The sequence below is a fragment of the Lactuca sativa genome, chromosome 2 (assembly GCF_002870075.4).
Source record: "Lactuca sativa cultivar Salinas chromosome 2, Lsat_Salinas_v11, whole genome shotgun sequence".
Taxonomy (NCBI): Eukaryota; Viridiplantae; Streptophyta; class Magnoliopsida; order Asterales; family Asteraceae; genus Lactuca; species Lactuca sativa.
In genome coordinates this window covers 140486025-140558113 of record NC_056624.2, presented here as the reverse complement: position 1 = coordinate 140558113, position 72089 = coordinate 140486025, and the positions used below count along the sequence as shown (strand labels likewise).

The 72089-nt window shown below is 37.8% G+C and overlaps 2 protein-coding genes across 3 annotated transcripts; both read right to left on the bottom strand.

Annotated features, from left to right (window-relative positions):
• Nucleotides 1-22904: 22904 nt before the first annotated feature.
• Nucleotides 22905-29520, bottom strand: LOC111917515 (mediator of RNA polymerase II transcription subunit 22a). 2 transcript variants are annotated; one of them, XM_052768447.1, is made up of 5 exons: nt 29465-29520; nt 24379-24577; nt 23647-23824; nt 23445-23510; nt 22905-23366 (listed from the first exon to the last, which is right to left on the bottom strand). In XM_052768447.1, the coding sequence occupies exons 1-5, from the start codon at nt 29487-29489 to the stop codon at nt 23115-23117; spliced, it is 720 nt and encodes a 239-aa protein (XP_052624407.1). In that variant the 5' UTR covers nt 29490-29520; the 3' UTR covers nt 22905-23114. The 2 variants fall into 2 exon arrangements, with proteins under 2 accessions (XP_052624407.1, XP_052624408.1); XM_052768448.1 differs by lacking the exon at nt 29465-29520 and having other exon boundaries at nt 23647-23821.
• Nucleotides 29521-33684: 4164 nt separating this feature from the next.
• On the bottom strand, nt 33685-34759 carry LOC111917484 (uncharacterized). The gene is made up of 2 exons (XM_023913166.2): nt 34412-34759; nt 33685-34320 (listed from the first exon to the last, which is right to left on the bottom strand). Exons 1-2 carry the CDS (start codon nt 34757-34759, stop codon nt 33685-33687), a joined length of 984 nt encoding a protein of 327 aa, XP_023768934.1.
• Nucleotides 34760-72089: the final 37330 nt, after the last annotated feature.

The following is a 72089-nucleotide window of genomic DNA, read 5'->3' as shown; positions in this document are numbered from 1 at the left end:
TCTTTTGCACATCATCATCCCCGACCCTCATCTAATGGTACCCAAATCACAAATCAATCATGGAAAACCAAGATGCATCCTGAAGATGATCAAATAAATCATCAATCCTTGGGAGTGGGTAACGTTTCTTCACCGTTAGCTTATTCAGCTCACGGTAGTCAATGCACATCCTATGTGAACCATCCTTCTTCTTCACGAACAGGATCGGTGCTCCCCAAGGAGAAATACTCGGTTGAATAAATCCCTGGTCTAGCATCTCCTGAGGTTGTGCAGACAACTCTTGCATCTTTGGTGGTGCCAAGCGATACGTTTCCTTGGCTATTGGAGCCGCACCAGGAACCAGATCAATATGGAAATCGAATTGTCTCTCAGGAGGCACTCCTAGTAACTCCTCAAGAAACACATCGAGGAAATCCCGAAAAATGGGCACCTCACTCAAGGTCTTCGCCCCCTCAACTCGAGTATCTGCCACATAAGCCAAAAATCCTGAATAACCTTGCTGAAGATATCTCATGGCCCTCGCATCTGAATAGAGATTCAACCCATGCAAAGCTCCCTCACTAGTAATAACCAGTTCTCCTTGACTTGGGGTTGAAACTCTCACTAGCTAGCGCTCACAGTCAATCATGGCCCTATTAGGGCCCAACCAGTCCATTCCGATAATAACCTTCGATCCTCACAAAGCAATTGACACCAAATCAATAGGGTATCTCTCACTAAACAGATTTAGGACACACCCACGATGAACCCTGAAATCACTCACAGTACGGTCATCCGCGATCCTAACCTCCAATGGGAAATCCAGAGTCCCACGAGCATCACAAAACTTCTTGTTAAGTGCAAGAGATACAAAAGATCGGGTAGCACCTAAATCAAATAGAACATGAGCAGACATACCATCGACCAAAAAGGTCCCTATACAAGATCAAATATAATTATGACCATAAATAAGGAAAGCAAAATAAAAATATGAAGAAGTCACATACCAATAACCATATCCGGTGCTGCACGGGCCTCATCGGTGGTCATCTAAAATGCCTTGCTCTTCACCATAAGTGCCTCCACCTTGCCCTGGCGGTCATCAGTAATCCTCAAGGTGGTTGGCGCATGGGCCACCACTACTTCTTCTGAAAATCTCGGAGAATCGGCCTTTTATGGACAGCCTGATTGCAATGGAATCAAATCAAAGCACTTCGGGGGCAGTCCCTACCCATATGGTCCGAATGACCACAATCGAAACATACTAAACAAATCAATTGACACATCCCACCGTATGACTTTCTGTAATTGTCGTAGTGGCTCCAGTGCCGCGGGCCTCTGATGCGTAAATCGAAAGTCTTGGGCCTCTTAGCCTGGCCCATCGTTGTCTGCACCTGCTCTGGCTTCCGCTTCGTCCGAAGCTCCAAATCAATCTCTCATTCACAAGGCTTCTCAATCATATCGTCCAGGGTCTTGCACCCCTAGAAGATCAAAAACTCCTTGATATCCTCCATCAGCATGTCATGGTATCTCGTCTTCTGCATCTCCTCATCTGCAGCGTACTGCGAAACCGACAGAGCCCTCTCCCTAAATTTGGTAGTAATATCCACCATTGTCCCAGTAGTCTATTGAAGGTCTAGGAACTCCCTTGTCAGCTGTTGCACCTTGATAGTTGGTGCAAACACTCAATGGAACCTCGAAACAAAATTCTCCCAAGTCATGACTTCCACTGCCACTGACCCTACAGCTCGACCAACCTCATCCTACTAGTCTTATGCTCGATCCCTTAGTAGGTAGGATGCAAATCCCACATTTCCCCCCTCAGGGCAAAACTCGTATGGTGAGCATTCTCCATGTCAATGATCTATTGTCGGCTAGCAGTGTAGTCCTTAGCCCCCCAAAGAACTTTGGAGATCCACATGCCTTGAACTAACGGAATGACGGAGTTTGAGCTCCTATCTGTCCTGTAGCAATCTTGGCTCAAAAAGACTCGAGCCTTTCATCCATCAGCACCACAATCCCCTCCTTGATGGTACCAAACATCACAGGAGTAGCATCCAAGATACCGCGAGTAACCTTGGCTGCAATAAACTCACGCAACCTCTCATCAGTCGGTTCTGTACCTGAGCCAAAACCTAAACCAGAACCATAGCCAGAACGTCCTCAAGTATTCATCACCATACTCAAACCAAAACACAAACATAATAACTGATGGGTTTTGAGCATTCTAACACTTCCTAAGTGTGCATGCAACCCTAATAACCTTGAATCTATGTTTTCTCTATATACATGCAAATTTCTTTTTCAAGGTTATTTCCTAACTAGCATGGCATGGTGAATAAATAAAATATAAAACTAGTAGAAATACATACCTTGATGTTGCTTGGATTCCTTCAAGACTTTGTGAGCCTAGCACCCCAAATGTTGTGCCTCAAATGCTTCACACAACACAACAAAACTTGGGATAACTTGAGAGAATACTTCTAGCACTCAAAATCGGTTATGCCCTCTCTAGTAACACTAGGTCACGATTTTTCTAGCCAAAGGGTTCCTTTTATAGTGGTGTCACAATTAGGGTTTCATTAAGAAGACCCATAATTGTCATGAGTCTTCATTTCTCATGACCCATGGGTTTGTAACTCCCATGGATTATCCATGGAGCTCCAAATGGTTACATCCATAACCCATAAACCATGGATCATTAATCCACCATAAAAGAATTGATGATTGTCATAATCAACCCTATATATTTAATTAGTCTCACTTTGATCACCAAATTAATACTAGATTAATACTTGATCAACACTAATTAAATAACACTATTATTAATATATTAGAACTTATAATATATTAATAATCATAAGTGCCATATTCTCTCATTTAGTCTATCCAAGTATTGCAATGCCATGCAACCCAAATGGACCATGCCGGGTCGGATCAAGTACATACCAAATAAAGTTATGGACTTAGACACTATATCCAACAGTCTCCCACTTGGATAAGTCTAATAACTATATTTGCAAATATGACTTCAAAATCCGACTAGCAATCGTAGCTCTTTCAAAGTCTCTCGGAACTGAGATGATGATGATACACCATTTAAGATAAGTGATCATATAATCCTCTACTCGCATGATATCAGCCGGACAAACACATGGAACATGGTCTTACTTATTGTCCTACATTTGTTTCTTGATCTCCGATTTGTTTCGACATAGAACTAAATTGAACACATCAATTAGGTTCTGACCGGGCCCGGTACATAGGTCAAAACCAAATCATCGGGGGCCCAGATATCGCTTCTATTTCTAGAAGGAATAGATAAACTTCGACTGATATGCTTGTACTAACTACTTGTTGAATTACTCACAAAGGCACGTTTTATAACATCGAGTTACCAATGCGTTTTCGTACAATCAATGAATAACCAACTCATAGTCAACAACTCATATCTCTAGGTTTGAAGATTTATATGATATTACCGTCTCACGATCACTCAGATAAATTCCATGAAGTGATGCAAGTGAGCGTGGGTTGAATCCAATACTTAGCCCTTATGAGTACTCATGAATGTTGTAGCAACCATTGCATTGTCTAAAGCACTTTAGACAAATCATACACTCCAAATTCATGACAGTCTTGAATCAATACTTACTTCCAAAGTTTGACCGAATGTGGATGGTTTGAATAATAACATGATTATTCTGGAAGTAAAAACATGCAAAATTGAAACATAGTGAACAATCAACACAAGATAGTAACACCTTACTCATAAATAAATAACAACTTTTATCTATCATCAAATGTCAATTACATTTTACAAGTTTCAGGAATCTAATTATTGAAACTAATATCATTCTTCAGCCCAATGCGCCTAGCATGTTGTAAATGCTTAACCCTGCTCAGTCCCTTCGTGAGGGGATCTGTCGGGTTCTCATCTGATGATACCCTCTTTGCCACGAGGAGTCCTTCTTCTATTCTATGTCTGATGAAATGGTATTTTCTGTCAATGTGCCTAGATCTCTCGTGATCTCTTGGTTCTTTCGCCAAAGCAACCGCACTTTCACTGTCACAGAAAATTTCCATTGGCTCCTTTATAGCTGGTACAACTCCAAGGTCTCCGATGAAGTTCTTTAGCCATATCGCCTCTTTTGCTGCCTCGCTTGCTGCTATGTACTCTGATTCACAAGTTGAATCAGCTACTGTCTCCTGCTTGGAACTTTTCCAAGTAATCGCTCCTCCATTTAGGATAAAGACCCAGCCTGACTGAGAGCGGAAATTATCCCCATCAGTTTGGAAGCTAGCATCACTATATCCTTCCACTCTCAAGTCATCACTGCCTCCGAGGGAAAGGACCCAGTCCTTAGTCCTCCGCAAATACTTGAGAATGTTCTTTACCGCTGTCCAGTGTGCCTTGCCAGGGTTCCCTTGATATCTACAGACCATGCTCAAAGCAAAGGCCACATCAGGGCGAGTACAAGTCATAGCATACATGATCGAGCCCATAGCAGAAGCATATGGTATCTGACTCATCTCAGCTATCTCAGCCTCTGTACTCGGATTCTGAGTCTTACTTAGCTTGGCATTACTCTGGATTGGTAACTCTCCTTTCTTGGAATCTTGCATACTGAACCTCTTCAGTACCTTATCCACATAAGTACTTTGACTAAGTCCAATTAGTCTCTTACTCCTATCTCTCGATATCCTTATCCCTAGGATATAGGCAGCTTCCCCAAGGTCTTTCATAGCAAAACACTTCCCAAGCCAGGCCTTAACCTCCTGCAAAGTTGGGATGTCGTTTCCTATGAGAAGTATGTCATCCACATACAACACCAAGAAGCTAACTATGCTCCCACTAGCCCTGACATACACACAAGACTCATCCTCACTCCTAGAAACGCCAAACTCTTTGACTTTCTCATCAAAGCAAAGACTCCACCTGCGAGATGCTTGTTTCAATCCATAAATGGATTTTTCAAGCTTACACACTCTATTAGGGTATTTTGGATCAACAAAACCCTATGGCTGAGCCATGTAAACATCCTCAGCCAACTTCCCATTAAGGAAAGCGGTTTTGACATCCATTTGCCATATTTCATAGTCATGAAATGCAGCTATGGCTAACAACACTCTAATAGACTTAATCTTAGCTACTGGTGAGAAGGTCTCATCATAGTCAACTCCCGGAGTTTGAGTAAAGCCCTTCGCAACCAGTCGCGCTTTATAAGTGTGTACTTTCCCATCCATGTCGGTCTTCTTCTTGAAGATCCATTTGCACCCAACTGTCTTACGACCTGGTACATTGTCAACCAAGTTCCAAACTTGATTGTCATACATGGACTGAATCTCGCTGTCCATAGCCTCCTTCCATTTTGCAGACTCAGGGCCTGCCATGGCTTCCTTATAATTATTAGGTTCATCCAAATCTATCAGTGTACTATCACTGATAAATGTATCACCTTTAGTGGTGATGTGATAACCATAATAAAATTTAGGTGTGTTCCTCACCCTAGTGGAACGTCTTGGAGGTACAGACTCATCTATCGGCTCAACAGGAGTTTCCTCCTCAGGTTGGCTGACAGCATTTGAGGTTCCTTCACCACTTGACTCTTGAAGCTCTTCAAGGTCAATTTGCCTCCCACTGTCCCCTTGGCTTATGAATTCTCTCTCACGAAAGACTCCTCTTCTTGCTACAAAGACCACATTATCACTGGGTATGTAGAAGAGATAACCAACGGATCTCTGTGGGTAGCCGATGAAAATACACCTCTCGCTTCGGGGCTCAAGCTTGTCATGAGTCTCATGCCTCATAAAAGCTTCACAACCCCGAATCTTGATGTGGTCCAAATTGGGCACTTTCCCAGTCCACATCTCGTGAGGTGTTTTGGCAACCTTTTTAGTAGGGACTAGATTACGGATATGGGCGGCAGTCTCTAAGGCATACCCCCAGAAAGAGATTGGCAACGAAGCTTGACTCATCATGGAACGAACCATATCCAATAGGGTTCGATTGTGCCTCTCAGCTACACCATTCAACTATGGTGTCCTACGAGGTGTCAATTGTAAGACAATCCCACATTCCTTAAGATAGTCAATGAACTCAATGCTAAGATACTCTCCTCCCCGATCGGATCGGAGCATCTTGATGTTCTTGCCCAATTGATTCTCAACTTCCTGCTTAAACTCTTTGAACTTTTCAAAGGTTTCTGACTTATGCTTGATTAAGTAAATATATCCATATCTATTGTAATCATCAGTAAAAGTCACATAATAACGATTAGCATCCCTTGTAGCAACCCTGAAGGGCCCACACACATCCGTGTGTACAAGGTCCAACAAACCTTCACCCCTATCACAAGTACCTGTGAAGGGTGACTTTGTCATTTTTCCAAGTAAACAAGATTCGCAACTATCATCTGACTTGAGGTCAAATGATTCCAAGACTCCAGCCTTTTGGAGTTGGCCTATGCGCTTCTTGTTAACATGTCCAAGACGACAATGCCACAAGGATGCTTTATCCAAGCTGTCAGAAGAATCAATATACAACACATTATTTCCTAAATTGTCTACAACATTCACAACTTCATATACACCATCACAAGGTATTGCTTTAAAGTAAAATACATCATTGTAATAAACATTAATAGCACCATTTTTATTATCAAATGAAAATGTAAAACCTTGTTTGTACAAGCCATGAAAAGAAATAATATTTCTCGCCATTTCGGGCGAGTAACAACACTTATTCAAATCTAACATTAACCCATTATTAAGCAATAAAGAATAAACTCCTATCTTGGTAACAGGTGATGCTTTCCTGTTGCCCATGACTAAGTTTATCTTCCCGTTCTCCACTTGCTCACTTCTTCTTAGTGCCTGCAAATCAGTACAAATGTGAATACCACACCCTGTATCAAGCACCCAAGAATTAGCATTAGATGAGTTGTTAGACAATATTGTGTAAATACCTGCATGGGTGGGTTTAACCTTCCCACCCTTTACATCTTGCAGATATTTGGCGCAGCTTCGCTTGAAGTGTCCCTTATCCTGGCAATAGAAGCACTGTGCTTCCTTTGGATTTGAAGAAGGAGTAATGGGACCTTTCTTTGTCCCACTTGAAGAGGAACCATCAAGAGTCTTACCCTTGGTACCCTTCGAAGGGCTTTTCCTCTTCTTACCCTTTCCCTGTCCAATAGCCAGAACAGGGGTTGTTAAAGGAGTAGAAGTAGCAACCGCTTTACCCTTAAGGCCATTTTCAGCTGTCCTTAAGAGTCCTTGAAGTTTGCTAAGTGTGACTTCCTCCTTGTTCATATGATAAGTCATACGAAACTGATCATAACTTGGAGGTAAGGAATGGAGAATGATGTCAATCGCCAATTCCTCAGGGAAGTCAACATTGAGCTTTAGCAACCGGTCAATGAACCTCTGCATCTTCTGTAAGTGACTGGTGATGGGTTCACTATCCTTCATCCTTTCGGTTATCATGGAGGAAATGATTTCATACCTCTCTTGACGCGCGCTCTGATGGTACCTTTCCATCAGATCTAGGTGTATCTCATAGGGGTAGAAATCTTCATAAGATTTTTGGAGTTCCGTAGTCATTGTGGCCATCATGATGCAGGACACCTTGGTGGCATCCTTCTCATGTGCAATGAACTCCGCAAGCTCTTCTGGAGTAGCAGTGGCTTCATTAACAAGCTTAAGCTCCCTGTCAAGGACATGTTCTTTGTCCTCATAGCGGGTAATCATCCTGATGTTTCTGATCCACTCATTAAAGTTGGATCCATCAAAGGTGACCTTACCACACAAGTTCATTAGGGAAAAGGAGCCTGTAGGGTTTGAGCCAGCAGCGTTATTGGAAGACATCTGGAATAAAAGGAAGATAAGTTTCATTAGATTAAGAGTCCTTAATAAGTCACCCAAATGAAATATGAAGGCTAGGATCCAACAAACTGTTTATAGGTGGAAGAGGGATGCCGTAATCCACACTATAAAATATTTGAAGGTAGATAAATGACGATTTACCAATTTCCACCATAAGAACGAAATATTTTATTATTAGGTTTTATTGGTTTTGAAACTCCTAGATCTTTTAAGATACATTGAACTTTTCAATGGCATGTTTGAATCTCGGATGTGCCCTCTCAAGTTTGTGACTGGGATGCCAAGGATCACAAACAAGGTGTGAATAACCATACAAATTGACTTGGTACCCTTAACAATATTACCTAATCGATGTGCCGGTTAACCACACACGCTCCACCAATCTATAATAAAGTCAAGTTACCCTTTGTCACTCTTACTAGTCCATGTTAGTGTGCCGGTTAACCACACACGCTCCACCAACGAATTGGTAAGGTACAAAGTGTAATTTTATGGGCTAGCACCAATTTCACATTTTCCTAAAGTAACTAAGATTGAGAATTTATAATGTGTAGTTACTTTATAATTCATTATACTTTTAATGAGAATTTAAAGTCGTATCCTACCCGTTCGGCTAACGACCCTCCACCGATCAAGGAAGCGGTGGGTGAGAGTGGACACCCATTAAGTCACCATTTTATAGGCAACAACCTTATACCCCCCTTATAGACCGACTTCATGAATGAGGCCTACTAACGGTAAGAACGACATATTCTTATACATATCTATATAATAAAATTATAATAATAGTATAAGTGTTGATTTTTAAACTTTTTAAAAATCTAAGGTTTAATTTGGAATTAAAGTATTAAAGTGTAAGAATTTTCAAATTCCAAAACTTGAGGACAAGAATTGAAACTATTCCAAGTCTCTTCAATTTGTAACTTATGAGTTTTAATGGTTCATAAAAATGAAGACTCTTCATTTTATGAAACCTCTTTAGTTCTTTAATCATAATTTAAAGAAGTGACTTTTGGTTATCCATAAATTGAGGACAAGTTATGAACACCATCATTACAATTAAGATCATGAATTAAACACACATGGAGGTTACACATAATTCCTATGATCTTCTAAAAACTCATAAGAACATAAATTCATGTCAAGCAATTTCATGAATCATATTAACATATACAATTCTTGAAAATTGATAAAAGTCATGTGGAAATGGGTTAACATAATCATTATCATTTTGAAAAACAATTTTTACAAGTCCAAAACAGATTGGGATAGTGATTTTAATCCATTTCCAGCAACAAAACACGAAAAGACTGCCCAGCACGTACCTACTCGTCGAGTGCATTATCCTACTTGACGAGTAGGATGAATTTGTTCATGGACTCGGCGAGTCCTCCCCATGAACTCGGCGAGTCCAATCGACAGTGAGCAGAATTTTCGATTTTCAATCAGTTTTGCATCAAGTATACAGAAAACAATCCTAGGCTCTGATACCACTGATGGGTTTTGACCATTCTAACACTTCCTAAGTGTGTATGCAACCCTAATAACCTTGAATCTATGTTTTCTCTATATACATGCAAATTTCTTTTTCAAGGTTATTTCCTAACTAGCATGGCATGGGGAATAAATAAAATATAAAACTAGTATAAATACATACCTTGATGTTGCTTGGATTCCTTCAAGACTTTGTGAGCCTAGCACCCCAAATGTTGTGCCTCAAATGCTTCACACAACACCACAAAACTTGGAATAACTTGAGATAATACTTCTAGCACTCGAAATCGGTTATGCCCTCTCTAGTAACACTAGGTCACGATTTTGCTAGCCGAAGGGTTCCTTTTATAGTGGTGTCACAATTAGGGTTTCATTAAGAAGACCCATAATTGTCATGAGTCTTCATTTCTCATGACCCATGGGTTTGTAACTCCCATGGATTATCCATGGAGCTCCAAATGGTTACATCCATAACCCATAAACCATGGATCATTAATCCACCATAAAAGAATTGATGATTGTCGTAATCAACCCTATATATTTAATTAGTCTCACTTTGATCACCAATTAATACCAGATTAATACTTGATCAATACTAATTAAATAACACTATTATTAATATATTATAACTTATAATATATTAATAATCATAAGTGCCATATTCTCTCATTTAGTCTATCCAAGTATTGCAATGCCATGCAACCCAAATGGACCATGCCGGGTCGGATCAAGTACATACCAAATAAAGTTATGGACTTAGACACTATATCCAACAATAACAATCAGCATAAGACTCGAGGGAAAATCTCGCTATACAGGTCTCCTTAGAGTCTTGATGTATGCTCTTATCTCAGGTACATATTTTGTGCTTCCATTAGTACGGACCAATAATACCTTTTACACCTATTTTTATCCTCCTCAAGAGTCATCATGATTCCTCTAAGTCACCACACTAGGACTATACACCATTCATATGCTAGTAGCATATATATCCTAGACTTTCCTAGGAATCCTCAACTCCTACTGGTCGCAATACCGAGAACCATAATCAACACCACTGGTTGCCTTATGCATGCAAGTTATACACAAATAGAATCACATAGACTTTCAAATGATGATTCTACCCTAAGTCCACAACCAAACAAGGAACAGGAAATGAGGCCAACTCAATCATTCTAGGGCTATATGATCCTAGTCATATATAACTTTGAAAGCATACCTTTAGCAATTAACTGTGCTGATATCAATTCCATGTAATACATAGCATCAAATTTCCATAGGCTATAAGGCATCACCCAAATCAAGTAATTCCATCATATGATTCCTGAAAGTATCCTTAGTCCTATGCTAGCTTGCAATTCTCATATTAAGCATACTAATCATAACACATTGAAGGTGTTTTTAAGTGCTTTGGGGTGTTATTGGTGCACCTTGGAGAAGAAGGAACTCATTGAAGAAGTGTTGGTTGAATTGGAGCTTGTAGATCCAAACTTTGTTCATCTTAATCTTTCTTCTAGAGGTATAAAGTTTGAATCTTGATGATGGAATTGTTAGATCTAGCTAGTTTTGGGTGTTATGAGCTTTTGGTCACTTTAAGTGCATAAAGTATAGATCTTGAAAGTTTGTGACCTTGTTATGGATAAAGTTGGAAACTTTATCCATCAAAACATCATTTTGATTCAGATCTGAAAGTTGGAGACTTGTATTTAATGGATTAAGTTGAAAAAGATGAACGTTTGGGTCCCTTTGAGACTCAAATACTAGATCTTGTTTTTTGGGACCATTCTAATGGATAAAGTTGGAAACTTTATCCATTATAAAGCTATTATGAACGATAAAAATGCGATCTTGGCCCTTCTATCCCTTCCATGCAAGATTTGTGAAGTCTTGTTGGGTTAAAAATTTAGGGTTTTCGACATTAAGAACTTTATAGCCATGCAAAGTCATAAAGTTGGAAACTTTATGACATAGGACATTATTTTGGGCTTGGATCTGAGTTTTGGATGTAAGAACTTAATGAAATAATTAGAGTTTTGGGACTAGGATGAGTACGTTGGGCGTACCTGGTAGTACGCTGCGCGTACGCGATCAGTGCCCCACTATTGGTCAACAGCAGAGTACGCTAGGCATACTCTCTTGGTACGCAAGGCATACTCCACTGGGAATAAATATTGACTTTTGGACCTTGACCGTTGTCTTTGACTTTGACCAAGGTTGACCAAGTTTGACCTAAGGTTATTTTGGGTTATCAGGTTAATTATTGATTAAGATTGTATTTATTGTTAGTTGGCACGAGGTTATCCGATTCGGCGGTCCGAGCAGTTATTTGATTATCAGCGGATTGAGGTGAGTCTTCCTCACTATACTTACAGGTTGAAGGCACCAAGGCCAGCCCAGACATGCGTATTTGTGTATGTGATTTATTCGTTATGTGTATGTGCTGGTACTTTGGGGGAACTCACTAAGCTTTGTGCTTGCATTTTTAGTTTATTGTTTTAGGTGCTTCAAATGGTTATCGCAAAGGCGAAGACGTGACCGTACATATCCTTGGTTTTACTACTGACTGGATCTTAGGAGACTTTGATTTTAAATCATGTTTTGGAAACAATGGTTTTGTAAACAATTTTATTAGTAAATGGGTTGTTTAGAAAGGTTTAAATTTATTGAAATGTTTGGGATGTTACAAGTAAGTTCCCCAAAGTACGACATACCAATAATACAACTAGGCTTAACCCTGGGTATAATCTAATCCAATATAGATATTTAGGCCCAGCCCTAGGGCCTCGTCCAGGGTTGTATTTGAACCCGATCAACACATATGGGCCTCTTTGTAGGGTATCTTTCAACCCAATCATACAATAGTGGGCCCCACTATGGGGTCTATTTCAACCCGAACATACAATAATCGACCCTGTCTTGGGGTTTATTTCAACCCTTCATACAAAATCATATAAGCCACATAACAACTATCATCCTAAATAACACAATAATGGCCTTGCATTAGTGCATTCAATCCATGGATACAGTGAGAAGACTCACCTCTCAAATGGATAAAAAGTTGAAACAATACGTTGCTCTGAAACCAACTCTACCGGTCACCATTATAAATAACAATGACAAAAACTCAGAATACAACTCAAAAATACGCAAAATACCCCTAGGTCAAACTTGGTTAAAGTCAAAGTCAAAGTCAACAGAGTCAACCGGGTCAACTCGGTGAGTACGTTGCGTGCTACACGTTTGACCAGAATCAAGGTGCTAACCACGTATGTGCAACGTACCCTTTAGTACGCCCAACATATGCGGCTTCCACCCCTTCTTCCCATTAAGAGCTTAATCCTTAAGCTCTTTCGTCCAAAATCTGTATCTAACCCACAAATAATGTTTTTAACCATAAAGTTTCCAAGTTTATGGTCTTTCATGGCTATTAAAACCTCAACATCAAAAACCCTAGCCTCTTGACCCATTAAGACAACCTAGATCATGCATGGAAAGAAACTAATGCCCAAGATCACATTTTTATGACTTATCACGCCCTAAAACCTATGAAAGGACAACTCAAAAGTCCTGGAGTATTCCATACTCACAAAGATTAATATTTGGAACAAAAAGATGCCAAATTTAAGCTAGAACTAGATCTTAATGAAATGTTCATCAAAGTTGGAGCTTTATACCTCCAGAAGATGCACAAGGAGAGTAGTTGTTGGATCCAAAGTCGTGAGTGAAACACCACAACTTCAAGGTTCTTCCTTCACCACCATGTAACTCAGTTTCGGTATGAATTTATTTCTTTAAATTGTTGATTTTTCCTATTGAACTCGGAGAGTTGAAGGCTACAACTCGACGTGTTGAGTGGATTTTGGCCGCATGATTTAAAGGACCAACTCGATGAGTTGGGGTGCCTCAACTCGACGAGTTGGCGGTTGGGAAGGAAACCCTAATTTTTAGGGTGTTGCACCCTATTTAAAGGCCTTAAGTCTCTTCGCTGGCCTCCTTACTAGCCTCCTTTGTCCAGAAAAGCCTAAAAGAGTGTATCATCGTCCTTGAGAGTGTTTGAGCTTATGGAGGGCCTTAAGAGTTGATATTTTGCACACTTTTGGAGGATCCTTGAAGTTGAAGGTGCATAGCTTGAAGAGAAGACCTAGATCCAGAATCTCCCCACCCTTTTCGGTCATTTGGAGGGGTTGAGTAGAGTTGATATTCGAAGTCGTGACCTAGTCAGTTATCGTTCGGTATTTGAGGAGAGTCTTCTCACCACACTCATGGGTCGAAGGCACCAAGGTCGGCTCATTATTGATTATAAAATGATACGTATGGGAATATGTAATTGTTTGTTATTGGATTTATATGTGGACTTATGTGCAGACCATGGGAGAAGCTCATGGCTCAAGGATACAAGACCATGGGGGTCGCCCATGGCATTCTAATAAAGACCATGGAGAGAGTCCATGGCAAACTTATATGCATATATGTGTGCATGGTATTAGGTGATTATATGACTTACGTGTTTTGGAAAACTCACTATGCTTGTGCTCACACTTTTATTGAATGTTTCAGGTACTTCTATTGTTAAGGGCAAGGGCCCGACTTGATGGTGCGGCGTGCATTCTCTAGTGTTTTCACCTTTAGCTTTTGTACCCTGAATATTAAAATAATGGCTATGTAATGGGATTTTTGTACTCCTTATGGTTGACGTTTATGAAACTAAAAGTTAAAAATTTTCTGAAAATTTTGGGCTGTTACACACCAAGAGCACCAAAATGGCATCAAAATGACTCTCCAAGCTTCAAAATACACTCACACACTTTAGGGTTTCGAAATGAGGATAAAAAGGGATAGAGGTTGGAGTTAGGATAGAGTATAGGGCTATAATGATGTTTAAATAGGGTCCAAACCCTAAAAATTAGGGTTTGTACCTTGGCCTCGTACACCCAGCATACCCAACGTATGTATGCATGGCAAAATATTATAAAAATACCATTAGGGACTAACTTTGGAAACAAATCACAAACCATAGGTCAAAATGGAATCCCTGGAAATCAAGATGTTACATAAATCTGGATCGTTAAGTACTTAATGAGAGTTTAAAATATGACTTAATAACTTAATGCTTAAAACCCATTGAATCTTATCCGAAATTGTAAAAAATATAGAACAATCCTTATGTAGTTTGAAGGTGAGCTTTATATCTTTGGAAAGGAATGGATGTCTACTACCTTTCATCTGTATAAGTATTAGGTTGCCTCTGATCTTAAGTGAGTCTTTTGTCATGTTTTGTACAATGTTGTCAAGAGATTGTTCAACACATTGCTATAATCTATTCATATCTTCCAACAAATTATGTAAGATCATCAAAGTATCCAAATTATGTGAGGTATAGTTTACTAGTAAGGTTAGGCGATCCAGTTTTCCTGAACTTTGGTCCATTTAACCTAATTCTAACTCTTTGTGGGGTTTATGTTGCCATCTTTGCAATTGGTCCAAAACTTAACAACTTTAAGTAGTTAACTTGTAAAATTTGTATAAAATCAAACAAAAATCACTAGATAGTGTACTTTATGTCCTAGAAAAGTTAAAAGTGTAAACGTTAAGAATATGTAATCATATCACGGAAATAATGGTTCTATAGAGTGTAAATCTATTCGCTAACACACTGTTGTAATGATGGTTAAATTAAAATCAAAGTACAAAATAAGTATCGTAAAGTAATGCTTCAAAATGTAATCTATGTAGGGGTTATGGTTATGGTATATAAGTGCTCAGAGACGTGGAAGTCCAGTAGCTCATGCCAGTAGTGTTTCTTGGTCTACTTTTGTTTCAGGTGATTTTCACTAACTTATTTATTATATTGACTATGTTTAGGGATTAGAATTTGTTGACTGTGACAAACCCTTCGGGGGAAGTGATAAGTTCCTAGAGTTTTAGTTTTTGAGATAGACCTTTTCAAGAATCATTCTGATAGTATAGGGTTAACACCAACAATATGTGCTAAGGGTTTAGTGTGTGGATATGATCAATATAATAGATGAGTATTGTGTTTGTTCACTAACCTTTAAGCTTACTCATTGTTATCTAAGCTTTTTCAGGGTCATCTAATATATATATATATATATATATATATATATATATATATATATATATATATATATTAGATGACCCTGAAAAAGTTTAGATAACAATGAGTAAGCTTATATATATATATATATATATATATATATATATATATATATATATATATATATATATATAGGAGTAGGATCAATTGAGAACACAAAAAAGGTTGAGAACGCGAGAACAAATCTGAGCTCTTCAAATATTATGATCTAAGGCTAATATAATTTATAAAAGTAATGAGATGAAACTGTAAATTTCTAAAAGTCATGGGATGAGATTGTAAATTTTTAATAGACTAAAGGGTAATATAGTCATTAAAGGTCAGCCTATTTTTTTCAAGTTGTTGTAATCTCTCTTTCTCTCTCCCCTATCTCTCACTCACGTATTTCAAACATTTAAACCCTAATTTGAGCCGTCACCACTCTCAATCGGGCGACCATCTCCACCTTTACCACACCGCAGAAATCCTTCTAACATCACCACCACCACCTGTGTGACCATTGGCACCACCAGACCACTAGAGGACCACCAGTAACCATCGACTACCGTGTTCTGCAATGATCGACTAACCATCAATTAACCCTAACCTCTCACGTCAACAATCGTCGCTGCTTTTTCTACCCTTAAGCAGACAATTGTGGACATATTTCAAGTTCTGGCCTCTCTATTTTCTGGTTCTGTTTTGCATCCTGGCTTGATTGTTTCTTTTTTTATTCATATGATTGCTTTTGTTCATATGATTTCTTCTTTTTTATCGTCTACTTCTTGTTCTTGGGGCTTCCGATTTTGGTTGTCTACAGTTTTGGTCAGGTTTGGGTTTTCCGATTTTGGTTGTTACAATTTTGGTCAACTTTGGGTGACGAATACAAAACCCCAACATAGCCTCTAACATGCATATTTCCCTATTACTGTCAGGGCATAAACTTATATGTTCTTTAGGAACAAGTGTCGAGTGAGGTGAGTTGTAAAATTCGCAATATCACTTTACTAATACTATATGAGATTTTAAAGTTAGTGCAGTGGATAAAATCAACTTTTAGATGAATAATGAATGAAAAGCTCAAAACCATATATATATATATATATATATATATATATATATATATATATATATATATATATATATATATATATATATATATATATATATATATATATATATATATATATAAAACGGACCTTTTCATTACACTTGAAGACAACTTTTTTAAGAACACATTGCTATAACATATTTCTTCAATATATAATGGAAATATTCAAGCTAGAACCATGGAATCTTCTCTATTTCCTCTTAATATGTGCAGTTGGAAAGAAATTAAGTGAAAAAAACTGTTTTATGTAATATTTATGTGTTATATAAGCTTGTAAAAATATATAATGAAGTTATATGAATAAGACTTTATAAATAAATAAGACTCTAATCATATATGAACTGAATAATATGATTTTTTTTCATTTATGATTATTATGTATTTTCGTCTTTGTCTTTGTATTTTATTCCTTTATGATTAAAATTGTAATAGATTTATGTTTCTATATTTATACAGTGAAATCCAAGATCTTTTGGAATGTAATGCTAGAGTGATCGTGTTCAAGAAAATATTATAAAGTGGAAATGTTGAAGGCTTATTTATTTATGATTATGTGATTCAGCCGAACACTACAAAGTGACTTATTCATTTATGAATTATAGAATAATAGTTAATTATTGTATTCAAATTTTTGTTTGAGTTGTATTAATTTTGATTATAGGGAAAATAGTTAATTAGTATATTGTAATTTTGTTTTGTATTATTCATTTATGATGAGATGTATAAGCTACTTATTTATGCAATGTGTTTTATTCATTTAGAATTATGATTTTATTGAAAACTTTTTATCTAAAAGTTGTGTTTTATTCATTTAAGATTATAATATGATTGTAAAGAAATCTTTTATATCCAAATTATGTTTTGTACATTAAAGCTTACAACAATATTCATATATGATTACAAATGTGTTTTTAATATGTCCTTTAAAAAAAATTCATGCGTCGTTAAAAATATTTGGATAATATGGTAAATTCTTCAATATTTTTAATATGTTGTTGGTAAATAAAATAAAAAATAAAAACGTTTTTTTTTTTTTTTAAATCATGTTAAATGATATTTAATTAATTTTATTAACTAAAAAATAATTTTACTACATTCCTAATATTAGGGAAAATAAATGCATCACATAATTATAGAAACTAATTAATTATCATAACTTATCCATATTTAATTACATTTGTCAAATTCCTTTTATACCCTTATGAAATAATTAGTCCACAATTGTTCTCGCGTTCTCAACCTTTTTGGTATTCTCATATGATCATTTCCCTATATATATATATATATATATATATATATATATATATATATATATATATATATATATATATATATATATATATATATATATATATATATATATATATATATATATATATATATATATATATATAAGGGCAAGAAATCAGTACGACTACAAGCGACATTCTCAAAGTTATCACCATTTCATTTATGAACTTTTTAATATGAGAATGGGTTATGTTTTGTTTCCTCTTATGTTATAGAATAAATTTCATTTATAAAACTTCCATATTATTTTCTTGAATGTTAAATAAATGACATTTGGTATCTACTTTATAAAATTTATTTAAATGACGTTAAATACAAAAAATAGGATGTTATATGTGCTTACTGGAGTTGCAGGTGCCATGGACTAGAGTGATATAAATCGGCAATATAAGGCTAAATGGTTAACCTATAGGGTTGTAAAAGGAAGAAGGAGGTGGAGGAGATGATCGGTAACGAAGCCTGATGCGGTGGGGTTAGGAGGCCATGGCAATGAGGATAGTGGAGAAAGATGATCAGGGAGGCATATAAAATCAGCGCTTTTTGTTCGTATTTGCAATTAAGCTCTTATTATAAAGTATTTACTCATTTAGCCCATGTAACTTATATTTTTAATTAATATAAAAGAGCATGAAATGACTAGAATGCCCCCATGTGAGGGTCATGAATAGATCCAATGAAAGAGTTTCAAAGACATGGACAAAATGTGTAATCGAAACCAAGGGGCTAATTTTGACACAATCAAAAACCTATGACTAAAATTGTAGAATTATGCCGACCATAGGACCATTCCTGTAATTTAGTCTTAGTTGAATTATAATATAAGTCAAGATTATTTTTTTATAATAAGGGTTAATTTAGGGACCTTTTCTATAAATAGAAAAGAAATCAAAAAAATTGGTTTGACCCATTTAGTTTTAGGGTGTGCCCTTAGTTGAGATGAGAGACATTTTTAATATTATTCTTTCTTCCTTTCGATATGTCTCTATCTTTCTACTATCTCATTAGGTTAATGGGTGTGATGTCATACTTGTCATGGTCCACGTAGGCGTCACATCATACTTTCCACATTCTTACCAAAAGTTGTCATTTGGTAGGCGCGGGTTGCCACACTTGTCATGCTACCTTTTTTTTTTTTTTTTAAATATACAAAATAAATATTTCAAACCTAACATTTCTAAAAATTCATTAAACTTAAAATAAAAACATAGAAATTCAAAATAACAACAAATACACCAAAAAATAGAGTTCAAAATTAAAAACATACAAACTAAAATTACAAAACCTAGATACACCTAAAGAACATCTTCATCAGAAAATTGATCTTCCAAATCGTCAACCGGTTCCATGTTAAGATCGATGTGGTTGACGTTCCAAATATGTTCTGTCAAGTCCCTACGAAGAACATGATGCGTCACAACATCATGAACTAGTGCCCTCCTCGACATGTACTTCGCACTTCCAACCTCAAAAGTTTGTGTCGGTGGAACGATCTCGTTTTCGTTATACTCACATATTGGATTTCCTTCGTCTTCGAGAATCATATTATGCAATATTATACAAGTATACATCACCTCGCTCATTTTATTCTCCTCCATATATGACGCCGGATATTTAAGAATATGCCAACATTTTTTCAAAGCTCTAAATGCTCGTTCAACATCCTTTCTTGCCCGCTCTTGAGCTCTCTTAAACTTCAACATTTTCCGATCATTTGGACAAGACAATGACTTCAAAAAACAAGAATGCTCCGGATATATCCCATCCACCAGATAATACATGTTCCTATACGATGTTCCAGCTACTTGAAAATATGAGTCTAGTGCAGTCCCGTTGTACATGTCGTCAAGTAACGGAGACATGTTAAGAACATTGATGTTATTAAAGGAGCCAGCTGAGCCAAAGAATGCATGTCATATCCACATATCATGTGATGCCACCACTTCAAGTATAACGGTTGGATAACCATGATCGCCTCAAGTGTATTGCCCTTTATGGGCATTCAGACAACAACCCCATGCCCAGTGGAGGCAATCTAGGCTTCCTAACATTCTAGGAAATTCGTGCACTTTTTAGTGATAAGAATACACTTGGTGGATGTCACTATAAGTAGGTTTGTGCAGATATCATGGATCATATAATCTCATGACATACTTGCAAAATTTGTGAAGGCTAGTTCGTGCAACACGTCCGGACATCCTAAGGTTCTCCTCTAGTGCATTAGGGCAAGTGGCATATGCTAATTGACGAAGTGCAGTGGTGCATTTTTGTATAGGAGTAAAACCAACTGTACCTCTAGCATCTCGACGTTGTTGAAAAAATGGACACGCTGTCGTGACGTCGTTGACTATATATACGCAAAAACATAGATTTATGCATACGGAACCGGCGAGGAAAATAATATTATATAAAGTTGGCACCATCCACAAAGTAATTTTGCATGATTCGATCATTAGCCGCCTCACGAAATCTTTGTATGTATCTTCTCTTTCTCCGGCGTGCATTCTCCATATTTTCTTCTTGTAGTTGTTCGATCATCTGCTCCGCCTCCTTGATAACCTCTATAGTCGTTTCAAGTAAGGCATCAAACATGCCCGATGAAGATGACGAAGACGACATTTTGAGAGAGTGTATTTGAGTTGTAAGTTGATGTTGATGAGTTAAAATGGTTTGAAGTTATAATATTTATAGGAAGTTTTTATAAAAAAATAAAAAATTAAATTAAATGAACGTAGCCGTTGCCAGCTACCCCACTTTCCCATTGGTCAACAAAACTCGACATATATTAACCGAGATATTGAGCCGAGCTCGGCAAGCCGAGGGGTCCTAGTATGCGCCGAGGTTGCCGAGCTCCTCACCGAGCCCACACCTACTAGCCTTACAAGAAGGAAATGCATATTTTGGTTATCGGTTTATTCTTGTTGTTTGTTTCTAATTATCTTTCACATATACCTAATGATAGACATGTTCAAAAATATCTGTATTCGAAAATCAAATGTAAAATTAAATTAAATTTCGGAAATCCGAAAATTAGATATCCGATTTTTCGGATTTGGATACAAATATTAGTTTTTTAAATTTTCGGATATTTTGGATATTGATATCCGAAAAAAAAAATTTGTATTTATTTTTTAAAATATTTTTTAATTCAAATTATAATAGTTCGGGAGAGTTAGATTTTGTTTAGGGACACTGCTTATGCCTTTTTATTTAGTTTTTGAGATTTTCCCTTTAAATATTTGCTATTTAAAAATATATTACAATAGTATATTTCACCTAACTGGTTAATTAGTCAAATGAAAAGGAAAATAATCTTTGTTTATAGTAGATAACGTCTAAATTTTTTTTTTTGAGAGTTTAGTATTTTCGGATATCCAATTAAATATCTCAATCAGTATCCAAAATTTTAGATACGGGTTGGATTCAATATGATATGATGATATCTACAATCTAAAATTTTTGGATATCCGAATTTGAACACCCTAATACACACTATATATCACAAAACAAAAATTGTGATACCTTAAAAGTTAATTGATCAATATCATGCACATAGTGTTGTTGCAAACATGATGTATTGTCTACTAGTCGTGAGATAGAATAAGAGCACCCACAATGCTTCTTGCAATCTTCTTTCAAAGCACATGTGGATTTGATTTGAAAGCCACTCAACGTATCCCTTTTTTCAGCAAGCTTGCAAAGCACAAATGGGACCTATCATCGTTATATATAAATATACTTATCTACTTTAATAAATGAAATTTTTTTTGTCATTGTCACACTTTCATTCAATTTGTCAAATGTTATTTTATGGTTATTTTGAATTAATTTTTATTTAACATATTATTTTATGGTTTTTCTATTTTATTAATTTTGCATAGTATTTAAATGCAATAATAAATGCATATTACTTTCCTTAATAAACTTTCCTTTTAATTTTAAAATTACTAAATTAAAGCTTTATTGATTTCCTTTATTTATTTATCTAAATTATTTGTTTAAATGTAGAGAAAAAGACACTTTAATTTTTATAATTCAATATTTTTTTCTCATTTTTCTTATAAATTCAAACTTCTCAAATGTTTAGAATTTTATATTTAGTTTTTTTTTTAAATAAATTAATGTAATACATGAGTTTCATACCTAGTTTATATTAATATTCTAATTAATTAATTTCATTTTTATTATTTTAATAACAATATGTTTGATCACTAAATTTTGTTTTAAACATCCTCTTTTTTCAGATTAATCATCAAGTTCATTATTATTTGATGAGTATGTATTTTAATTATTGTTTGTATTTAGATTACACACAGTCATTATTCATAGTATTTTATTTTTGAATTAATAGTAAAGTAAATATTTTATATAAAAATAAAGAAGTTGTTGATGTGGAAACGGGGACCATACGCGAAAGATGATTGGTATTGCACTGATGTAGAGGTAATTACAAAATCTGATGTGACACGTTTGAAATACTACTTGTATTGCACTGATATGGATGATCTAAACATCCTAACCAAAAGACTAAAGTACATTGCTATGTAGTGCAAGTTTGAAAAAGAAAAAAAGAAAGTGCATTGCTATTTAGTGTAGCTCTAAAAAAAAGAAAAGAAAAGAAAAGAAGACATTCTTGTACATCATGTTAAAGCAAAACACCATCTTTTTCACTAATTTCTTCATCTCCTCATCCTTCATCTCATTCAAACTCTTTCACCTCCTTCAATTCCTTCCCCATAAACTCCTTAATATCTTTCAATTACTTTCTCATTCAACACCTTCAAATCCATCATAAAACTATCCCAATACAAGAATAATTTGCAATAACCTACATAACAAATAGATGTGATAGTGCCATAGTGGCATTAAACAATTGGCTTTGTGTGTCATTCAAACCTCAATCTCCCCTTCCTCAGTTGATTTCAACTCCTTAATCAACTCAAAGTGGATACTTCACAAACATTCGTATATTTGTTGGTATCTAAGTAATTGAAGTTAATAATTGAAATTATTAACTTTTCTCTAGGTAGTTCATAAATCTTCAGAACATACAGATTCTCATAAAAGTTTATCAACATCAGCATAAGAATCGACTGTATGTATTTTACACAAATTTGTCTTTAACCCTTGGTTTTAACTTTTAACACAAACCCTAAAACACAAAAAATACAAAGTTTATGTTTTCAAGTTTGAATCTTGCAAAAGACTAAAGTAACAAAAACACATCTAGTGATTAAATAGCATACAGATTGACATAATTAATGTTCATTGATCATGAAAGTGTTGGTTTGACTTTGTTGACCTAACAAGAGATGAATAGTAATGTGATTCCATTTCCTTAAGGCTAGCAGCAGCATCTTCACCAATTCTTGCTAATATTTTATCAGTCTTTTCAGCTTGATGGTTTAGCTCCTCTGTTCTCTGTTCCACATGATCATTCAATGATGCAAATCCTGAAAATATTGCTGTTTGCTTCAACTCTGATACTAATTTAAGCAAAGAATCCGCTGCTTGTACCTGTTGTTTAACAAGTTGTACATTCCTTTCCATCATTAGTTTAAAAAACTTGATGATTGTATTAATTTTTCTTCTTACCATTCTTGATGCACGCACTTCCATCATGAAAGCTTCTTGTGAGTTTCTGACAGGAGGATCATTGACCTACAAGATAATTCAGGAGATGGAATGGAATCAGTCATTCCATTCCATTCCATTCATTCTCAGATTACATCATACCTAACACTTTATTGATAACAATTCTTTCTTGAAGGAAACAAGATAGAAAGTAAAAGTTTACCCTTGCAACATTAACAACAATGCTGAAATTGTCAACAATACTTCCAATATCATTATCAACTCTCTGCTGTAAAGATTTCTGTTTTTGGGCAGCAGCTGCTGCTGCTGCAGCTGTGGGACCACCTGCCCCACTTGTGCCACCACCTGCTCCTCCTTTGTTCATTGTAAAATTGAGTCTGCTACATAAAAGATCAATCAAATTTGTTAATGAATATATACATAAACAACACATCATCACTTCAATTCTCCAAACAAGTAAAGACATAAGGCAATCTCATGGTTATCAAGTGATTAATCAAAAACAGGACAATTTTAAATGCCATCACAGACTTTGACATGGTGAACAACAATAATTCCTTCTTTGCAAAGTAGCGTTGAGTGTGATCAAATATATCAATTGATTAATCAAAAAATATCAATTTTCCGAGAGTCTATGCTTTGCTTTCACAGATAAAGTTAATGTACATAGATAGAAAACAAGACCAGTAATGGGAGTTATAAAATTATTTTGTGTCTGTCTTATGCCTTAACTCCCTTCACTTCTCCAAACCCTAATGATTAATGCCAGTGGCATAATCACCATACACTGGATGCACAGAATCAAACAATTTAATTAAACAATTTATGCAAAAGAAGGATCTCTTGGAAGTCTATTTTTTATTTTAGTGTAGAAAAATGAAAAACATACCGGAAGTCTATTTTTTATTTTAGTGTAGAAAAATGAAAAACATACCGGAAGTCTTGCCACTCCGAGCCGGAGCCTAGGGTTTTCAGGTATTGTAAAGGAACTGAAGTGTTGCCACTCGGAGCTAGGACTCGGAGCAGAGGTCGGTCGCCGCCGTTGAGGGTGCGAAGTTTCAGAGTTGTGCGCCTGTGTCGTCGTCTTTTGGGGGTCGGAAAACGAGACGAGAGCTCCGTGCCTCCGGATTTTTCTAATTTGGGTGACAATAAAATCATAAATATCCAATAAAATCTAAATTTTACGTTTTAATTTTATATTAATTTTTTTTTTTTTTTCAAAAAAAGTCCTAAAAATTGGTAAATGTTTGGTTTTTAATTGGTCAAAATCTTAACAAATTAATTTGGGACTATTTCATAAACTAATAAAATATTGAAAATTTGCTGTAATGAAAATATTTGAATTTTTCTGTAAACAAAAAACTTATTATTATTATTATTATTATATTAAAAATATAAATAAAAATAGTATTTTTCAAATTCGTTATTATTAATATTATAACGAAGAAAGTGAGATTATGACATTCTATTGATCAAATGTTCTGTGATAACACAAGTAGATGATGGAGAAGGCGAAAGGTAAATGTCATATTGAGGAGGTCATTTATATAAAAAAAGAGATTTGCGGTAATAAGTTAGAAGTTATATTGCAGTTTTGGTCCTTAAACGTAAAAAAATGAAGAGTAAATTGCACGAATCGTCATTCGTACAAGTAAATAAAGACATGTTTGGTTTTTTTTTCAAAAAATTATTTCGAACTGTCCTTTGTATGTTTAAAATTTGCATGTTTCATCTCTGAATGATGATTTTGTTACGATTTAGTCCATTCCAAATATAAAATTATCATAATGCACTTTGGGTAGTTATTTTTCGATCAATGTGATAACATTTATTATTATTGATAAATTGAAAAGAAATAGGGCCTATTCCCACCACATTTCACCCTTATCCTCCCATTAGCCACTCATTTATCCTTTTTTATGGCTTCCTCTGATCGTACTCTTACCAACGGATTATTCTCTAAACTTACTCTCAACATCCTACACTTACCAACCCGTTATCCTCTTTTATGTCTTTCTCTCCTACTCTCATCATCCTTCTATTACCCCCCCCCCCCCCCCCCCCCCCCTCAAATTTGCACATTTCACCTCCACATCCAAAATAAAAATAAAAATAAAAATAAAAAAAACAAAAACAAAAAAAAAACAAAAACAAAAAACAAAAACAAAAACAAAAACCTGTAAGCCACATGGTTCTAGAAATCAAAAATCATTTTAGAAATCAGACTCAAAATAAAAATCAAACCAAAACCCAAATAGTTTCAGAAAATCGAAAATGGTCGTCAATCTTTTTAAAAAACTTGTAAAATCATAGCTTTACGAAAAGGGTTCTAGAAAAAACATGCGAAATCAAAAATCACCCATATCTCTTCGTCTCTTTTTCACACTCTCGGTATTACACCAGCACAGTTTCGATTTCCATAATTAGAGGTTTTTTTTTCAAAACTTGCAAAATAGTTTGATGATTGAGCAAACACCAGGGAAGCTTTCTCTAACTATGGAGCAAAGACCAATAAAACCTAAACTCATCTAATTACTCATCAGTGTATAACACCCCAACTATTGATTTATTCATCTTGTTGTTAAATATCTTTTATCATATCGATTTAAAGATTTAGGGTTCTTAGAATGAAAGAGGTTGGATAAAATCAAAAGTCAACACGGAGATGGGCCACTATGATAATCAACCCATCCAAACATCTTCCTTTTATTTTATGTTCTTGGCTCCATCCTTGCCATCAAATAACTAGGTTTCAATATATTCGGCAACAAGGCCAAGGAAAATAGTTTGGCCAAATCTTTGATATGTGCTAAGGAATTGTCATGTTTATGAAAGAGGTTCTTAGAGATGAGATGATTTTCTTCATTATAGGTAAGCTGGAAGAAAAGAGGCCTAGTAGGCCTGACAATGGAGCGGGTTTTGACCATGATCCGATCCAAACCCTTAACAATTATATGAGTTTGGAGCATAGTTTTTGATTTGTTTATCCGTTAATGACCCATACCCGATAACCCTTTTATTAAAAGTGTCGGATATGGATCATCATCGATCTGCTCCGTTTATAATCCGCCCCACATAAATTTTAGAATTATACATTTATATTTTATACTACCTAATGTTTACTTTAAATTCCAATCGAACATCCAAAGAAAAAAGGCCAAAAACTAAACTGTTTTTACATAGGACTCGTAGACTCAACTTCTAGACTTTCAGTCTTCTGTCTAGAATCATGGTGTCATTTCATTTATATTTCATCATGTAATCACCAATTTTATTTATAAATCAATGAAATCATTTATCAACCGGAAGAAAATTTGTAATTACTATTCTCTATCAATGGAATTGACGCTCAAAAACTAATCGGAAGTAACTACAATAATGATTTTAATTCCAGTTGAACGTCCACGAGTACGTAACGTGTATTCTAAATTAACAATTTTTATTTAATAAATGTGATTTTATGATTTTAGTAAAATGTGTTTGATTATTCAAAAAACCTACGGGTCACGGGGCGAGTTTGGATATCTACTGATTCGGTTGTAACATCCCAAGATTTGTGTAGGTATTTCCAAACCCTCCTCTATCATTACCTTATCATTTATGGTCCTTGGAGTTGGAAGTGTTGAGCCAAGACAAGTTTAAGGGCCAAAGTTGCAACCTTGGACCAAGAAGGAGTACGCTACACGTACATAAGAGTACGCTAAGCGTACTAAGGTCTGCCTCAGTATACTGGACGTACACGTGTATACGCTGGGCATACTGATGTCAAGGTGAAAACCCTAATATTTAGCGTTTGGGGCCTATATAAGCAACATGTTGAGCATCAAACCTCCTTTACCTCAGCCTCCATAGATAACAGTTATCCTCCCCAAACCCTAGCCTTTCATTTGTGTGTTTAAGCTTATTTGGTGTATTTTTGAGTGCTTTAACAGGAAGTTATTACATCAAAGCGTTGGAGAAGGAGATCAAGCTTGTAGATCTGAAGTTAACTTGTGCTCAAGAAGCTCCAGAATGTATAAAGTTCCAAACTTTATGCATATATGCATAGATCTCATCATTTTGCTTTATTAGAAGCATTTCTTGTCCTAAAAGCCATAAGGTGGTGCATGTTGTGTTTTGGACGAAAATGGTTGTCCCTTTAGACTCTTGAAGGGACCTTGAGTGAAAAAAATGAGGTCTCATTAGTTGTATGTGTCCCATGCATGAAGAAATAAGGTCTTAATGGATTAAGAGTAAGCATTAATAACTTTATGGACATACAAAGTGATAAAGTTCATGACTTTATGGATCCTAGGCATGTTAGGTCTCTGGATCAGAAGTTTGTGCTTAAGTGCTTAAGTCATTAAGCACTTAATAAGGTATTGGCAAATTGTTGCGTACGCTTAGTGTAAGTCCAATACGCCTAGGGTACTGGGTCAACTACCCCGATGGTGGTCAACATCTGGTCGGGTATGCCCTGCGTACCAGAGGAGTACGCCCTGTGTACGTCCTCTATTGGACCTTTGTCAAATGGGCTTTGAATTTTGGGCTGATTATGGACTAAATGGAATTGGGCCTTTGCTAGACTTTGTAAATAAGATGTTTTGGGCCCGGTAGTGATATTGGATCATGGAGTGAGGCCCAATTAGGAAGTTGGGCCCAATTTAGTAAATTGGGCCGATAATGGGCCTTTATGTGGACTTTTAAGTCAAGGACTGGGTAGTTTTACCTTGGCCAAATAAAGAGAATGGACTTAATGAATGGTGTAGACATTTAGTCAAGAAGGTTATTTTGGGTATTAATTTGGTGTTGATTGTGTAATAGTTTGGGATTCCTGGTGAGACAACAGTTAGAGATTTATAGTATTTCAGCACTTCGAGCGAGGTGAGTTATCCTCACTATACTCAGGGGTCTAAGGCACCAAGTCCGATCCTTTGGATTGTTACATGGTTATGTTATGCTAGTATGATCTGTTAGATTGGTATCCTAAAGGGTAGGATAGTATTATGTGGTATGTGATATGATTTGGTAGATCGATATCATGGTAGATAGGATGGTGTTATGTGTGTGGTATGATCCATTAGATCAGTTGTTGTCTATAGACTGTTATGTGATTATCTGTTATATGTGCACATGTTTGTTTGGCGGTTGAGGCTTATCTACTTTGCGCGAAAGCCAATAGACCTGGGCATTCCAACCTGTTGGTTGTGGGCCGTGAGTATTCCATCCCGAGGATGATTGGACTCATAGTGTGTGGGCATTCCAACATATTGGTTGTGGGCCTGGGGTATTCCATCCTGAGGATGATTGGACCCATAGTATGTTGGCATTCCAACCTGATGGTTGAGGACCTGAGGTATTCCAACCCGATGGTTGACTGGACCCATAGTATGTTGTTTATGATTATATATGTATTGTCATGGGTATGTGTATTTTGGGGGAACTCACTAAGCTTTCGAGCTTACAATTTCAGTTTGGTGTTTCAGGTACTTCTGGAGATCGCGGGAAAGCGAATGCATGATCGTACCGCTCCTCCTGTTGTTATGATTTTGTTTTTTGATACTGGGATACTTTGATATTTATATTTTGAAAACAAACTATGTAATGTTAAATGGTTTTATGTGTTTTGAAAAGTTTAATTTTGACATGATTTTTATGAATGTTACATCGGTGGATAAGGGTATCAGTTTGATTATTTAAAACCCTGCAAATTACGAGAGCGGGGTTGGATCGGATTTTGAAATTTGTTAAAAGGGTTTGGATCAAGGTCGATTCGCTACAAACTCGCCCCATTGTCATGCCTAAGAGCCAGAGAGAACGAAGGAATTAAAGGTGGATGGTGATGGTAAGGTATAAAAGGAGGTGGGCCCACTGCCATGGAGGCACTATTATGGGTATATTCAAAAACTTCTTCATAGAGGGTTTCTTTATTGCTGAATCAAGAACAGCAAAAAGAAGATGAAGAAAATTGTCCGATCAAAAACTAGTATAAAATGAAATATAATGTTAACCATATATATCTATGTAGTGGAGTAACTTACTGAGTCTGAATAAAAGGGAGAACATCTTGGAGGTGATCTAATAACAGAAGAGAGCCTACAAAAATATGAAAGTGGTGTTTAATATGTAATTTTGGAAATCAATAAAGAGAAAACTTCCTCTGTTTTCATTCAGACCGGTATCAACTATCATATCATCCAATTGTTTCATTCCTACAAAGCCTCTTCTAAATCATTCTCAGCCATATTTAGCTAACTGAAAAGTTTCAACAAGTGAGAACGTTGGAATTTTCATAATTAAGAAAGAGTTGTGATGTGATAGATACATTGGGAAACTTGCTGTAAGAGGAAGTGTAAGAGCAGCACCACCCCTTGCAATGTTTTTCCAGACACCACCACGCTTACCTTCCTGCATGGTAAACTGAGGAACACAACATACAATAAAGACAAAGGAATCCAAAAGGTGACATGGAAACGGAAACAATCAACACAATGTTTTTTTTCACCTCGACAGTTATCCAACATGAAATGGCAGCCAATAAAGGAAGAATATAAAAAGCATTAGCAGTGGTAAGGTCGATGAACCAAGATGCCCCACCAGTTTGAAAAGATGGAACCTTTTCCACCATGTTCTCAATCTGCACATTACTACTTACTCAAAACTTACAATACATTCCAAAAATGTAGTATTATTTTTAAAAGGTTGAAGCTGTCATTTGGGATATAATATATTTTTAAAAGATTGAAGCTGCTGGATATAATATATACTCTCTTCTTTTGTGCCTCAACTTTAGCTACAGTCGTTGGACTCATGCTCTGAAAAGGTTATTAATAATTTTTAATAATAAAATTAAGCAAGGACCAAAGAGTTTCACTTCCTTAAAAGGATATTGATTCACGAGCATGTTATTCAATAGCTTTAATTTCCGTTTTGAAACAATATATTATAATTTAGACAAAGGTGGCTCTTTATAAACATGAATTTTTCATCTATGTAACATGTAACATTACAAATAATGACAGAAGAAGTTTGATGATGGAAATACCTTATCTTGCATCTTTTGTTGAATCTGCTCCAGCAATTAACCAAAAAAAAAAATCTAAAAAGTACATATCTCATGGTGTATTGAAGGAACAAGAAAAAAAAGATATGAACACTACATTCACGTTTCTTTAAGCAGGGAAAAAAAAATCAAAAAACCAACCTTAAAATCGATGGTGAAGATAGGTATATCATCGGAAATCGTTTTCTATGGCGGTGTTCACCGTTGTCCCACCGGCAGCAGTGTTTTAGGGATCCAAAACTGGAAACAAATCCCCCAAAATCGAAATAAAAACTCAAGCTCTTACTAATTAAGAAGAAATCAAGGACCAAAACCTTACCTTTTAGCTGGATGATGAAGTGGAATGCCGGAAAATGCCTAGGATCGCCGAAGAAATTGAGAGGAAAATGTTTGGGCAGCCGACTGGAAAATGAAGACCAAAAGGGTTTTTGTTACAGCGAAACCCTATAGAGACGACATGTCGTCTCTATAGGTAAATGAAAACGGCGTCGTCCTACCTCGTTTCATTAAAAAATAAAATAAAATAAAAAATGATTTTCATGCGGATCGGTCCCACCTTTTCCAGACGACATGTCGTCTGGATAGCTTGCCCAAAACGACATCGTACTCCGTTTCTGCAAGCTGGATAAAAAATAAATCAAAATTAATTTTTAAGCGCCCTATAGAGACGACATGTCGTCTGTATAGGATGACAAAAACGGCATCGTATTGCTTTTCTGCGGCAAAGAATTAAAATAAATCGAAAATATGTTTTTAATTCCTCCTCCCGACGACATGTCGTCGGTATAGAAATTCGATATACCGCCAATATTTTTCCCCTTCCCGCCGAGTCTATGCAGACGACATGTCGTCTCTATAGCTTTTCTGGTCAACAAAATATGGTCAATGTTTGAAAACTCTATCCAGACGACATGTCGTCTCTATAGATTGACTTTTGCCGACGACATATGTCCTCTGGATAAGTGTCTAGTGAGCTTATTCAATTTGCAAGATTCTAATACACACATTATATATGTATCTATGTGTGTTTATATTCAAAGTTCTGGAATTCGCGAAGGTTCCCAGAATCCCAGTTTCTTTTGGTTTTATACTTTCAGTATTCTTGTTCTAAGTTGATCCAACGTAATGAGATATTCTTCCTTTCTGTGCCTCCGTTGGTAACTTGACGTTCGTTGCTAATCCAAGCAGCTGAAGAAACTTGATCAACACCCACGTCGGGTCAAATTGCCATCATTCCAATCCATGTCGAGCAGATCTCGGGAAAGCGTGGTGATTGTTATGCCACCCCTCTCCGAGTGTCAACACTGCCACCCACCTGTTTTATCTCAATTATTATTCAGCGAATACATACGCAGCCTATTAATATATATGCAGAAGTGTTGCGCATGGGCAAACATACCATTTATTGGTGGAAGTATCCGAGGTGTTCCACGGCCTCTCCCCCCATTTATGGCTGACATAGCTTGCTAGTGCTGCAAAATGGTGAATCACCACTGCTCGCATTCCCTGCGTGGATTACAAGCATGATTCTCTTCACATAACTAATTTAACATATCGATTATATACATACCATTGCCCAAGCCAAGTAAGGAAAGCCTCCCTGGAGATATAGTAGGGCTGCAAGTGCAGTTGGATGCCAAAAGTAAGTATCATGATTAATTCATGAAGAAACCTATAAAACCACTGTGCTTTTAGCTTGATTCTCCACACTAATTAATTTGATCAATTCAATATACCAAAGGTGGTTACGAGATTAAGTAAAGATAATATGAAATGAAAGTGTAAGGCATTGTGTAGTCACCTTTGTAGCAATGTGGTCATTGTTGAAAAGCCAACCCATATTACAAAACCAAAAACCGTCAGTTGGGGTAACAGGATCCCTATATATTCGTATCAGTATACTTGTGGTGGTTCTTGTGAGTGTTCACATAAAACATTGGATCTCTCTGTAATTTTATAAGTTAGAGAAAATCAATAAGCAAGATCCGACAACTAGAAGATATAGGCAATAGAAGTAAAGATGTAAGTTATACATGCATATAGGCACGATACCTGGAAAGCGTGAGCACCACAATAAACGAAGAAATACTCGAGCCATTTTGGGATCTTGAAACTTCGGTGACAAAGAAGTCTATGATAACCTAGAGTCATACCGAAGGCGCTCAATAAAGCAAAGCCCACACATAATCTGATTGCACCCCGATCAAACACGAAAGGTGCGCATGCAGCCAACACATGAATCCCGGTAAACCAGCAAATGCTAGACATGTCTTCCAAATCCCATTTCCGGAACCAAAACCATCCCTTCTGCTTCCCCTCGAACTCCAAGGTTTTCACGGCTAGTGCCCCCGCTGCTGCCATAGTCTTGTTTTTGATAAGCTACGTATAGTTGGAAGGGATAAGGCATATGCACGTATATGGACGTATTAATGTGCCCCATTATAATAGCAAGTGGCATGGATAGATCTCCGGTGGGTTTTTTTTTGGGGGGGTGGAGTTATCGTGGAATAGTTTATTCGAATTGCTATGTATTGGAATCTGTATAAGAGTTTTTATTCCCATGGTCCATATGTATACACGTATCAAAGTATTAATAGCGGCGACCTAAGGAAGAGAACTACTACTGTAATAGGGGAATTCTACTCGTGTGCCACATTATCTATCTGGCACTAAGATGAACTATAGGGGACGTCTCAGGTTCAAATTTTGGGGTTTCAATCAGAATAATCTGGTGACGAGTATACCAAACGGTTTGGAATAGCTATTTAGCATTATCGTTTAACACCTTGTTCCCGAGTTTTTTTAAATTCATTAAAGGAAAGGGAGGGAAAATATTAACCGAAGGAAAGGGAGGGGAAGGAAAATTTTATTTAATCCGTGTTCCCGAGTTCGAAGGAAATGAAAGTAAAATTTTTAGTTTATGTGTTCCCGAGTTAGGAGGGAAAAGAGAAGAAAATTAAAAGATTACAATTATACCCCTATTTACACATTACGTTAAGAACATGTAAACAATATGAATAAACTATAATTGAAATCAAAATTAATCAAAAACATTTAATCAAACTATCAACTAATGAAATAAACTCAATTCAATAATGAAAACCCAGAAAATCAAAATTTCCCCTCTTACAAATGAAGTCCAATGCAACCTACTGTAAAAAAACAAAAAACAAATCCCATAAAACCTAAAGATATCATTCAATTTTTAGCTTCACTCATCATCTTTCTTAAAAAGATTTTCCTCATCCTCATTGAAGAACTAAAAATTGTCCTAGCATCGGCTTGATTACGCGATAAATATATAAAAGCATCCGCAAATTCATCGTCATCCAAACCCATCAACTCTAACTCTTTCTCGATTTCCTCACCTGTATAGTCACGAGATTTGTTCCCTTCCCTCATAACATCAACGATTTCTTTAAATGTTTGCACAATATTCTGTTCAAAAGATTCTGGTTGAGGTTGAGGTTCAGGTTCAGTTTCAGCTACTACTTCGTCTTCATCTTGAAGTTTGCTTTCTAGTTTTCTTTTTTTACTCTTCAGCTTCTTTGCTTTTGAACTCCCATCAGGTGAAACATCTGTTACTGACACTATTTGAATGTCCTCATCATCATCTTTGTGTACATTCTCCAAACTTACCTCCTTATTTGTCATTAGTTTTTCCACATCAGCAATTTTTTCTATTTTAATTTCTTTGGATTTGCTTAACCGGGCGTTTTTTTTCTTTTGTTGTTTCCGCTTTTGATCCCGATGCTCTGTCATCTGAAAATAACATCTCCAACTGATTGTAATTTGAAATCTTTTGGTCCTGAATGCAGCTGCTTCAGGGTTCGCCTGTTTATAAAAAAACCAAAAAATTAATTAGTAAAGTTAATGGTAAAAAAGTTATATAAAACAATAAATCAAACGTAAAACCAACACATACTTTAATTAATTGCTCCCATACTTCATCCTCTGCTTCAATGTGTTTTGTTTGAGAATTCCATGAGAACCCACTCAACGAAGTACCCCGATACATATCATACCATTTACTAAAATTACCTTTTAAAGTTTTCATTCTGTTTTTAAGTTGATCTTTTGTAATAGACTTGTTAAACTCTTTACTCAACCCTGCAATCATGTTCGCATATGCTTGCGAAGTGAATGTACCATTCACCCGATTACCTATATCATCTTCCTTTACAAGAGCTTCAACTAGAGCATTATCCATATTATCTGTCCATGTCAAATTTTCTTTTTTCACAACACTTCCATCCGCTGCCCTTTTGTTCATGATTGCTATGTACATACAAAGATAACATAACCAAAAATACATTATTAAAAATTGTACAAATATTTATAAAAAAGAAAGGGCTCATAATTTAAATAACACCATAAAAAAAAAAAAAATTGCAAATGTCACTACAAAATTAAACTAAATTAACAGAATGAAATAAAACTGATAAATCGTTGATCTACTATAAAACTAATTAGACATATCTATTTTATTGTTTGGTTTCAACAAGTAATCATTCCACATTTGAGTTGTAATCTCAATTCCTCAGCCCCATCACTATGCACACGTCCGTTATTAACATCATGTCTCACTTATTGTGGTTGTTCATCCAACACCTCTTGTAAGACTTCATGTTCAAGTTTTTTATCACGATCCTCGTCTAGTAAAAAATTGTGTAAGATACAACATGCCACAAAAATGTCCGGTTGTGTGTCGCAAGAGTAAAAAGGTTCTTGTGAATTTCTAACGATTGGGAACCTTCTTTTTAAAACACCAAACGACCGTTCTATTGCGTTACGTAAAGAAGCATGTCTAAGATTGAACAACTCTTTTGCATTAACCGGGGGGTGAGCAGAATACTCTTTCAAATGATACCTGACACCTCTATATGGTGTCATTAGTTCAATGGTATGAGACAAACCAGCGTCTACCAAACAATATCGGCCTATAAATAACATGTAATTAGTTTTCTAATAAAAGACTACACACAAAATTAAATTAGTTAACAAAAATTACCCCTAGGAATTAGTAGCTTATCGTCTCTTTTAAGTGCATCTTTCACTATCCTTGAGTCTCAGGCAGTGCCCTCCCACCCAGTTAAAACGTACGTAAACATCAAATCAAATGAACATGCGGCTAAGACATTTATGGTAGGGTAACCCTTGCGACCACTATATCTAGGGGCATCTCTATTGGGTACTTTTACACGAACATGTGTCCCGTCAATTGCCCTTACACAATTCTTGAAGTAGGGATAAAATCTCTTTTTCTCTTGAATTTCTTTCGGGACCACATCACCTTTAGGTTGTTGAATGTAGTAACTTTCTAGTGCTACAACCGCGCGAAGAACTCTATGGAAGCACCTACTTGTTGTAGATTTAGCACGCCCATAAATGAAGGAGACCATTATATTTCTCATATCGTTACTTACGATGTGTAGAAACCTTGCAACATGTTCTTCAACAGACATGCGTTGCGTAGGTCGCAGTCCACCATCCCGTTGTAAGATAGTACACAACTTTCTAAAAGTTTGTTCACTCACACGAATGAGCTCACGACATTTCCCACCTTTAATAAGTTTGTGTAATAGTCGTTCTCGTTCAAGTTGACGCTTTAATAGTTCTTCCTTACTAAGTAAATTATGGTTTTTTTTTTGAAAGTCTACGTTGTATTATAATGGCCATGAACATCACAGTAACCACTAGCCTTCGTCTTTTTTCCCCATCATCGTCTTGACTGGTCATGGCACTTTCCTAATACTAAAGATTCATTTAATCAAGAAAAAGAAGAAAAATCTCATTAATTGTGAGGCAATCAACATTGGGCCAAAGTTATTATACTCTACAGTGAATAGTAATTGGTTAATTGCAAGAATTGCAAGAAAAAAAATAAAAAAATTGCAAAAATTGGAGAGTCTCTAGGAACTCGCTGTAAACATATAATGGTGTTTACACATAAACAAAGGATGAGTATTAAACATAACATCAATGCAAAAGACTATAAATCAATTAATGCAAAAAAAACGTCCAACCACAAACATTCACATGCATTAAATGGTACATTAACTCGTGACTAGTGACTTTCAATTTCATCAACATCAAATCCTAAAAAATTATGCATATTGTTCATATAAATATAATTGCATAATCCAATTCACTCCAACTTTGAAAATTTATTAATTTCAATGATTTTCACGTTCTTCGATTTTAAGTATCAATAAGACTTTGGTTGTATCCTGCTAGCTTATAAACTATATATGTGGTCCATTTCAGCTTTATATGATGCTGATATTTAGATTTTATGTCTCCATTATAGCAGCATAGTTTTTCTTTAGATATTTTCTTTTATTTTGGAGTTTCATAATTAAAATTTGACATGTACTTGTCTACAAATCTATATATGATTACTAACACAATCGTGAAATAGGATCTGGCATTCTTTTTAATACAACAGTTTTGTTTTTTATTTAGGTAATTGGGTCATAACGCATAACACTTAACTCATGTGATGATATGAAACTGATTATCATTGTGCAGAAGATGTATTAAACATAGCATTAACATACATTAAAGCATAATACCGAATCCAACTTATTTGTATTAAAATAACATTAACTGATCAGCATGTTTGCATTGTTTGCACAATGGGAAGGTCATGCAAGTAGAAGATAAAGAAGAAAAAGATTGTACAGGGAGGATGAAGAAGAAACGTACAGGGAGGATGAAGAAGAAACGTACCTGATCAGAGTATGGCGCGAACTTGAGCAAGACGATTGTGTATGGGACGTGCGGCTACGTGATATTTTATAAATAAGGTTGAGGGTATAATGGTCCATAAGAAGATAAGGCAGGATGCGCTTCCAATTTTCTTCCCGTTTCCGCCCAATTTGGGAGGAAAATTTGGAAGGAAAATCAATCTCCAAAATCCGTCCCTTTCCTTCACTTTCCTTCGATCAATTAAACTCGGGAACACGGGTTTCCTTCGATTTCCCTCACCTTCCCTCGATTTCTCTCCGTTTCTCTCTTTAAGTGGAACTCGGGAACAAAGAGTAAGGCGAGCCTCTCTTCAAACCTCGTAATAATTTCAAAATTTTAGTTTGTCGAAAAATGATTTCCAAAGTTGAACCTTAAAGAGTTCAAATGGATAACGGTCCCAATGAAAGTTTTTCAAAATATCTATTGGTTTAATAACAATTCATATGAGAGTGGTACATTAGATATCAAAATAAGATTTAAGAGAATGTTACAAACCAAAAGTTTTCTAAATATCTAAAACTTATAAATCTACTAAGTTTCTGAAAATATCTACTAATCAGCAACAATTAATCAACAAGTGAGTTAGGCTATAAGAAGCCTAGTGAGTACGTTAGCCATTATGGACGGTGTATGAATCACCATTATGGTTGATACACCATGTACAAATCTATAGCATCTTAAAACAACAAAATCAACATCAAAAGTCAACTTAGGGGTAAAATATTATATAGTCAAAGAACATTGTCATTTATGACAAATCTCTAATAACTTCACAAGTGAATAAACAATACAAGGTAAATATACATCTTACATACTTATAAAGCTTGCATTTTCCCTTGATTGTCATGCATTTGAAACCCCCCACAATAAATTGCTAAAACCTCATGCATTTGAAACCTCCAAACATTTTCACCTTCTTAATAATTAATCACACATAATCAATGGTAATTCATATGAGATAATAATTTGCTAAAACCTTATGCATTTGTATGGTATTAGAATATGTTTGAGTTTTTGGGTTTTAGACTTTAGTAAATGGGTAATCCGTTTGCTAATATGTTTGATACGTTGGATTTGAAGTTATCTTATTCGAATTACCCAAAACAAGAGATAAATTAATAATATATGTTCATGCATGTTTTGTACAAGCCCCAATCAAAATACAATATATCATGATCATACAATTAAGTGTCTTTTATTCCATTTTTGGCTTTATAACAAAAGTTTTTTTACATGGCGAAGAAAGAAAACTTGAAGATGAATATTTAGGTTGGATGTTTATATAAGATTTGTTTTAAATATATAATATAGATATAAATACACAAATGTGTGTCAAATACAACCCATCACAAATTTAATGTTATAAACTACACTATAACTCAAAGTGGTTTTCCAAATATAGTGTTTATACTATAATATAATATATTAGAAGAATACCATATAGTAGACAAATCTCACATGTGTAGAAATTTAGTTGCATAGATAATATACTATAATTATATTTCATTTAAAATCAGTTAGGGTCATTTGGTTATTACATTGTTGTATTAGGCACTATAGTCTCATAAATTTTGAATGACTCTTACAAAAATGATGTTGTAATTTGAATATAACGTAATATCTTATGATGTTTATTGAATGATATTATCTTCGATTGAACACTTTTTAACTGGAATCAACTTTATTATAGTTAAAAATTTTGGTTCCGTTTTTTCTTTTCATTAGTTCTAGAATATGATTTTTTATATTAACTTAAAATATGTCACCATCTTAAAATAGATTGAGAATGAAATTTTTTATATTTACTTAAAATACAGCACCATTTTCTATTCAATAGTAAAATTAACAAAAGTCGTTAAATATGTATTTTTATCAGGTTCAACATAAATAGAGGACCACAAATGAGAATCCATATCTAATCAATCATCAACTAATTACATTAGATACTAATGTGTACATAAAAATTACATTTAAAATTTTAAACTAATAGTAAAAAATTTCATTATTTATTATGATAAAAAAATCTGTAAATCAAAAAATATACATGCTATTTAATCGCATACAAGTTTTATGTATGGCTTATTCACACTACATTAAACCATATATAACCATATTAAACTACATAATTATTCCACTGCGCAATGCGCGGACATTCACCTAGTTAAATATATGCTTCTCAATAATCAAAATTCAAACAAGATCATATAGATCCAATAATACTCATGCGAGTTACAAAACTACGATAATTCGATCAATAAACAAGTGTACAAAACTTGACACCTATATATATATATATATATATATATATATATATATATATATATATATATATATATATATATATATTCAAGCAGAACAATCCAAATGGATAATGAAATTTGTGCAACTATCGCAACCTATTTCAATATCGAAGTCTAACTCACAACAATTGTTGGACATGAAGAACTCAAGACAGACAGCCAACTTTTGCACTAAAATCTGGCAAGAAAATAATGATGGTCGGGTATGAAGAATGCATGACATACAAAATTGTCGAATCACCCTTACACCCACATCAAACTAGACACTGGGGCCATCTAACCTAGACCACATGAGGGGTAGCGAGCCTCTACTCGCATACATAATGATTATCTAGAAATCAACTCATAAACAAACAACATATATGTCCAATTGGGTACCCGGGACCACAAAGTTATACCTATCCTTGCATGATATGCACATATGGATGCTCAAAATAATTTTCAAAAAATAAAGCCTTTTCTTTTGAATATCAAATCATTTCCAAAATTATATTTCATGAATGCACAATTAATTCCCATACGGGCAACTAGCAACCAAGTATATGTTAGATAGTTTCTAAAACACAAAATCAATAAGGGATATTTCACAAGAAAAACCAAAAAGGCAATTATGCCCATATTGCTAAAGAATAAGTGTAAACCCCCCCCCCCCCCCCCACACACACACACAAATAAATCAATTTCTCAAAACATGTCCTTAATTCAAAAGGATTTCCCTGAATAATAAACTATCATAAAGAGAAAACAAAACATGTATTTTCAAGTAATATACATATGTATAACATAACACAAAAGGGAAAACACAAGCAGAATATTTATTTTTGGAAAAAGTGTTCCAAGGTAAGTGTACTCACCTTAAGTCCTAAGCTGACAATCACCAAAGATCTTCTAATCTCAAGCTATGGCACTTCTAGCTCTAAAGCATCCAAAATCAATCACCTAGTATCATTACAAGGTGTTAAATGACCGAAATACCTTTTTATGGGTCAACTTAACATTCTAAACTCAAAATACTCTAAAATGATCTAAGGGGAATCTAGAATCAACACAAAAGATCACAATCTTACAAATATAACAAACAAGATTTCAAGCTTCATCTCTCATTTATCCAATCAACTTCCAATAACACTCCAAAACAATTCAAATGACTCAAGGACATTATCATGGGTTAAAACACTTCCAAAGAAGATACGAAAGGATCGGTAGTTGGTTCATATCCTTGATAGCACCTTAAAACATCTACATTTTATAAAAATCATTTTAATCGTCAAAGAGGATAAAAACTCAAAAGTTGAAGGAGTTGCTTTGAAAGGACAATTCCTTTGGCTCCATACTTATAATAAACACACCAAAACCCATTCATGAGGAAATAAGGATATTACGAAAGCTTTAAACTTGATATATAACTTAATACCAAAACACAATATTTCAATGAGCATTTACAATTCTTTTGAACACTAGTTGTGACACCAAATAAGCTTATTAATTCCAAATTCCTCAAAGAATTATTGAATATCAAAACTAAACAAGAGAATACGTTCAAAGTAGGAATCCATGATTGGAACAGGGTTCCATAATCAATAGAGTTGAAATCCCAAATCGATGTAAAGTTTCATTTAATATTTCAAAATCTCACCATGAGACAAGGATTGCCAATGGATCTTAGATTGGAATGGAATCACATAATATAACATAATATCAAACTTAAATCATTGTTTGAAACCATAAATCTTGATCTAGAATAGTTTGGGTTTGGAAATACTCATTTTTTTACATGGAAGCCAAACTTGAATCGAACTCTACAAATCTCACTGTTAGCTATGAATTAACAACTGGATCATGGATTTGAATGGACATGCATAAGCAATCTAATCACAAATCCAAGATCATATCATTGATTGGAATCAATAGCTTGAATTAATAAATCCTTGAAAGGAAAATACCCAAATTACCACCACGGGAACTAAGATTTGATTCAAACATCATGGAATCTCACCATAAGCCAAAAGGTTGACAAATAGATCATTGATTGACGGAAAATATACCTTCTAACCATAAACTCAAGCTCATATAATTACTTGATGCTTCAAATTTGAATGTAAGGATCTAGGGTTTTAGAAACCCACCAAATCATATTTAAGCTCACAAATCTCCCAACTATTTGTTGGTTGGAGTTTGTAGATAGATGAACGAGTGAAACTACATCAGCAATTTCACAATAATCACACAATTTATCAATAAAGTCGGATTTCACCATTGATGGTTAAGAAAAATCATCAAAACAACTCTAATCTCACAAATCTCATAACCATTTGTTGGTTGGAACATCATAAATGAAGCATGGAATTCAGATTTATCATCTTATCAAAATCCTAATTCGAGTTTAGGGGAAAGAGGAAGAAGACTACCTTTTTCATGTATGCTTTCTCCTTTGAAAACTCACTTACTATACATATTCACAATATATCTAGGAAGATTAATCAATCCCATACTTAATAATCATACATGAATGCATATCTATGTGTTTCATTAGTTTTTGATCAACTATTAAGCAGATCCAACAACAATTAAAAACTTGTTATTTCCAAACTATGATGCATTTAGCTTATAATTTTTTAGCTCTTAAAGTTCCATATTGCTCCCACTTAGAAAAATAATTTACTAAGAATATGTCTTCGGGAATGACAATCAGTGGGATTTTCGAAAATTCATCCTAAATAATCATTTAGAATAGTCTACATAAATGCAGTTAGTAGATGCTAGAGTGGTTAAACTTATTGTCTAACATAAGCTCTATAACTCTACACCTTTTAGATAAGGATACACCATTATATCCTTAGTCTAATGAAAGTATTTAATCTACTTGTTTGGTTAGAAACATATATATTCAATATATATTTGTTGTTGTAAGCATAATTTTCACACCCCCAAACCTAAACGGCCGAATTGTTCGAGGGCGGATGACTTCATATAGTATCATAACAGTTGAGTAATAGTAAAGAAAGCAAATACAACCACCATGTATATAATTGAAAAGTTTACATGATCGTTGTATTACATGTTTCAAAAGTCAAATACAATATGATGATAAAATAAGTTTTGAACTGACGTCTTAGCGTTCTTTCCCTAAAAGCTGATGTTTACCTGTATTACTGAATCCCTAAGAAATACAAGTAGTTTTGAAAAAGTGTTAACAATTAAGTTGGTGAGTTCATAAGCGTTTTTGTATTAGAATTGTATGCCTTTCTATATAAAATAACTTAGTTTGTCTCTAGAAAAATCCAATATTTTCCATAAATGTGTGGTAGTTTTAAAAGTTCTAAAAACCGAAATGCATAAGTATTTTCCATACCTATAATAGTGTAAGTAGATTTATATATGGATATATAATCACTAAGGCGCTTGATAGCCCCGTAAATCAAAATGTTTTAATACTCCATGTGAGTTTTATAACCGTGTTATTACCCAGACTACCTGTAACAACGTTCTTCAGACGTTGAAGTGTTATGACATTTGTCACCCTAGACCTTCTAGTCTAACTGTAGCTAACAGTTTAGGTGCGGAATTGTCAGTCCCGTATAGATCTATACACAAGTATCACGCTCTCCCTACAAGAGATTATGGTTTATAATACATGACTTGAAATGCGTATTTAAAAGTATGGTGAAGTCAAATGTCCCACAAAATTTAGTATCAATAGATTTACGTATGAAAAGCCCATTTTTCTTGTAAAATAAGAATTTCCTCTTTATAGTGTTTATAGTATGTAGAATATCATGAATATCTCGTAAACTATACCTATTATAGTTTTCAAAAGTGTGTTCCGTTAGAATGAAAAACCTTGGTGTATTACCAACTTTAAATGTAAAGTATAACCTTAGTAGTAATGTTATTTTACGTGTTTAACGTTTATACACAAAAATATAGATGAAGCATTAGTGACCGTATGTAAAGATTTGTATTTTTAACATAAGTTTTTCTTATGTCGCACTTGTATTTCCCCACTAAAACATAGAAAAGACGATAAAATATTGGGGTATGAACTCACTTGGTAGAAGTGACGATTTGATGAAAACGAGACTTTACTCGGGCAACACTTCGAACGAAAAGTGGTTAGTTTCTCGGGAGTTTCGGAGCTTCGGGCTTTCATCAAAGCTTGGATACGTCACCGGGGCATCGGGGTAGCTAGAAGGGCTTAAAAGTATGCAAATATAGGAGAGAAGTGGTGAATTGGCAATTGAAACTCAGAAGCCTCGCACCCTTTATATAGGGGTGGAATTGACCCTTGTACGCGGGGCGTTCCTGTGAAGTATGCGAGGCATTCGCTTCGGTACGCGGCGCGTTCGTCAGGCATCACGCTCCAGCGGATACCAGACTTCAGATGGGACAGCTAGGCGACTAGAAGGGCGATGTGGTCGATTTGAGGCCATGCATTGTGAACGCGGGGCGTTCCCTCGGTACGCGTGTCGTACCTCCTCGGACCAGCCTCGAAATGCGTGTCCAGATCTTTAAAAATCCATAACTTCCGCATATGAGCTCCGTTTTTGACGTTCTTTAGATCCACGCATAGGTGAGATTATACTCTACCACTTTTGTTTAGACTTCGTTGGCTTATTTTGACTTTATTTTTAATATTGTATTTTTAACAGGCCGGGACAAGGAAAATCCGTTAAAAATTCATAACTTCTTCATTTGACGTCCGTTTTTGTCTGTCTTTTTATCGTTGCACTACCATAATCGACATCTTCGATTCTCTTTTAGTTTTTGTCGGCTAAAAATCACTCGATTGCTATTTCGAGTTTTTAGCTGTCTACTGCTATTCTGAAATTTAGAAAAACCATAACTTCCTCATACGAAGTCAGATTTGGACGTTCTTTCTATGCACGTTCATGATTTAACATAATCTACGAGTTTTATTTAGATACCTAAGGCTAAAAAAAGTATTTTATTGAAATTTCGCTTTTTACACTTAACCACGTTTTACTGGTTTTGCCGCGGATCTTTGATTGGTCATAACTTCTTCGTTATAACTTGGATTTGAGTATTCTTTATATTTCTGTTAACCTTGTCACGATATCTATCATTTTATGCATCCCAATTGAGACTTTTGAACATTTCATTTTTGACGCTATTTTTATTATATCAAGCATATGTTACAATACTTTGACTTTTAGGTCATTACATTGACTTGAAATATCGGGTTGTCAAAATAATTCAAAAAATTCATAAAGTAAATAGTTTCTTTGAAAATATCATGTAGTAGACTATAAGGTCTATGTTTATCCTTTTCAAGAACTTGTACTATTGAAATTCAACTAATGGCTAGGTGACCATATGCCACTAAAGAATATGAAGGCTACCTCGAACATTATAAGACAGATCGAAGTGACCAAGTGATCCCGTGCCACAAGAACCATACTAATGACGAGTGAGTGTTTTTGACGGAATGAGTTGTGAATCAATTTCACAACTCCCAAGACGTTTCGAGATGACATGGTTTACAAAAATCATTTTCTTTATCACAATGAAATGTTAGTAATTGTCTCATTAAGTTGTATTTAAATCTTTCGTATGAAACAATTTGAGCAAATCAAAAGGCTTCAACAATAACGAATAAAATTTGTCATTGAAATTGATTAAGCATCTATCACCAAATCTATTCATGTGTAACACCGAAAATTTTCAACCCAGATTTTTTTCATTTTCAAACATAAAAATTACATGTCATATTCCCAAAAAATCTCAAGTATAACATTAATACAATTTATTTATCAAAAGTTGTTATCACAAAACCAGGATCCTCCAATACATATCTCTAACGCGAGTTTGTGTGTGTACAATCAATTCGAGGCCTTCCCACGATCATCGGAACTACATGAAACACATAACACATAATGTGACATCCCCAATTTCACGGCCAGAAAAGACCGATTTAATTTATGCTTTTAAAATAAAATCAGACTAATCCTTTGATTAAAATAGTTGCGGAATTTGTTCCCAAAACAAAATATGATAAAAATTTATCAAAGCATTTCTTTAAAGAAATGTATTTTCATTATATAACAAAATCTCAGGATGTCATGTTCCGATATAGACCAAAAGTATAAACAGCACATTATAAGCCTTACAACAATTATTTACAACTACTGGCCTATAATCCAAAATATCTTGACAAGTCATCCAACTTACGCTCTAGTGCCACTACTTGTAACACAAAGAAAATCTGAGTGAGTCAAGCTTGGGAGCCTGGTGAGCATATATGGATTTCAACCCACAATAAATAATTATATTAATTTCATCAATCAACAATAACCCGATTACCCATTTCCGTTATCCTCACTTTAGGACCCTAAAACAAATATCACAAGCGACCTAGTCTAAGGATTTTTCATCGGGGCGACAACACATGCTTCGGGGGTTCCTCTACAATATATGTTAAACAAGCAACCATGTAAGGGGTGGAGTACAACAATTGAACACCCAAGTTCAATAACACCTACAGGTGGCGAGCCTGACAGCGTTCCACCGGACTGTCTAGAAGAGTCTGTGGTCGTCATCTAAACTCCGATAGATGACTGAATAAGCAACAACATCGAGGCCTCTCATCATTTTATCACACATCAACTATCTACCCATGTTCTAACCTAACATTTTTGTAGATATATATATATATATATATATATATATATATATATATATATATATACACACACACACATTCTTATACAGCTTAAAACTTATATATAGTATCCGTTCAATACTCATTCCAAATATACAGATAATATATATAAATACACATAGCACATATTTTATAGAAGATACTTCGTATCTATGTGTTAGAAGAAAAGGAATATACACTCACACAAAACATATATTTAATACATTCAAACAATACTTGTATTAAAATCGTGTTTATGAAAGGGACTATGCACTCACTTGATAAGACGATGCTCGAACAACACTACAGCTCTTTAGGTAATTTTCTTCGATGAAATCGGGATGTTTTCTCCAAAAACCGGGCTTCTCGCGGGCAGAGCTTCGACTCGAAAACTCTTTTTCTCGGGATCTTGGACTCGCTTCGGGACTCGCTTCGGGTGTCAGGATGATACCAGGATTTCGGGGGTATTTTAAGATGGCTAGAGAGGGTATAGAGAGTGAGAGAGATAGTGAATTAGCAACCATAATCGGCAACCTTTGATTTCTATTTATAGGGCTGAATTCTGAGATTCACTTCGTGAACCACTAATTCACGTCATGAACTTGGTCGTCATCAGGTGCATAGTCGCGACATCAGCCTATCAGACTCTAGGATACGTCCATCACCTGTTCACATCATGAACTCTCTGTTCATGTCATGAGCTCTGACACAGGGGTTGAAGTTTGTGCCCCGAACTTCAGAAATTCATATCTTTCGCATACGAGCTCCGTTTTCGACGTTCTTTATATCCATGCGTAGGTGAGATTATGCTCTACAACTCTCGTTTAGACCACGTTGGCTAATTTTGAATTTATTTTATTATATTATTTGTAGTAGACCGGGACAGAAAAACTCCGTTAATAATTCATAACTCCTTCATCTGACGTCCGTTTTCGTCTGTCTTTCTACTGTTGCACTACTATCGATGAGATCTTCAATTATCGTTTAGATTGTTTTGGCTAGAAATCACTCAATCTCATATTCGAACTTTGGGCTGCATACCACTAAGTCGAAACTTAAAAAAATCATAACTTCCTCATACGAAGTCAGATTTAAACATTTTTTATGCATGCTCTCGGTTTAACGAATTCTACAACTTTCGTTTAGATCACTAAAGCTAGATATCACTCTATTGTAAATTCACTATTTACGTCACACAATGTCGTACCAGTTCTGTTGCGAAACTTCGACAAATTATAACTTCTTCGTTATAACTCAGATTTCGGCATTCTTTATATTTCCGGGAGTAAATTACACAAATGGTCCCTATGGTTTAGGGTAATTTGCGCGTTTGGTCCCTAACTTATTTTTTTAACTCGAAAGGTCCCTATTGTTTGTTTTTGTTACGCGGTTGGTCCCTATCTTACCTAAAAAGACTATTATGCCCTTGATTTTTTTAATTTATCTAAATAAACACACCTTTAATCTCATCCCCTCATCTTACCTTACCTACCCTATCATTTTTTCCTCTTTAAATAATAGTATTTTTAGATAAGACAAGGACCAAACGCGTAACAAAAATAAACAGTAGGGACCAAACGTGTAAGAAAAACAAACCATAGGGACCTTCCGAGTTAAAAAAATAAGTTAGGGACCAAGCACGTAAATTACCCCAAACCATAGGGACCATTTGTGTAATTTACTCTATTTCCGGAATCCTTGTTACGACCATTACTTCTTTATGTATAGATATCGAGCTTATCTAATATTTTATTTTAACGCTCGTATTTATTCTTTGATTCATTTAAATCACAAGAATTAAGCATGTAGCACATAATACTCAAATAATACATTTTTATTATTTTAAAACGGATTACAAAGGTTAACCGAGACTGTTACATGAACGTTAATGCCTAGCCTAGAAACACATGCGTTACACATAACACGGTAAGCGTAAAGCTTAGTGAGTTTCCCAAGATACTATACACAACTCATTAACCACTCTAGGCCATAACTCATTAAGACCCTCCGGTCAATCTGTCTCAGTGGAACCGTCCGGTTCCAACTCAGTAAACTCATAACAACAATATTCAGCATAAATCACAAAGACATAATGCAGAATACTACAATATACAGGTAAACACATAAAACAACTCAATCACATAAAGATACCACTCTTGGTAAGTATAATGAGAAGACTCACCTCGTAAGTAAGCTAAGTGAATGAATACTCCCGCACACGAATTACCCAGTCTAACCTCATCCTAATCATATAAGATTATTACATCTAATTAACTCTTTAAATTACACATTTTTACTAAGTTATCTCTCTTTCTCTCTCTCTAAGTGGTAAAAGACCAATTTACCCTTTCCATGGTTTCCCAAACACCAGATTGACCAAACCCTAAGTCAACAGGAATCAAACTTGAGTCAACAGTCCATGTTGACCCTACTCGTCGAGTGCACTTATGGGACTCGACGAGTCTGCTCGCCTTCCACAGAATCACTCAAAATTCTAGCTCAACTCGCCGAGTTGCCGCACGATCAAAACCCTCGGGACAAACCCATCCTACTCATCGATTCAGATCCTGGACTCGGCGAGTCCATTCATATTCATATCTCATTCAGATGTTTTCAAGGCAGAGAACCTCTCCAAACTCTGGATCTACACTCCTAAGTCTCATTAATCACATAAAGTCACAGGCTTTACGTTCATGCATGGCATTTTGAGCTTTAAATGCCAAAACACACCCCAAAAAGGGTTTTTCACTCAAGATTACTATTATGGTTGGATAAAGCAGGGACTTTTGGTCTATAAGGACTTCACATGGTCCAGATCTGAAGTTCAACCCTCTCAATGAGCATGAAACACTCAAGGTCCTTATATTTGGGTAGAAAAACCCTAGATTCACAAAATCATGAGATCTATGCAAAATAATGAGAAAGGTGCAAGCTTTATATGATAAGTTATAAAACAAACGTGAAGATCGATTAGATCTTTGTAACAGGTATTGCGATGAACACAAAACAATAAATAAGACAAGAGTGGATCAAAATATGTCGAATGATTAGATCAAACAATCCTCAGCAGAGCTCGACTAAGAACTTCCGTTGTAGAGCATTTAGGGTTACAAGAACGATGATAATAAACTTCTGAATAATGCTCTGATCGTTCTATTCTATCGTTAATCTAAGATGCATGCAACCACCTATATTTATATTAAACCCTACTAAACTCACGGATGGACAGGCCCATACCGGAGATACAAAAATGGACTAGCTAACGAGCCCAATAGACGCAACATATTATACAAAACACGACCCAACAATCTCCCCCTTTGCGTCAAATTGGAGCGAGACTACTTCTTCTTCTTGCTTGGGCCAGCGGCGGGAACTTTCTTCGTGGTATCAAGAAGACGAGAGATTAGTGCGAGAATAGTTTGTCTGAACCGAATGTACCATTGAATCATGTCATCGAAGTACTTGACATCATCCACTGTGTTCTGCTTGCATCTGTGGATGATCCCCAAAACATGCTCTAAACAAGCAGTGGTGTAGAGGTGTTTGTCAGCCAAGGCGAAAAGACATTTCTGTCCTTCGTTCCTGGTGAACATGACCGAATTCCTTCTCGAGTCAATTTTACCCATCTGCATTTGGTTGAGATCACTAGCAGAGCCAACAAGAGATATTGTTGGTTTCTTCTTAAATACGCTCGCAATCTCCTGATCCATCAGTGCAACTTCCATGATGTAGCACACGAGCATCCTCTTGAAATGGTCGATGATCAGACCGTATTCAGCTTCGTTGGTGAGTAGGATGTTGTGCAAGATAATCCAATCATGGGGATTAAGGTTGGGAAGATCTGCGAGGGAAATAACATGTTCGGTTTTGGCAGATCCCCGAAGTACCTTGAACCGAATGTTGATGAAGTTCCCTTCACTATACGGCTTCAAGACCCGAACATTGACAATTCTATGAGCGCTCCAAGTCTAATACTGAGGTTGAGCAACCTTCAGATAAAAATTGATTAAGTCCCGATCAACCTGTGGATGAGGATGAGGGAACTCTGCAACGTTGGAGAAGGCATGAAAGATGAACGTCTTTCGGGTCAGTGGCATGTCGAACTGTGAGTCGACAGTGTTGGAACAATCAAGAGAGATTACAAGTTCTAGCCACAAGATACTCGGTGTGTCAATGGCTTCTTTTATCATCCTCTTGAGAGTCCAGTCAGGAAAAAGAGTTTTCCTACTCTCAAGAAGGTCGTGGGCTTCCTTCTGTTTTCGTTCTGCTTTTCAGCCTCTCTAGCCACACGAGCACTGATATCAGCCTCATCGTTTTGACTTTTTCGCTTCAACAATTCAGCGATTGTCTCTTTATCTTCATCTTCATCCTCCTCAGCAATCTTTTTGCCTTTGTCTTTCACACCAGAACCGGAGGCTTGGCCTACTGGAGGAGGTTCGGTTGTGTGAGTTGCCTTTGAGGTAGGAGGTGGTTGAGACATGGATTCCTTCTCCCCCTTGTTTCGGAATGGACACGAAATCAAGTAGCCCTTCGATTTTGTTGAGCAGGGCAAGGGCGGGAGCGAGCTTCTCTGCAAGGTCACGCCTCACAGTATACTTAAGAATAGGATCATGTGCTTCGAGGATGTTGGAGATGGCAGAGTGGACATCTGAAACACACGACTTTATCACCTCCCTTTCGGACCGAAGAGAGTCAATCTCCTGTTGAGAGTTGGAGAGTTGAACGCTCTTGACCTTCAGAGCGGTGGTCTTCCTGGCTAGAACATCCATAAGAGAGTTCTCGACAGCCAAATCTTCTTGTAGCTTCGAGAGACGCTTGTCAATGGTTGTGCGAAAGGCTGAGTTGTCGTCTGAAAGCGTTTGACGAAAAGAAGCGAAGGACTTCAACTTAGTGGAGACTGACGTTGCCAGCTGGTGAACAATAGGTTCCAACGTAGTCTTGGCAGCATTTTCACTCTCCTGTAAAGACTTTAACAGGGAAGAGGCATCAGAAAATAGTTTATCAACTTTTTCGGTCGCAGCCTGACAGACTTTTGTTGAGGCATCTATGGCGGAGGTTGCAGAAGCAATGGAATCTTGCTGAGCTTTGGAGAAAGCGTCAACAATCTTCTGAACCGCATCTTCAGAAAGGGATGACTGAGAAGTGGAAGAGGAGGCGTTGAGCAAGTCAATCTTGTCATGGAGCTCCTTGAGATGTCTTTTTGTGACAGGAGCGTCGTCATCGTCATCACTCTGAACTTGAAACGGACTATAGTAGACCGAGTCAAACGGCATATCCTCCCCGCCAAGGAATGGTTCTTCTCCCTCTGAAGCATGACCAGGAGAAGGTGGTGGTGGTGAAGCTGGTGGTGCAGTAGTATGGGTAGGTTCGGGTTGGGTTGTTTCGGGTGTTGGTGTAGGTTCGGGTGCTTTTGTGGTTTCGAGTGCTGGAGTGGTTTCAGGTGAACCCCCGTATCAGATACGTTGGCTCTAACATCTGCAGTGGATGTTGTGGTTGCGTCGGTGAATATTGGTGTTGGTATTGGGATGGAAGTGGGTGGTATTGAAGTAGTGGAAGTTATGGGGGGAATAGAAATAGGAATGGTTTTAGGTGGAGAGGAAATTGGAGAAGTAGATGCATGAACTTCAGGGGTAGGAGATCTGGGTGGAGTGTTGCCACGTGGAGAGTCATCAGAATCTGAACTCTCACCCTCAGACTCGCTTGAGGAGGAAGCGATAACCAGCTTTCGCCTCGGCTGAGTTTTTCTTCTCTTCTACTGCGGAGACTGAGCAGCCTTAGTGGGTTTCCTCTTCCTTGGAGATGGGCCTTTAGCTCCTTTTGCCACATGTTTCCCCTTATCAGCCTTTTTGCCTCTTGGAGCAGGCTTGTCGGCGTCATGTATGGACTTCACCATCTCCGGAGTAAGATCCCTCGGACCAGAACGCCTGAATTCCTTCTATGTCCTGATAATCCGACTATCAGCAGGAACATCCCCATACATGGTTTCCGAAATGGAACCGTTGAACGGAAACTTTGAAGCGTCCGACACAATGATCTTCGTGGTATGGAAGGTACCAATCGAAGACATTGGAGCACCAACTACAATGGGGACGTGGTACTTGTCCATCACCCATTTCGTGATAAGAGTCCAGAACCTAGCATACAAAATATCTGAATGCCTGGAAGTAGAGGAGAGACTCTGGATGAGTTGTTGCCATAGAACAGACCCATAATCCATGTTGATGCCATTGTAGATACCATACATTATGGAGAGAAATAAACGGCTGGAACCATCAGATCCAACACTTCTTTCGGATAACCCCTTGAAGAGAACAGTGAACATCCCATTCCACTGTGGAGGTAGGCACGACTTCTTGAACTTCGTGACCGTAGTAAGCACCTCCGTATAACCCATGTTATAGAACATGTTGAACAAGTGACCCATTGGAATCGTTTCAGGGTTAACCCTCGAAGAATCAGGTTCAAACCCTAACAGAGAGCAAAACCTTTGCTTTGAAATTGACGCCTTGTGCTCAGAGACATCAAAAAAGATTCTGTCAACGACCTTGTCGTAGTGAGCGGTCGCAAAGATTTGTGACAAGAACTCCATCGGAACAGTTTCATCCCTGGTAAGTGTTGGAGCGATCGGAGAAAAATTCAGACACTCGATGTTGGGGAACATGAAGGCGTCGTAAGCATGAGGGGTTAAATCGATGATTAGGCTTTGTTGTGGGCGAATGGGCAAAATGTGGGATGTTGCGTGAACGGAAGATGAATCTGCCATTGCTTGAAGAAAGTGGAGAAGATGATGAACAGGGAAGGATTAAGTATTTTTTCTCTCTGGGAATTTTAATTGCAGTAAAGAGGTAAACGAAGGATTATGTTGCCTTTTATACTGGGGGTTAAGGAGAAAGAAAGATCTTCCCAAATCTTCGATTGAAAATCGAAAGGTTTTTCGGAGTTGACTGATACGTGACAATTGGGGTTGCCGATGATCACGTATGAGAGAGAATGTCAGGCCCCTAATAACACGCCTTCCCATCAGGCGCCGCTTGGAGACGAGACGGTTCAGATTCACACGCGCCCCTCTTGCGATGTTTGGAGATGAAACGGTTCTGATTCGCACGCTTTCCCTTTTAGCACCGTTTGAAATCATATCGATTAGACTCCCACTTGAGTCAACATGTCGTCATCTTATCCCTTTAAATTGTAACGGCATCTTTTGAAAAATGCTCCCACGTGGATTAAAATCAACCACAGCCTTTAAACAACCGCCAATTCAAATAAAATGCCTTGTAATTAATAGAACCTGAATTTAGGAAAATCAAAGATTTTCGTGCTTAGGGTGTAAAAGAAAAGAAATAAAGCAATATTTTTGGGAAAATATGTGATGTCAATAAAGACACGAAACAAATGATCCCGGGCATGAATCTCTTCCTTCAAAGTCAAGAGAGACCTTAAAGTGTTTGTGTGGTTTCCCGTTGAATAACGATCAAACACTTATTAAGAAGTGTTGAAAGGATTCTTTTAACTAGGCTTATTAGGGTGGCTTTCGCTTCGATTCAAAATTCCTAATCTTGATATAAGATAGAAAGCGAACGAAGTACTTGTGAGACCGGTGTAGTCTATTGAACAAGTAGGTTGGAGATAATTTAATTTGGCTAGGAAATATATATCTATATCTATATCTATATATATATATATATATATATATATATATATATATATATATATATATATATATATATAAAATCTCAACAAAAATTTAAAACTGGATCCCAAGGGAAGAAATGTTATTGGTTTTAACAATTTCATAGGAATCACACAAAAGAAAATTTTGAGATTTCATGGAGGTACATCCGTCAATTTATTAGTGAAAACTAGAGCAAATTAATTGTTCACCGTCAATTCGTATTGGGTATTGAATTTTGGGTTTCACTTAGCTCGTAGTGGCACGAAACTAAGATCATGAACACAGTAATTGTGTAACCATAAACCTCAGTGGTAATTTCTGAGAGTCTCAAGGGTTATGTTTGTGAAATGAATGTGATGGAGAAATGCAATTTAGATGGTGTATGAAATCAAAGTACCTCTGCTGAGAAAAATAGGACCAAGCAGAAAACTCTTATCTCATGTGAGAAGAGAGTTAGGTAGCTCATGATTAGAATAAATATGATAGCCTAATTGGGAAGACAAGGTTTGTGTATACCAAGTCATTAAGGCTATTATTCAGAATCAGGCGAGGCTTTGGACACATACAGCAACATGCTTCTAGGGACACTTAGCTAATTCAACAATTTCCCCATAAACGAACACACAAATAAAATTAAAGCCAAAAAGAAAATAAAGAACAAAATATTTTTGGAGTTTTTGAATTTATAAAAAAAATATTTTTGGAATTTTTGATAATAAAAAATAAAATGAAATAAAAAATAAAAAATAAGACATAAAAAAGTACAGAAAAAAAATTGGAACCGAACCCGAACGTTCGGTATATTTCGGTTGCCAAAGAAAATAGGTTTTAAAAAGAGAATAACTTTGACAATAAGATAAATGCATTTGGAACAATTATACATAAGATCTACAACTAAGAAAACTACCTTTGATTGATGAGCAAAAAGCAGATTATTCAACCGAACCCGAGCGTTCGGTTCATTTCGGTACATTAGTACAAGACTCGAACCCGAACGTTCGGTCTATTTCGCTTCTTACTTTTGAGTTTGAGAGGTAATTTTTGGTACTGACTCCGATTCCATCATACCTAGCCCTTGTAGAATTTTGTTGAACGACGCTTCAGGAAGAGCTTTGGTGAAGATGTCAGCCAGTTGATCAGTGGTTCGAACAAAATGAATTTCGACGTTCCCATCTTCCACATGATCCTTAATGAAGTGATACCTCAGTGCTATGTGATTAGTCTTGGAGTGTTGCACTGGTTTATGATAGATCCTAATTGCACTTTCAGCGTCACAATATAGTGGAATCTTTTTCATATTGAGTCCATAGTCCCGGAGTTGACTTTGGATCCAAATCACTTGAGAAGTACAGGAGGCAGCTGCAATGTATTCTGCTTCAGCTGTAGACAAAGACACACAAGTCTGTTTCTTTGATTGCCAGCTAACTAACTTCCCATCAAGGAATTGGCAGCCTCCCGTGGTGCTTTTCCTGTCTAGTCCACAACCTCCAAGGTCTGCATCTGAGTAGGCTTGAACGAAGAAGCCTGAGTTGGATGGATACCATAGGCCTAAAGAGGTAGTTCGCTTGAGGTTCACATGGATTCGCCTGAAATCTAGCACAATAACAAACAGAGAACATTATATCAGGCCTGCTAGTAGTAAGATACATCAGAGAACTGATCATCTGGCGATATAGCGTAATATCAACTACTGGCTTATCCAAGGATGGAGTGAGCTTGGTGCTGAACGCCATTGGAACTTTAACCTTTGAATCTCCCATCATGCCAAATTTTGCAAGGAGAGTCTTCGTGTAAGCTTCCTAATTAATAAAGATGCATTCGGGTCCCTGTCTAATAGTTAAACCAAGGAAAAAGTTAATTGGACCCATTGAGCTCATTTCAAATTTAGTGTCCATCAGCTTTCTGAATTCAGCCGTTAAGCTAGGATTCGTTGAGCCAAAGATGATATCATCGACATAAATTTGAACAATCATAAGGTGGTTACCTTCCTTCTTACGAAAGAAGGTTGGGTCAACCGAACCTTGTTTGAATTTGGACATCTTTAAAAACTTGGTTAGCATTTCATACCAGGCCCTCGGAGCTTGTTTCAGTCCATATACGGCTTTGTCCAAAATGTAATAGTGATTGGGGTACCTTTCATTGAAGAATCCAGGAGGTTGCTCCACGTACACCGTTTCTTCAAGTTCTCCATTTAGAAATGCGCACTTAACATCCATTTGGTAGACCTCAAAGTTTTTGTGTGCAGCATAGGCAAGAAATATTCTAACGGATTCCAGCCTAGCTACAGGAGCAAAAGTTTCTTCATAGTTGATTCCTTCCTCCTGACAATATCCTTTCACCACCAGACGGGCTTTGTTTCGTATCACGTTGCCTTCCTTGTCCATCTTATTTTTGAAGACCCATTTGAGACCAACAACTGAGGCATCTTGAGGAGTTGGAATGAGGCGCCAAACTTTATTCCTTTCGAATTCATTCAGTTCGTCTTGCATAGCTTGAACCCAATTGGAGTGATCAAGAGCAGTGTTAACTGTCTTTGGTTCAACTTTTGAGACGAAGGAGTTAAACATACAGAATTCTACTTTTGAAAATAAGGAAGTTTGTTTTGCCTGTAGTTGTGATCGGGTCAGGACCTTTTCAGAGACATTACCGACAACCTAGGAAACAGGATGATCTCTGGTCCATTCGACAAGAGGAGGGTAATTTGGATCATAAGATGGATCCAATTCAGCGTTTACCATCTCTTCTAGTTCAGATTGACTGTCATCGTCATAAAGCATATCGGCATTCTCCCCCTCGACAGATAAGCTTTCAGGTGTGTCTTGAGTTTCCGGAGCTACATGGGTTTCGGGTGGTGTCGAGCTTTCGGGTGTTGACGCACCTTCGGGTGTTGTAGCACTTTCGGGTGTTGTAGCACCTTCGGGTACTGCTGTGCGTTCGGGAGTAGTTTGAGAACTGTTCTCCCCCTCAACATGTGAGCTCGGCTGTGATGAAGAAGATGGGTCCTCCCCCTCAACTGAAGCATCGTGTTGTGGAGGTTCGTTGGAACTTGATCCTCCTTCATTCATTTGCTTGGCAGCATCTTCGATGAGTTGCTTCAGATGATCTACTTTGTTGTCTGCTGCACTGGCTTCCGAGAGAGTAGCCTTCTCTGGTTCATCGAATAACTCAACAAACTTCTCAAATAAGTTTGCGATCGAGGCTGTGACTTGGCCTGTTTGAGAAAAGATTTCTCCAACTGTGTCTTCGTTGGCCTTTAGCTTTTTGACATAGCTATCATCAACAGTCACATAATAAGTTTCTTCTATTTTCCTCGAGCGCTTGTTTAATACCTGTAGGCTTTCGAAGTGAGAGAATAGCCTAGAAATATCCCTTCATCGGCTTTGACATCGAACTTGCTACGATGTTCTTTAGAATTGAAGATGAAGCACCGTGAGCCGAATACATGGAAAAATTTGACATTTGGCTTCCTGTTGTTGATGATCTCATAAGGAGTGAGAGTGAATCGCTTATTGAGATATGACATGTTCTGCGTAAAACATGCTGCAGCAATAGCATCAGCCTAAAAATATAAAGGTAAAGAAGCAAAACTTAGCATGGTTCGGGCCGCCACACACAAAGATCGGTTTCGTCTTTCGACAATCCCGTTTTGTTGAGGGGTGTAGGGAGCTGAGAAGTTGTGACTGGTTCCTTTTTCGGCCAAGAATTCTTCGAATTCTTTATTTTTGAACTCCAGCCCATTGTCGCTTCTGATGTTGCGAACGACTTTTTTCAGCTGTACTTCAACCTGCTTGATAAACATCTTTTGATAAACATCTTTAGCTTGAGAGTCGCTTCAGATTTGTGCTTCAGAAAGAACAGCCATGTAAAACGCGAAAAGTCATCAACAATGACAAGAATATACTTGCTACCGCCGATGCTTTCGATAGATGATGGACCACACAAATCAACGTGAATTAACTCTAGTGGTTCAGCAACTTTAGTGTTTACAATTGATGGGTGACTTTGACGACTCTGCTTCCCCATTTCACATGCAGCACATAAATGTTCTCGATTGTACTTGAGCAATGGAAGACCTCGAACATGACCTCCAGTGACAAGTTTGTTGATATCCTTAAAGTTGAGATGAGAGAGCCTTCGGTGCCACAGCCAGCTTTCGTCAGATTGTGCTTTGGATAACAGGCAGATAGCTGGATTCCCTTTAATGCATTTGAGGTTCAGGGGAAACATTTTGCCTTTGCGCTCCGATTTGAGAATTACTCTTTTCGTTTTCTTTTCAATTATTTCCGAACCCTCATCATCGAATGAGACCTTGAGACCGGTACCTCCAACAAGCTGAGATACACTGATGAGGTTGTGCTGTAGTCCTTCAACGTATGTGACCTTCCTAATCGTAAAATCACCATTTGTTATCATTCCATAGCCTTTTATTGTGCCGAATGAGTTGTTCCCGAACTTGACATTTCCACCGTTTGAAAGAGACCGAAATTCCCTCAGCTCTTCCTTCCTTCCTGTCATGTGACGCGAGCAGCCACTGTAAATATACCATTCTTCGTCAAACTGCTCGTCACTGATAACCTACAAAAATTAAGCAGATTTAGGAACCCAAAGTCTCTTGGGTCCATGTGAGCCTTTCACAGGAACAGGAATAGTAAGAGAGATGTCAACAAGATATGTTCTTTTTATTAACGTTGTTTCATCTTTCTTTTTAATGGTGAAAACCTTAATTTTATTGGGATTTGTTGCTTTCGGTTTGGATTCTGGTTTAGGTATTTAGACTTTAGGATGATTTTGATTTGTTTCGACTGATGAAACCTTCGATTTTCCTTTCAGATCTGTTGAAGATTTAGGTTTTTGAGTGCGAACAGAATTGAATTTAGAATGTGGTTGAGAGGAATTAGAAGAATTAGAAGAAGTAGAACGAGAGAATTTAGACTGAGATGTTTTCTTGACTTGAGGTTCTAAGTGACCCTTTTGTTTTTGATCATTAGTGGGACCGAACCTAGAACTTTGGTTGCTTTTGCTCTCAGAACCGAACTTATGGTTTCGGTAGCTTGTGTTTTCTGAACCGAACCTTTGCCTTCGGTTGTCATAATTTTCAGAACTAAACGTATCCTTTTGGTTGTTATGACCCTCAGAACCGAACCTCTCCTTTCGGTTGTTATTACTTTCTTGCGATCTAACAGTACTTTTCTCTGACTTTGAATTTCTGTCATGATAAGAGAAATGGGCGTTTTGAGATTGCCAAAACTGTTTTCGTTCAGAGAGATTCTTCTTGTATCTCTGATTCCTTTGTTGTTTTTGATTTTTCACCTACTTCGGCTGACAATGGATATTCGCTTTTTGTTTTTGCTTTCTATCAGCTGGTTCACTTTGAACTGATGATGTTTCGCTTGAAGGGATGACTTCTTTTGCAAAAACTTCTTTTTCTTCAGGAACATCTTTTGTACCACTAGTACTTGGCACGTCGAAGCTATCAGGCTTGTTCAAAGGCTCTGGCACATATCTGCCTTTGGTTTTCCATGACGTCCTTTCTGATAGACCAATGGTTTCGTCAGCATTGTCGATAGGAGCGGACCAGAAGAACTCATCACAACCATCAACATTATCTTCGTTTACAATGGCTGTGAGTTCGGCTGTCTGATGTTCGGTTACACCTGTGACCTTATACACCTGATTTGGAGTCGTCCTTACCTTTTGGTATACTATAGCCTTTTCTTCAAGGATCGGGGACTTTTGTTGGGACAGACGAGCAAACTCCACAGAATTTTCTGAAATAAGATTCTTGTGGTTATTGGGTTCGCTCTTGACAAACTCAGAACAGTCAACTACATCCTCTACAGAAATTTCACTCATATCATCGTCCTCATTAAGCTTAGATGCATTTTCAACATCAATTTTATTTTCTGAGCTCAAGTTGGCACTCAATGAGTCAAACTTTTGTATGGTTTCGGTCCTTAGTTTTAGTTTATCATTTTCATCCAAAAGATTTTTCAACATGTCCTTATGGTCCTTGGACTTTATGAAAGATTCGATTTTGTCTAGACCATACATATATGTCGGATTTACATCCTCAGACAAAACTACACTTTCACAATTATATGCTTCAGCGTCGATTTCATCCTCCTTAAACTCAATGAATGGCAAAATCATGCGATGAATTTTCTGCCCTATTTCACAGTTCAAATGAAGTTGAGTGATATTAGTGTAAAGACGCTTAGCAATTAAACAAAAGACATTTCTATGTTTTAAAAGTTTCAAATTGTCTCTTTGTAAATAAATGTTTGCGTCCTTGGATTTGATTAACTCCAACTCCTTCAGCTCGATCCACATCCTCCGTTCCTCACTCTTTGAAGACACCCTGCTTATTTGGTCAATTAGGTTAGAATTGGTGACCCGTGTTTGAGTTAAACTGTTGTCTAGATGAGAGATTCTTGAATTTACATTTTTTAATTCTTTTTCATATGAACTTTGTGGGACTTTGAATGAAACAAAAATGGATTGTACCTTCTTTATTAATTCATCAAGCTCGTTAAACTGCACGCTGAGAGGTTTTGCTGTGAAGCACAAGTCCTCTGGCTCCTTTGTGTCTTCATTCCCACCGTCTGTGTTGTATTTCCTCATTTGAGATACATCCGACACCATCAAGCACTTTCCACCGCTTCCTTCATCTTTCTCAACATAAGCCTTTCCATGAGATGGCTTCCTTACTTCATCATCCTCAGAGTCGGTTGACCAGACCTCCACGCCACCGAACTCATCATCTGCTACCGAACCCTGCACAATTAAAGCATTCATTGAAGGGTTAGTGACAGCTTTCCTTTTCTTGATCTCTTCCAGCTTTTTCATTAACATAGCTTCTTCATCTTTCTCCTCATCCTTTTCTACCATTTTCTTGAGGACACAATCTTTGGCATAGTGGTTCTTTCCTCCACAATAGTAGCAGTTCACACCCGAATCTCCTTCAGCTTTCGGTTCCTTCTTTGGTTCTTCTGCCTTCGGTTCTTCCCTGACCTTTTCAGAACTATAACTTCCCTGCCAATTTCGGTTCTTATTGGTAGGAAACCTTTTCTTGATGAACCTCTTCGGGTTTGACACCATCATTGCATAGTCTTCAGAGGTAAGGTCATAGTCCTCTAAGTTAAGGTCTTCATCTTCCATCACACCTTTGCTTTTGGACAGAAGGGCCAATGATCCCAAGCTTGAAACCACATTTTTATCCTACAAGACAATCTTTTCTTGGGATTTCAAAATCCCTACCAGCTTTGCCAATGAGTAAGATTTGAATTGCTCATGTGCTTTAACAGTGGACACAACCGCTCTCCACTCAGATCTAACACCGTTTAAAAACGTAACCTTTTGTTCAATCAACTTCCTTTCAATATCATGTTTAATCATCTTACTAAGAAGATGATTGAAGCGATCGAACGTCTGAGTTACAGTTTCTTCAGGACTCTGCTTGAATTCACCAAACTCGGACAAAAGCAAGGTTTGAATGGAATGCTCGAGATCTTCGTCTGTGGAATATAACTCTCGCAGCCTATCCCATATTTCTTTAGCAGTGCTGCACGAACTCACTAGCCTGAAAGTATCAGATTGAAGAGCGAATCTGATTAGTCTCAATGCTTTAATATTGCACTGAAATTTATCTTTTTCGTCTTGGGCAATATCTTTTACGTCTTTCAACAGATCATTATACTCTTTCTGAGTTTTAATGATTCTTGATGTTGCTGAATGAGCGAATGGTCCAGACACTGTTGCTTCCCAAATAAGATATCCGTTGTCCTCAGATCCAATGACATAATCTTCAAAGTGATGTGCCCAGACTTCGTAATCCTGGGTGTAAAGGATGGGAATCTTCGTCGTTGATCCAATGCTGTTTGAGATGTTAATGGGATTTGATTGTGACTCGTCCATGCTTGATCGAATAACCTGTTTAAAAGATCAGACTTGTAATATATTAAATTAGGGCAAAACGAATAAATGTTGAGTTACTTTAATTATGGGATGACGGCTCAATAAATATTAGTTAATGCGGAATAACCCTAATCGCAACCTTTTTCACAGAAAAGATGTGTATGAATTACACAGCCTCCTGCTATGATGCCAATTGATAAGTTATAAAACAAACGTGAAGATCGATTAGATCTTTGTAACAAGTATTGCGATGAACACAAAACAATAAATAAGACAAGAGTGGATCAAAATATGTCGAATGATTAGATCAAACAATCCTCAGCAGAGCTCGACTAAGAACTTCCGCTGTAGAGGATTTCGGGTTACAAGAACGATAATAATAAACTTCTGAATAATGCTCTGATCGTTCTATTCTATCGTTAATCTAAGATGCATGCAAGCACCTATATTTATATTAAACCCTACTAAACTCACGGATGGACAGGCCCATACCAGAGATACAAAAATGGACTAGCTAACGAGCCCAATAGACGCAACATATTATACAAAACACGACCATACATTATACCTTTCACAGAAGCTTTGAAGTGAAACAACCTTAGATCTAGTAGTACCCTCTTTTCCCTTGGCTTGGAAATCTTATCTTCTCTTCACAAGATGCACCAAACACTCACAATTAGCAAGGCACTCTCTCTCTAAGCTCAAAGGTCGTCTAGGGTTTGCTCTCAAGTAAGGGTAACCGCAAATGAGGCTATAAGTGCCTTTAAATAGGAGCCAAACCCGAGGATTTAGGGTTTCTCATCCCAGCACCTACTCGGCGAGTCGGCTCCTCGGACTCGTCAAGTAGGTCATTAAACCCACGGCACAACGTGACTCTACTCGACGAGTTGGGGCACCGACTCATCGAGTAGCTCAAGAAATAAATAAATTGATAACAAATAACATACCTGGATGTCCAGATGTTACAATTCTACCCCACTTGAATTAGACTTCGCCCCCAAAGTCTTGATCTGAAAATAACTTTGGATACCGCTCTCACATCTTGGACTTTGGCTCCCACGTCAACTCGGACCCTTTCCGATGTTGCCATTGGACCTGAACCAAGGGAACCTCCTTGTTCCACAGAACCTTCACCTTTCGATCTGTGATCGCAATCGGTCGCTCATTGTAATTTAGGCCCGCATCCACCTGAATGTCCTCTAGTGGTACCACTGCCGTCTCATCAGCTACACACTTCCTCAGTTGAGACACATGGAAGGTGTTATGAATCTGGCTCAACTCCGCAGGTAGATCCAAACGGTACGCTACCCTACCCACCCTGGCGGTCACCCTGAATGGACCGATGTATCAGGGCCCAAGCTTGCCTCGCTTCCTGAATTAGATCACCCCCGTCCATGGTGATACCTTCAAGAGTACAAAATCTCCGACCTGGAATTCCAGCTCGGATCGTCGCCTGTCTGCATAACTCTTCTGGCGACTCTAGGCCGTCAGTAACCTCTGTCTGACCTGCTGAATCTGCTTAGTCTTCTTCAACACTATCTCAGTGCCACCCATCACTTGCTGCCCTACCTTTCCCCAACAAATGGGAGTCCAACACCTCCTCCCATAAAGAAGCTCAAAGGGAGGCATACCAATACTCGAATGATGGCTATTGTTGTAAGAAAACTCATCCAAAGGCAAGTAAGTGTCCCAACTTCCTCCGAAGACCATCAAACATGCTCGCAGCATGTCCTCAAGCGTCTGAATTGTCCGTTCGCTCTGCCCGTCTGTCTGCGGACGGTATGCGATGTTGAAGTGCAACCGTGTACCCAACTCCTCATGAAATTTCTTCCAGAACCTGGAAGTAAAGCACACGTCTCGGTCTGACACTATCGAGGTCAACACTCCATGTCGAGCCACCACCTCCCTCAAATAAATCTTGGCCAGTCTCTCCGCAGAAGAACTCTCACTAATAGCGAGGAAGTGAGCACTCTTCGTCAATCGGTCCACAATCACCCAAATCACATCAACCCCACGCACAGTTCTCGGTAACTTGGTGATAAAGTCCATAGAGATCTGTTCCCACTTCCACTGGGGAATCTCCGGTGGCTGCAATGGACCATGTTGCCGCTGGTGCTCCGCCTTAACCCGACGATAGGTCAAACAATTCTCTACAACCCATGCCACGTACCTCTTCATACAGGGACACCAATAGTCTCTCGTCAAGTCCAAATACATCTTAGTGGTCCCCGGGTGGATCGAGAATATCGACCTATATGCCTCCTCCATCAGAATACGACGAGCTCCACCTGAATAGGGCACCCAAATCCGCTTGTGAAAGGTCATAAGCCCACGACTGTCCATCACAAACTCAGATGTCTGACCAACCACACGCTCTCTCTTGCAGTTCTCTGACCTCATAGCCTCCACCTGGGCCTCTCGGATGGTATTTAAGACTGGAGTCATCACTATCATCCTCATACACACATCTCGGATCGGAGCACTCTCTACTATGCGGCTCAAGGCATCGGCTACCACATTAGCCTTGCCTGGGTGGTATAAGATCTCACAGTCGTAGTCTTTCACTACATCCAACCATCTCCTCTGTCTCATATTAAGATTGGGCTGATCCATCAGATACTTCATGCTCTTATGGTCTGTGTATATGGTATACCGGACACCATAAAGATAGTGGCGCCAAATATTGAGGGTGAACACCACTGACCCTAACTCCAAATTATGAGTGGGGTATCTCGTCTCATGAGGCTTCAGCTGCCTCGATGCATATGCTAACACATGACCCCTCTGCATTAACATTGCACGCATCCCCAAAACGCATCGCAGAAAACTACAAAGTCCTCAACTCCCTCTGGAAGAGACAAAACTGGAGATTCGCACAACCTCTGGCGAAGAGTCTCGAATGATGCCTGCTGGTCAGGTCCCCAAACAAATACAACGCCCTTCCGGGTCAATCTAGTGAGAGGAACCGCAATCTTTGAGAAATCTTTGATAGTAGCCGGCTAATCCCAGAAAACTCCTGGTCTCGGATGGGGATCTCGACACCTCCCATTGAATGACTACCTCAATCTTAGCCGGATCAACCAAAATCCCATTCTGATTAACAAGGTGTCCCAGGAACTGGACCACTCGTAACCAGAAATCACACTTGGAGAATTTGGCATACAGCCTCTCTGACCTCAATACCCCAAGAACCTCACGTAGATGCTCCTCATGCTGCTCCCTGTACCTCGAATACACCAAGATATCATCGATGAACATGATCACTGACCGGTCCAACATAGGCATCCACACCCGGTTCATGAGATCCATGAATGTTGTCAGTGCGTTGGTGAGCCCGAAAGGCATCACCACAAACTCGTAATGCCCATAACGAGTCCTGAAGGCCGTCTTCTGAATATCCTCCTCTCGCACTCTCATCTGGTGATACCCAGATCTCAAATCAATCTTGGAAAACCAAGATGCCCCTACAACTGATCGAACAAATCATCGATCCTTGGAAGTGGATAACGGTTCTTGACCGTTAGCTTGTTCAACTCCCGGTAATCAATGCACATCCGGTGTGAACCATCTTTTTTCCTGACAAAAAGGATTAGCACTCCCCACGGCGACCTACTCGGTCGAATAAATCCCTTCCCCAACAGCTCCTGAAGCTGTGAGGATAACTCTTGCATCTCTGGCGGCGCAAGGTGATAAGGTGCCTTGGCGATTGGCGTCGTCCCCGGAACCAAATCAATCTAAAACTCTACTTGCCTCCCGGGAGGCACACCCGGTAACTCCTCGGGGAAAACATTAAGGAACTCGCATACTATCGGAACCTCAGATACAGAAATCGGCCTCTCTGACACAGTCCATGAATCCATCACATACGCCAGGAATCCCATACAACCCTGCTGTAAGCTCTGCCTTTCCATGACGTTTGAGCAAAAAGATGACCCAGATCTAGTACCCTCACCATACACTGTAACACCCACTTATTTATTAAATAAATAAATGAAGGACTCGTAGCCCTAAAATAAATAATTATGTATAAAAGGATGGTCTCGAAGAGCTAATTGTTACAATTTTAGAAGTCGGGGATTAAAAGTGTCAGCTCTGGATTAGTCTCGTAAGTGTTTATGAAGGTAAGAACCACATGGTAAATTATCGGGACTTAAGATGGATAGATTATGAGAAACAAGGGCTAAATGGTAATTTTGGACTCCATTGTAAAGAGTTTTGAAATTCAGGGTTTAAAAGGTAACATATGGACTTTATTTGAAGAATAATTTTTAAAGAGGGGCTGAATTGTAACCGTGGGGCTAAATATGAAAGGAATTCCGTGAGCAAGGGTGGGAAGGGTAAATTATGGCCTTGGTTTGAAAGAAAAGAGATATGGAGGGCTGATCTTGCCATTATGGTAAACTTATGAAGGGAGTCGGGTATAAAGGCCTCCATGTAATTCTAACCCTAAGGACCTTGTGTGCAGTCGTCACTCCCTTACCCCCCCCCCCCCCCCTTATGCCTCCCACCGGCCACCACCTGCTTCTTCACTTCCGGCATCGCACCTTCACCACCGTGGAGATTGGAACTGTCGAACGACCGCCTTCTTCTCCTTCTCTTCTGCAGCCGCTATGTTAGAGCCTTCCGCCGCCCTGTCGAGATTTATCGGCACCCCTAACGCCGCTGTTTCGCCATCACGGTGCTCGTGGCTGCTCGTAACGCCAGTTCTATGGGTCGCATGACCGTTTAGCGTTGTTGCTTCTGTCTCTGGCGATGAACCGCGAGTAGCCGCCGCTCTGTCGACGCTGTGACCACCGAAACCTAGACGCCACCGCCCCTACAACCATTAAAATTGAAGAGCGATAGTTGTTGTTGCTGTTGTTCGTCTACCTCGCGTAACCGCCGCCACCATCGCAAGATCTTGATGGGTGTGTTCTTTTCGTGCTCAGCTCAAGAGAGTGGGTGTTTTGGTGTTACTGGACAAAGGAGTGTGTGCTTGTTGGCCGGAAACCACCAGGGTAGCCAACCATGGTGGCTGCCACCGCCTGCCGCCACCAGCCACCGCATGGGTGGTGGTGTGTGTGCTTGATTACTTTATATATGTGTTTATTTTAGATTGTTTCCTTGTAAAATTGTAATAGGAGCTTAAATAATGAAAAGAAACTTGAAAACCGCCACCTTAGAGTGGTGGCTGCCGCCTCTTGCTGCCACTGGCCGCCGTGTTGGGTGGCGGTGTGCTTATTTTGTGAGTTTGATTCGTTTGGGGTGCTTGAAACCCTAATGGGTCCAGTAAAGCCTAATGGGCTAAGTGAAAACCCTAATAGGCTTAATGATATTCTAGTGGGCATAGTAGGCCCAATAAAGCCCTAATTGACCTAAAAGCCCAATAAATTGCTAAATGGGCTAGTATTTAGGTTGGAAACCCTAATTAGGGTTTGGAAAACCCTAATGCAATGAAACCCTAATTTGTGGGAATTAATTGGGACACATGCGAATCATTTGATAACTTGAAATATTAAATCTTAATCAATGGCAAAAATTAATCTAAGCAATATTGGACTTAATGGATTAAGTCCTTAGTGGATTAAGCCCTTAATGGGTTAAGTAGGAAACTTAACCCTAATCATCATTTTATGAGAAACCCTAATTTCACTTGGGTTTATTGTAGGGTCTTTCCATTGGGCTTTGGTAATTGGATTATTAACGGGCCATCCAAGAATAATCTTATTGACTAGAATATGTTGATGGGCTTAGGATAAGACCCATATAAGGGTTTGGGCCTAATTTTCCATAGATGGGCCATAGTTTGGGCCTTTGTGATTATGAGATATTGGGCCAATAAAATACCAAATGATGGACTGGACTTTTGGTTGGGCCTTAGAATGAGACCATACAAACATTTGGGCCCAAGTTGCAAAATTGGGCCATATGTTGGGCTTTAATTCATAATTGACTTTGGGCCTATGGATTGGGCCTTGGGCTTGAATAAGCCAAGCTGGGGTAATGTAGTAATTACCCAAAGAATGTACTTATGGTCATGTATTGGGACCCAATTATTAATTGGGTGTTATTTTGGTGTTAACAGTTCGGGAATCTGTCAGCCAGCAGCTGGGGTTGAGTCTACAGGACTTCAGCACTGTGAGATTGTATCTACGGGACTTCAGCAGTGTGAGGTGAGTTACCTTCCAGTAGCGTTGGGTCTACGACCTCAATGCCGGCCCCACAGTAGGAGTTGTATGTCAGATGATTGTCTTTGTGATATCATCTAGCTTTGCTACTACCTGATATGTTATATGCTGGCATGATATGTTATATGTGATAGTAGTACAGTTCGGTTGTTAGGACCGAAGGGTAGGTCAGACACCCTAGATATGTCTGACAGTATGTGATGATATGTTTATATGTTGGCATGATATGCTATATGTGATAGTGGTAGTAGGAGGTGAATAGTCCCCAAGTTCGGTTGTTAGGACCGAAGGGCAGTTCGGACACCCCACACATGCCTGATAGTATGTTTATGTTATGATATATGTAATAGTAGCAGTAGAGGGTGGAATAGTCCTCGATGGTCGGTTGTTAGGACCGAAGGGTAGGTCAGCACCCCAGAATGGCTTGACATGGGTAGGTCAGCACCCCAGAATGACTTGACATGGGTAGGTCATCACCCCAGAATGGCTTGACACGGGTAGGTCGGCACCCCAGAATGGCCGTAACAGGTAGGTCGGGCACCCCAGAATTGCCCGATATGATGTATTTTTTGTGATTGTATGGTATGTGGTATGATGGGGGAACTCACTAAGCCTCGTGCTTATGGTTTTCAGTTTTGGTTTCAGGTACTTTGTTTTCTAGGAAAGGAGTCGGCTCGATCACAGCGCATCACACTATGTTTTCTGCACATGAGATCTTTGGGATTATACTCTGATATTGTTTTATATTGACATGTTTTGGATTATTTCCACTTTGTCTTTGACATGAGATATTAATATGAATGTTTTTATATTGTTGGTTTTATATAATAACTTAATTAAAACGAAATTTTTGGTCTTGAATTTTGGGATGTTACAAGTTGGTATCAGAGCCTTGGTTTGAGGGATTCGGGCACACTCTTGGGTGTGTCTAAACTTAAACTAAGGACTTGGTATGAAAATTTTCAAAAGTAAAATCATTTTATAAAAGAAGTTTGAAATAAGAAAAGAACTTTGAAAATAACAAGGTGTATGATGCGTGTAATCAGCTGAGCTCAAGTAAGTCTTCCCCAAGATATCCATATATACATGTTATGAGATTTTATGATATGATATGATTATGAGAACTGCATGCTAGATTAGGGCTAAGGATCTAGGGAGGATGCCTTATATGCCTATTGTGTGTGCTTGTAGACTTGCATGTTAGTACTAATCAGTCAGTAATTGGATAGCCTATTTAGGTTATGCGTAATTGTATGAGCCTTTGAATTGCATGTACAGATTCCTGATTAGAGGATAGAATGATTTGATTGGAATATGATGGTTAGATTTTCCATTGTTTGAATGTTTCTTGCTTTGTGCTTTGTGGGACTCTTAGTAATGTGAGTTAGCTATTAAGTGAATATGATAAGTCACATGTGGCACAGGCTGGATAATCTCAGAGTGATAGATTTGACCCTATTACACAGTTCTCGTTTGAGTCTAACCGTTATAGGGATGAGTCAGTTACTTGAAGGATTATCTGATCTCTGTTGCATGTGGCTATATTCATGAGGTAGCTAGTTGACATTACCGGGAATCTTTCAGCAGCTGAGGACTGGGTGAGTTCGGGAACCTAGGGAAGCTTAGGATATATTTCAGTGAGTTAGTAGTGAGGCTCAGATAGACTTGGGTGTACCAGTTGAGGAAGTGACTCGGTGGATCCGAGAGGATTGCTGAGGAAAGTATGGATAGGTGTGGAAGGTAGTATTGGGCCCGTATTACTGAAAGCACAGGATTCATACTCGAATCGGTGAGAGTCTTGGAGTATCTGAGAAGCTTCAGGGAAGAGTTTGTGACCCAGTTTAGGGACAGAGGATGTTTTAGTTGTTGCAGCTTGGCAAGTGAGTTAGTGAGCGTGGCAGGGTGTTAGACCCTGAGGGATATGATTTCCATGAAGTTGCAGATGCGAGATCGATTTGGAGCACTTTGAGAAGAGAGGTTCGTGCTAGGTGCGTACAGTAAGGGTCCCGGGAAGAGACCCATGATTTCTAATCATCAGGTGAAAGGCCAGCAGGGCCGGAGTCAGTGCAACACGTACATGACAGTGCACAAGGGAGTTTGTCACTCCGAGGGTTTAGGCTACTTCAGGGTAGAAGGGTTGATCATGTCAGCAGAAGGTGATTAGATTTCCTCCAGATGTTGTGGGTATATCATATTCTATTGCTACTAGATGGATGTTGGGGATACGTATCGTGTTGGAGTTATGAGTAAGTTTGCATAAGTTAGATCTCGGGTCGGTTTCCTGCTAGTGTTTGGGTTATCAAGGATCATATATGCCATCCTGCATGCCGAGAAGTCGTTGATGAACCTACAGAGGGATGCATCTTGCAGAGCGGGTTCCGCGTGTACCGTTATCATTCCGGATCTTTGTCGAGATCTGTGCAGGAGTGTTTTTTGGAAGATCCTCAGTCAGGGTTAGAGTGATAGTTCACCAGTGAAGTCAGCATTCAGGGGTTCTATCATTGTTCAGGTATGGTCGGTAATTGTCTATGGATGAACGTTGGAGTTCAAGGCACTACCATTGCTAGGACAGAGCTGGTGACATGAAAAGGGTTGTGCCAGTCGAGGGTGTTAGATGTATAAGGGGTTGGTCATCGCATGTTCAAGAAAATTGTATTTTCGCATGGGTTGTGTTCGGTTAGAGTTTAGTGGTACTACAAGATTGGAAGTGGGAATGAGGATTCGTCAGCCAGAGTGAAGATTGAGACCATCAGTTGACAGCATGGGAGATGGATTGAGGTGTCAGATTGGACCAGATTTCAAGAGTACTCTTCAAGATTTCATAGGATGGGCGATCCTAAGGTTTGATTGGTGATGGATCGCTAGCACTGGTAAGTACATGTTATCGTCAGTGAAGACTTAGTCGAATCTAAGTGGGGGAGAGACTTTTTATAAAGTTCTCCAAATGTGAGTTCTGGTTGCGCGAGGTGCAATCTCTTGGGCACCCTGTCAACCAGAAGGGTATTCTAGTTGATCTGGCCAAGATAAAGGTCGTAATGTAGTGGGAGATTCTGAGGTCTCCATCCGAGATTCAGAGTTCCTGGGTCTAGCGGGTTATTATCGGAGATTTATTCGAGACTTCTTTGAGATTGAGGTTCCCTTTGACCCAACTGACCAAGAAATCGGGGGCCTTTCACTAGGGACCTGAGTAGCAGGCAGCCTTCGAGACTCTCAGACAATGGTTGTGTGAGGCACCGATTCTCACCCTGCCAGGGGGTATAGATGATTTCGTGGTTTACTGTGACGCTTTGATCATAGGCATGGGTGCGTTACTAATACATTGAAGCCACGTGATAGCAGGTTCCGGGAACCAGGTTAGAGCTCCAGTTAGGACTCAAGTTCAGTTGTGTGTTAGGTTGAGTGCGTGTTCGACCTAGTTTGGAAAGTGTTGTAAGACTACGGGGTAGCCATAGCATTCACTAGCAGTTAGATAGTTTGGAAAGTGCTGTAAGACTACGGGGGTAGTTGTAGCATCCACTAGCAGTCAGATGGTTTGGAAAGTGTTGTAAGACTACGGGGGTAGTTGTAGCATCCACTGGCAGTCAGATGGTTTGGAAAGTGTTGTAAGACTACGGGGGTAGCCGTAGCATCCACTGGCAGTCAGATAGTTTGGAAAGTGTTGTAAGACTATGGGGGTAGTCGTAGCATCTACTAGCAGTCAGATAGTTTGGAAGGTGTTGTAAGACTATCGGGGTAGCCGTAGCATCCACTAGCAGTCAGATAGTTTGGAAGGTGTTGTAAGACTATGGGGGTAGCCATAGCATTCACTAGCAGTCAAATAGTTTGGAAAGTGTTGTAAGACTACAGGGGTAGCCGTAGCATTCACTAGCAGTCAGATAGTATGGGAAGTGTTGTAAGACTACAGAGGTAGCTGTAGCATTCACTAGCGGTCAGATAGTGATAGAGTGTCGTGAGACTGCGGGTGTAGCCGTAGCATTCACTAGGTTGGTAAATAGCATGAGTGCGTTGTTAGGACGCGAAAGGAACAATAGTACCTCCCAGTTCGGGTGTAGCAGTAAGGATAAGGAAATCCACGGATTGGATTTCGGAATTACCCAGATGGATTAGATCTGGTTGAACCAGTGATAGGACTGTAGGAGCCT

What these genes read in the sequence shown, in the direction of transcription:
- LOC111917515 (XM_052768447.1), bottom strand. Translation starts at nt 29,489, where the DNA reads ATGTTCTCCCTTTTATTCAGACTCA. An exon ending in TCGGAGTGGCAAGACTTCCG is followed by an intron (nt 23,825 to 24,378) that starts GTATGTTTTTCA and finishes TCTTTTATGTAG; the next exon opens with CAGACTCAATTTTACAATGA. An exon ending in AAGTGCGTGCATCAAGAATG is followed by an intron (nt 23,367 to 23,444) that starts GTAAGAAGAAAA and finishes GTTAAACAACAG; the next exon opens with GTACAAGCAGCGGATTCTTT.
- LOC111917484 (XM_023913166.2), bottom strand. Translation starts at nt 34,759, where the DNA reads ATGAACAAAAGGGCAGCGGATGGAAGTGTTGTGAAAAAAGAAAATTTG. An exon ending in TATGGGAGCAATTAATTAAA is followed by an intron (nt 34,321 to 34,411) that starts GTATGTGTTGGT and finishes TTTTATAAACAG; the next exon opens with GCGAACCCTGAAGCAGCTGC.